The sequence below is a fragment of the Seriola lalandi genome, unplaced genomic scaffold (genome assembly GCF_002814215.2).
Source record: "Seriola lalandi dorsalis isolate HSWRI2012SDOR001 ecotype SW California unplaced genomic scaffold, Sedor1 jcf7180002054537, whole genome shotgun sequence".
Lineage (NCBI taxonomy): Eukaryota > Metazoa > Chordata > Actinopteri > Carangiformes > Carangidae > Seriola > Seriola lalandi.
The window spans coordinates 377209-429210 of NW_019525090.1; the positions used below are offsets into that span (position 1 = coordinate 377209).

The 52002-nt window shown below is 39.6% G+C and overlaps 1 protein-coding gene and 2 long non-coding RNA genes across 3 annotated transcripts; 2 read left to right on the forward strand and 1 right to left on the reverse strand.

The window, feature by feature from the left end:
• The first annotated feature begins 2736 nt into the window (after positions 1–2736).
• LOC111661150 (SMAD family member 3) lies at positions 2737–30996 on the forward strand. The gene is made up of 8 exons (XM_023414625.2): positions 2737–3425; positions 21143–21336; positions 21742–21876; positions 23165–23290; positions 24225–24437; positions 24595–24732; positions 25901–26045; positions 28328–30996. Exons 1-8 carry the CDS (start codon positions 3223–3225, stop codon positions 28449–28451), a joined length of 1278 nt encoding a protein of 425 aa, XP_023270393.1. The 5' UTR covers positions 2737–3222; the 3' UTR covers positions 28452–30996.
• Positions 30997–33313: 2317 nt separating this feature from the next.
• On the reverse strand, positions 33314–35062 carry LOC147818664 (uncharacterized). Its single transcript, XR_015437768.1, has 2 exons — positions 34882–35062; positions 33314–34384 (listed from the first exon to the last, which is right to left on the reverse strand). It is a non-coding gene; the product is annotated as an uncharacterized LOC147818664 (long non-coding RNA).
• Positions 35063–35232: 170 nt separating this feature from the next.
• LOC147818665 (uncharacterized) lies at positions 35233–44176 on the forward strand. The gene is made up of 5 exons (XR_015437762.1): positions 35233–35521; positions 37184–37209; positions 38012–38579; positions 41591–41688; positions 42251–44176. It is a non-coding gene; the product is annotated as an uncharacterized LOC147818665 (long non-coding RNA).
• The last annotated feature ends 7826 nt before the right edge of the window (positions 44177–52002 follow it).

The following is a 52002-nucleotide window of genomic DNA, read 5'->3' on the forward strand; positions in this document are numbered from 1 at the left end:
ACTGGACCAAGTCCCCTGAGGTTGAAGCCAGCACAATGTCATTATCATCCATCGGATTGTACGTGGTCACTGCCCATTCAGTCTTGCTGACGTGCCTTTTGTGCTCAGTAATTCTTCTCACAGAAGCCCCCATAGTCCCCCCCACCCCACCCCAGCCCACCCTACACCCTGTCCTACCCCCCATCTACTGCGGCCCATCTGTAATCCCATCCCCCATCCTGCACCCCCATATCCGCCCTGTCTCGCCCTACACTTCTCCAAAACAAACCAGCTGTCTTGGCCGGTCGTGTCCCCCGGGGGTGTAAACAGGTGCCGAGAGGGCCGCAGGGCCTCAGCATGTGACACATGGCTGCACGCTCCTCCAGCCTTCTCCTCCAACCTGCCAACACACCAGAGAGGGAGAGAGTGGTGCGTTTTACAGCTGTAGACTTGATTGTTACCACAGACATGGAGCTGTTGATGGTTATTAGTAAAAAAAAATCACCCCATATAAAACCTTCTCACTGGGTCAAACCATCAATTCACACCAAATGTTTATCATAGAACAGGTTTAAAAATGGTTTCATAATTCCCTGATTTAATTAGTAAGGAATTATTGTATTTTATATAGTTAAGTTTTTATTCAAGACATTGCTGTGCAGTGTAAATATATATATTAAAGACTCTAGGTATGAGGAAAGAACTTTAAGATGCCTTTAGCAGAAAGAAAAATATACATTGATGTGTGACCAAAATAGATAAAAGGAAAGGTGTCTGTCCTGCTGAGCCTCAAGCCAGCTGTATTTTTAGCACAAACTACACACTGTGCACAGAGAGGGGGGCGGCTGGATGCATGTCAGTGCGGCTGTACACACATACCGAAATGGTAACCACAGGTCAATGCTACTATTCTTGTACAACTGTGAACTGTCAATGGAGGCACTGATTAAAGGTTTGCACCAAAAAACAAAAGACATGAGGATGAGAAAACTGACATGTGATCATTCCTTAAGTTTGAATTAATCACACTTCAGTGAATGAAGGAAAAGAAATAGGTGAGTAAACTTTTTTCATCAATGCATAATTTGCCTGGGCCAGCCTGACACCTTTTATGTATTACACTACTTTAAAAACTGGAATTTGTAAATGGACACCCAGCAAGTGCACCCGTCTCTTTGTGCAGAGAATTCACAACTTTTACAACCCTTTCAAGCACGCGTAAATAAGGCACCCAAGTTTGGAAAACGATCTTGAACGCAATAAAGTCTGTCTTTTGAAGCTTGAACAACAAAGGCCGCCTCACACCCGGAACTGTCCGACTATCACTCTCTCTGTGGTGAGCTCAGCTGTGCTATACACTCTATTGTACATCTGGCACTTTGACACCTTGACATTGTGTGTCTGTGGACTAGTGAGTGTGTGAGGGAGGGGGATGTACATCTGCATGCATATGAGAGAGCGTGTGCATATGTCAGACTATAGTTGTGGTTTAGGGACTGAGCCGTGCTGCAAACCAAATCTGCCACCTTGTAGAGAAGGTGTAGTTTGTTTTTGCCTCTGACAAGCTGAGGCAAGTTGATGGCTCAGCTTGTGCATGTGCGTGACTTCTATCGTCTTCCATCTTACCACTGCTCCTAAGTTATTTACCCATGTGGAGACAAACAACCCAGCAGCAATTACTGGAAAGTCTTGTGTTGGAGATGCTGAATGTGAAAACCCATAAGCCTTTGTATAACAAACACACACAGGGATGTATCCTTATGCAATAGCAGTTACATGACTGCCAGTCGGATAATTAAGAATGTGTGGATTTCCAAAAATAAAATGGAAAAGAAAAAATGAGTGTATTTTCCTGTTAAAGTTAAAAACCTAAAACTTTATTACCCTGTGGAGGGAAATAAGAACATCATGGCCCTCTTTGGACTATAATTATGTTGCAAAGATAAACTGAAACAGATGGATGATTTAATTTTGGGAGTTTTCAAAACGATTCACAAAGAATAAATATCTTTGCTCCTGGAAACTTAGTTTTTCCTCATTTTAGGCAGCACCTATGTATCTTTTTCTGATAGCACCCCTATATAGATGGCTGCATAAGCCTAGGGGGTGTAGGGCAAAAAAATGTGTTCATCATTTCCAAAGTCATCCAGAATTGAACCAGTTGGCCTATGCTTGAATGTCCCACGTTTTGTAAGTGTTAATTACAATTTTTAAAGCTCAACTTTGTAGGGATATAGTATGCATAATATAGTATAGTATATATATAATATATATAAATATGAGCAGAACATTGTATAACACAAAAAATTATTGTCTTAAAATTAATAAAATTATGTAGCTTGGGGCCCTGGGGTAGTTATCCACTTTGCTCGCTTGGTGATCCAGCCACATATACATCCTATATGGTCCACTAAATAAATAAATACGTACATAAATAAATAAATAAATAAATAAATACATGAATGAGAATACGAACTCAGTTTCATTGAACTTTCTTAGTCCACTCACATGCAATAAACTGTTTTATTGAGTGTTACATAAGTCAAGTGATCTGTGTATGTGTGTGAGTGTGACTATGCCTATTTAGTCACAGCCACATGCAGTTTTATCAGTAAGCAATAGCAGGGAAAAGGCAGAGATTGTGCAACATCAGCGCTGCACATTTGGCCAGCTGCTCAGACTGGCCTTTCACAGGTCTGCTGTGCAGCCTGAATGGGGACTCTCAGCAGCAGCCCCTGCATTAGCATTTGATGCAGACTTCTCGCAGACTTCAGTCGGCGGACTCTGCACCGCGGATGAACTTAACAAAACTTTGCTGATCGGGGGGTTTAGAGCACCCTTGGTAAAACACAAACGAAGTACTTTCACTTCGGCGTTTGAATCCTGAACGAGTGAAAAACGTGGTCTGGGTGTGACTCAAGTTGAGTGTATGTAAAAGAGCCACGGCTTGAAGAAGTGCAGACGGGACTAGATTCCCTGGCGGAGTAGCACTAAATCCACAACCCAACAGACTACCGGTGCACAGTCCGCCGCTGAGCTCGATGCAGACGGACTGAGTGCGCTAAAACTGAAGGGTTTAACTCCGGGATGCTTCCGTGTGGCGTTTAATAAACAACAACAACCTGACTTCAGCTAAATAACGCGTTCGTCTCCACTGTTTGGACCGTTTGAAGAGCAACTGTCCCCGTGTTTTGTCCAAACCGACGGACTTCACGACACTGGAAGGACTTAACTGAACTCAAGATGTCAATTTTGCCTTTCACTCCCCCCATTGTCAAAAGACTTTTGGGCTGGAAGAAAGGAGAGCAGAACGGCCAGGAGGAGAAATGGTGTGAAAAGGCCGTGAAAAGTCTCGTGAAGAAGCTGAAGAAGACGGGACAACTGGACGAACTGGAGAAAGCCATCACCACCCAGAATATTAACACGAAATGCATCACTATACCAAGGTAAGGAGAGTTTGAGCGCTGTGCTGATGTTGACCGTGAGATCAGCATCCCAGCCATCAGAGGTGGGCAGGTCACCCTCTTGTTTTTTTTTGTAAAGCATTTAATCAATCACACCTTTGTTATGAAAAATAATAATTTTATACCACTGTTTGCTAACTGTAGCGTGCTCACCTCACACATGTTTGGCATCCTCTCTTGACTGAGAAGGTGACATTTCCACTTCCTTCCTCGTGTCAGTATTTCAAACTCTTCCCTCTTCGTTTATTATACAGTAACATGGTGGCTGAGGTAATGCTTAACGAGCTAACAGTGGTCCAGAAGGAAAAGCTAGCTCAAATATCTCGTCAGCGAGCTGCCATGCCATCATATGTGCAGGCTACTTTAAGTGAACTGAGTCAAGGAAACAAGTTTTAGCAGTTTTTTTCTGATCAAATTGACATTTAACTGAAGTCCTTTTGTTGAAAACGACCTATAGTGTGTGCATGTACTGCAGCGCACATGCAATGCAAAAGCACAAATGGAGTCCAAGTTATATAACTTGGCCTTAATCTGGGACGCTTTCTAGCTCTGTAGTGTTAGTGCGTAGGCGAGTCTATGGAGCTGGGCTCTTTTATCTCCTTTCATTGCTTCTGTCAGGGTTTCTGCAGGTCTTGAAAAGTTTTTTTTTTATGAAGCATTGAATTCAGTTTCCCCAACAACAATGCATTAGAAGATATTACAAAGTCTTCGAGACGAGGTTGCCGATAGTTAGTCTATATATGTACAAACTAGAGGTAAGATTGCGGTGACAGTGGATTATGCTGCAGGACGCTGTTCAACGTTGAGTTACAGTCAACAACATCAGACCTGGAGCAAATACTGTCACTGCTGCTAAAGCTACAGTAGCTCATCAGCTCATGATGGGCAAGTGTTGATTAATCAATTTCAACTGGTTAATCCATGCATTTTCTGCCAATTTAATCAATTATTTCATTAGAAATTATTGTTGTAAACTGCCTTCAATTTGTCTTTTAGTTTAGTTTAGTTTGTGAAACAGACTTTTAATTGCATTCTATGTGCAATTAAAATCCTTGAATTTAACTTGTTGAAGCCAGCAGAAACCCTGTTTATATCTGCACATTATTTAGATCAAATAATCAATACTTGTATTTGACACCAGATTTAGGGAGTCAGTTTCTTCATAAGCAGTCACTTTCCTCCCCTGATAAAAGGCTGAGCCAGGTAAAGGCTTGAGAGGTGCGTTTATAAACACAGGCAGTGTCAGCCAGAAGTCTTGAGTTTTATTTATCTCACTTTCTAAAATGTGTTATTGTAATCTTATTAGTTGAGTTGTAGTAGCAGCATATATCCGTCTATATCACATAGAGATGAGAAGTCCAAGTCAAGTCTCAAGTCTTTGGTTGTAATGAGCGTTCTGTAATCTGCTGCATGCTTTTCTTAGAACACTGCATTGCCATATCTAAGAATGTATGTACTGCATTATCACCACTCCTTTATGTATAGTTGCGCATGATAATAAGGGCTGTAATGACGTGTAGCTCGTCAGACATTTCCGTAATATTAATAATAAAACTACAAAATGCCCTCAGTGGAGTGCAGCGCTCCACCAAGGCCCATGTCAAACAATTTACACCTGGGAAATTCACTGGAAATTATGCGGATCTGCGTCATAATGTAATGGGTTCATGACTTCACGTGACTTTCTTGAAGGAGGTGATAATATAAAGATTGTTCACGAGTCCCAAATCTTGAGTTAAAGTCAAGTCTCAAGTCGCAAACTTGAATCACCATCTCTGATATAACATACACCCAGTTGTTTTTCAAGTACACCCTGGTAAATTTTGTCCAATCCATGTATAGTACATCAGTGAGTGTATAGCTGAAATTATTAGTTATAAATTGATTAGTTGATTGACAGAAACATAATCAGTATTATTTTGATGATTGTTCATTACTCGTTCGAGTAATTTTTCAAGTGAAACTAACAAATACTCCAAAGCTTCCAGCATTTCAAATAGGACACATGATTACTTGCAGCCCTAAATGAGGGTAGTCGACCTCTCACTGTAGTGCAAAGTAATTCAACACACCCACAATCTATATATTCTAAAAAAGTGAAGTTGAATCAACAAATTTTTCTATAACAGCTGAAACAAAATCGAACAATTAAGTAGGATCTTTCTGGTTGTCATATTAGTTTTAGTCAGGTGTATTTCATAGACCGACAAAAGCGTGTATGTCCACAGCTATTTTTAAGTGTGTACTATTTTTATAAGTTGTAGTAAGTAACAAATAAAGGCTCAAACCTTTGCTTTAGTCCACAAAATATCACTTGCGTCTGTGGGCAATTTAGATTTAATAGCACACAGTGTGTCAGATGAAAATGTAACCTCACACAGGGCACTCCCACATTCTTGATTGCCACAAGTGTGCATATCACAGCTTGCACAGGCCTGGGCCAGCATTGAGAGTTAAGCCTACCCGGAAAGTTAAATAATGTTTGCCGTGATCCAGGTTTCATATTTCCCACCGACTAATGCAGAGGGGAAGAGGCAGAGTGCATTAAGATGACCCCAGATCAGAGTTGGCTGTCAGTGTGGGCTAACAGTGTCCCTGGAGAGCTGCTGTTTCTATTAATTCCCCTACGTTCTGGCTCGCTGACAGCAGCTGCCTGCATGTTCAGGCATGTCCATGGGGAGGTCAGCTCCTATCTCCCTGACACATGAACTCCCAGATGGGGCTCATCGCTACCCCTTTTGATGACGGTTTGCTGTGATGCTGAGTGCTGAAGGAAGCAGGCACTGCGCATTGATTGAGTCAGGAGTTGCATCTCGTGGTGGAATAGCAGATCAGGTATCTGGTGTGGTAATTTAAGGGAGGAAACAGGTGATTCACTCATCACAGCTGATTCAGATATCATATCTTAGAGGGGTAAATGCCAAGAGCCGATTTCAAAATCTCAAGGTTAATGTTTTCTAGTTTTGTCAAACAAAGTTAATGATGTTTGTACATTTTGTCCAACACCACGCCTTCCTGTAAGTTTTACGTCTGTATTACATCTATCCTAGCCCTAACTTCCAACTGTTCAGCTTGCCAGATTGTAAAAAATGAGATGCTTATGAGCTTTTGAAAAGCCAGCTGATTTAAAAGAGCTGTGCACTGCTAGATAACATTTAAAATAACATGTCAAACTGTGTGAGTTTGGTCAGAGACACTTATTTTTGGGTGTTGGTGGTGGTGTGTGTGTGTGGTTGATGTGGGCGCTGCGGTGGTTTGTGCAAGTGTGTGTATATGTTCCAATATGTTTACACTGGAGATAAAGTCTGCATCCCATGAAAAAACATTAGTTACAGTCACTTTGAATTACAATCCCATTTGAAGCTGAAAACAAAATGCACAGTACAGTATATCAGGGCATGCCTATCGCATGGGCAGGGCTACGGCTTTACTTGCCTTTTGGGTCACTGTGGTTTTGACAATGAGCTGTTTTTACTTTTTGGAAGAACACTAAGCAAAGTGAATGCTCAGGCTCCTGTCCAAGTTCATGCCTTAGTCATTCAACAACGAGCAGTTGTGGCATTGTGGTATTGACCTAGCTTCCCTCCCCCTTTTTCTGCCCGTTTCTCCTTTTAAAATCCTCTCCTCCTATGAGCTGTAAACTTGGGTTAGTCACAAACATTGGTGTGTAAAGTGCGTCAGTCCATGAAAGTCTACCAGTTTCCAATGGTGGAGGCGGGGATGTGAAGTGTGGTAGCCTGCTTTGCTCGGATGTGACAGGATGACTAAGAAATGACTTTCTTTGTGTTTTCAAGAAGCATTTGTAAACAGAAGCCACGTCTGTTTCAGTTATACTTGTAGATTGGTCAATATCTCAGGTGGTTCCTACTGTAACCGCCCAATAACTAAATATTCTTACACTAAAGTAACAAAGCCCTTCAGTGGCCATAGGAATTCTGACCCTGAATTCTTCCATCTCTAGAGCAAAGAAGGAAATGGACATAAAGTCAGAGGTAGAAGGAGAAGGTCAGGTTGATTGGATGGGTTGACAAAACATCACACTGCTGCTCAGTTCCTGTTTCCTACGGCCATTATTGTTCCCTTAACTTAACCAAGATGATGAAGGTTCCCTAACCTTAAGGAAGCAGTTATTTTGACCCAGACCACAATGTTCCCTTAATATTAACCATTGAGTTACTTAAACCTAAACCTTGACCTCTCCTTAACCCTAACCACCAGTCATTATTGTGTGCAAACCTGCCCACACCTTAACCCCAGCGGTGTCAGGTCAGGACACAGTTTTAATTTTGCAATGACTTGTAACTGCAAGACCAAGCAGAAAACACTTGTCATCTTTGTCATTCTGGAAGACAATTACAGATATAGGTATATTTTTTTGTTTAATTTAGAAGAGTTGCTGACTATTAAACCAAGCGTTCATTAACATCCTACTGCAAGATATATACAGTATTTATTTGTAGCCTATTTGTGCCGTTACTTGTAGTGCAACAATGGCATACTTCAAGTTTCTAAATCGGTCACTTGCTGAGCCTACAACATTAGGTTTGTTCTTTCACTACATACATCTCAGGCTACACAGGCCTCTCCGCTCAAGTTTACATCGACAAGCAAACTTCATTCTTTATCCTAAGAAGACTGATCATACATACTGTGTCAGGGGCGCAGTTAATTAGTCAAGTGCATCACAGCAGTACTTGGCTCCCTTTAATTTAACTGGGCAGACCACCAAATGTTAGTTAATATGTGAGGAAAGCCATATATTATCTGAGGTTAATATGTGAGGAACTATAGCTGTATGTAACGGCACACATGCAAAAATTAATTTTCACAGAAAAAGTGTTGATTCATTTCCTGATGTGATAAGGATAGCAGTATTAACACTGACCCCCAACCAAGTTTTATGCTTATTGAAAATGTAGTAGACAAACAACGAAAGCAGACTTGTTTAAATTCTTCTGTAAATATAATAAAAAAGTATTTTACAGTCACACTCTCACATTATTTAACTTCTTGGTGTAAGTCAAGAACTGCTTCAGCTAACAAATATTTTTCATTATCATAATGTCATAACGTCAAGCCTTCAAAATGTCGGAAAATAGTGAAAATTGTTCATCATCCAGAGCTTCCTGAGCCCGATGTGATGCCTTTAAATTGTTTGTCATATTCTATGAACTCTCCAAATTCAAAAATCTTCAATTTACAATGACATAAATAAGATAAAAGCAGAACATTTTCGCATTTGGGAAACTAGAAATCAACATGTGTTTGGCATTTTTGTGCATTTTTGTAACCTAGATAATCGATTATCTATTATTAAGTTGTCATCAATGAATTTCCTGGCAATCAACTAATCAATAAGTTTTAGCAGTTGTAATGTGCAAACTAATGATAAAGCCACTAGGTTTTGTAAATGCGTCTTCTTGATAGACATGACATTAAACTGGCAGACTTGCCTCTGAAGAGAGACTATAACGAACTACATAAGCTGCGACAACAGATGGAATTTAGTCTGGCGTTGAAATTAGAAGGCGCTGACAGGTAAACTCAATAACTTCTGGTATTGTCTAGTCTTGCGTGCCAATTGTTACACAAACATTGCGTTCCTATCTGTGATGGTTCTGTCATGTTTCGACAGAGACTAATTCTTTAACAGAGGACTATATATTGAAACCAAACAGAAAGATACACCTATTAATTTAGCAGGTTTTATGTCTAACGGTGGTTTGATAGTTAATAGTGCTGCATGGGAGATTACGGAGCTGTAAAATAATGTAGGAATCCAAAAGCAGTTTGGTGGGGGAACACTGGTGATATGTTCACAGAAATGATCAGAGGTGTGTATTGCGTGTGTGTGTGTTGTGTCTTTTCACAGAGCCTGGGGGAGTGGATTCCTCACTTCTACCTACCTTAACTTACTCTGGGTTTGGGCCAGTGCTGGGTAGTGCTTTTGTCTTGTCCACACACATCCCTCCTGGCAGCAAGACTACTGTCTGATTCACACTGCTGCATGTCAGGGCAGGAGGTAGGGAGTGAAGAGGTCCCAAGCACAGAAATAAAAGATAGGATAAAACAAGAAAGACAGGGAATAGAAAGACTATTATGACTATTACTATGAGACGGAGGGAGAAAGGAAGGGAGGGAGGAAGCAAGAGGACAGAAAGACCAGCACTCTTTCACAAACAAACATCACCATTCACAAGTCCACAATTATGTTTAATTGTGCTTAAACCACAGCTCCACAATCAAATAAAGGTGTCTTTGTGATCCAGACTCGCAAATGTTCACCCCTTTTGTTTTATGAAACAGGTTTTGTAGAAAAATGTGTTTTTATTTCTCAAAGAAAGGTTAAAAAAAAAGATCTTGGTCTCAATACTGAAACATATTGGTCCTTTTCAGCCGTATCAGGTTGATACAATAACACCAACGTACAAGTGCAAGTTGTTATCAGCCAGATTAATGCTGTAGTGTTAAGGGCTCTGATAGAGGGACAGAGGTAGAATGAGAGAAACTCTGCCAGAGATAAAAGAGGAATACAGAGCTCTGAAGAGGAGTTGGGGATTCCCACTGTGTCTGGTGCTGGAGGGGAAGACCTGTCATCATGGTAGAGGAATGTACTTTAATCAGGGAGGACAGCTCATCAATGATGGACAGAAGAAGACAAAATAAAAGAGTGAAAGCAACAGAGGTGAGCAAAGGGACTGAAATTTCAGAACGTGAAAGAGAAAGGTAAACCAGAAAACCAAGGGTTTAGATGAAGGAAGTGAAGGAGACAGAATATTTGGCAAGAGGCAGAGTGATGGATTCCCCAGCTTATCGGTGGAAGACCCCGGTTAGTGTGGTTTGCATGTAGATAAAGAAAGACGCTAATAGCTGAGATAGAACTGGTTTGTTTTCCTGCTAGACAGCAGTTCAACATCAAAAGAAATGTGTCTGCGTGTGTCTGCATGACAGACTAGATTAAAGACACACAGACACACACACGCTGCAGCTACTGTAGTAATACTGCACATACATATTGTATATATAGTATACACAGTGTGTTAATGCTTGTTTGTGCTTCCTAGTGATTTTAATATTTCCAGTCTTTTTCTTGAACTAGTTGTTAGCCATCATATTTGACACAAGTTGTTTTGTTACTATGATCAAAGTTGATTCGGTTGGTTTAGTTAATGAGAATGAACATACATGGTCATCGTATGTCAAATGCAGAACCAAAGATCCTTGCACTTTTCTCTAACTATCCTCTTAATTATTCTTCAAGTCTGCTATCTCCTTTTTAGACAAGCACACACACTCTCTCTCCCTCACCAGTAGGTTTTCATGTCAAGTATCACACCTGAGTCATCCGAGACAGCATTGTCTGACAGAGACGCAATACAAGAGAGGTTACAGAGAGTTTATGTGTGTTTTCTGTCTGTGTGCGGTTGGCTGCTCTAATGACGGTAATAAGTTACCCACTTCAGCTGGGTTCAGGCCATTTCTGTCATTGTTTGATTTGCTTGATAGAAATGGGATCATGCTTTGAGTCAAGACAGACAAAGTATGTTTGTGTGTACCTGTGTTATAGTTTTAATCTTCTTGTAACCAAAGAGTTATGACCTCAAGGACAGAAATAGTCAGTGGCTTCAGCCGGATGCTACTGCTGGATAATGATTACATTTAATTGTCACATAGTGATGGTGTAATATTGTGATATTGACATTGTTATTACTGATGTTTAAATGAATAACGAGGATTTTAATTGAAATGACACCGAATCACATTAAACTACATGAAGTATCTTGTAGTTTGTCGTGCTAAACTTTCAATATAGATTTTCTATATGCAAGTCGTATCGTGTGTGTGTGTGTGTGTCTGTGTGTCTATGTGGTTAGTCAGCTCAGAGGAATGCTCTTTCTGCCTGCCGGGGCCTTGAGGAGGGCGTGGGCTGCTGTTTGGTTTGTGGCTTGCACCAGGGGTGGAGGGGGTTAGAGAGACAGCGTTGCCTCAACTTGGCCCCGGCCGTCTCACTATCTGCGGGGGAGTGGCGTGTACGACACAGAAACACACACACACAGTCACATGCACACAGACACGTTCACCAGACAACAAACCTGCCTTTGTGCTCCACTGGCCACTAGTGCTACTGCTGCTGCTGCTACGGGTGCTGGACTACAGCTGGATATGTGTGAGAAAACAACTTGACATGGAGGAGCAGGGCTTTAAATGGAAAGAGGGAGATTACTTTTAAGCCAGGAGCACAAGTGAAAGTCTAAAAATATAGAAATTGAGTAACAAACCACTTAGAGGTCTGGTTAAAGTAGCTGAAGATAAGCAGTGTCACTAAATATTCCATAGTGGTCCAGGACTCACTGAAAAGCTTCAGCAGATGAGTCAATAAACATGAATGTTCGTGGGACACTGGTTGGAAAAAAAATCATGTGTTGAGCATTTGTTTTATTAAGTTGTCTGAAACATTCATCCTCGAATCTGCTCTCAAGATGAGAGCACCACTTCAGTCAAAGAAGAAGTAGAAACGTAAGTCCAGTGAGGGGCTCACCATACACTTGTATGTGAAGGACACCCAGTACAGCGTCACAGGAGACTAGGGATGGGTTCTGATGGCCAGTTCCTTAATGGATCAGGTTCCTAGTTGGTCGAAAACCCAGATCATTTAGCTTGATCATGAACTCTTATTGAAATCCTTCATTCGCATCCTCAGTTTAGTCTCTTTTGTCTCTCTCTGTGACATTACAGGTGTCAGCAACGAAAAACAAGACTGATGGCTTAACAAATGTGTGACAACTCAGCAAAATTAGACTTAGTGGATCTTCTTAAAAGGCTTTTGACCTGTCTGATGTGTAGCTGGACATCAGTTCCTAATTAGATTCGTAATCTTGTTTATTTGGTCTTTGATCAGATATTGTATTTCCTTATTTAAATCCAAACATTGCCATTTTAAAGCTATTTTAGTTCATGTATGGCTGCTCGTGTTTAGACATTTGTCTAGTCCTTCACTCCCGGTGCATGCAGAGATAGCTCCATGATCTGTCGACAGACGTGTACACTATTTTAGCCACATTTCAGCTCACATAACTTATTGTATTGGCCTGCATTTTGGATCTTTGACCATTAGCTCAGAAACGACAATTAACTAATGACGTAAGATGTTGGCCTGGCCGTGGGGTTGATTTGTGTCCAAAATTATTAGACCCCAAAAGTAACAGAAATGGTGGATAATCAAGCAAAGAAAAGGCAAGGCATGTTAAAATAACATAATGATAACATAAAGCAAACTTAAAGGTTGTTTTAACAGTAGGAATCTCACTTTGTGAGATATCATATCCAGGTGGAGGATGGGCTATCACTGGATTAGTAGATCTGCCTACACTCCTTCACTCCCTACTGTAGGAAAAATTACTTAACTGGACTGTGGGGAAAAATTTATTGATGACTTGCATCTGGAATATTTTCTGTCATTCATCACTTTGATTCAGAAAAAGAGAGACAGGCTGCTCAACTCATTGACTATTAGCAGTAAAACTAATGGTTGCCAGTCCTCTATCGTCTCCCCAGTTTTTGAGTTCAGACTGTTATTTGTCGTCTAGCCTTGCCAGTCGTCTGTCTCCTGGTTTCTTGTTTCACATTAGACCCTCCTTCACTGGTCCCAGCACACTCCAGCCCTATGATATCACCTGTGGGACTTGCTTTTCTCTCACACTCTATTCTTGGTTTGCTTCCTTCACCCCCACAGTTCCCCCCCCCCTTCTTTTGTAAGAAAAAGAGAAGTCTGATGGCTTTTCCAGAGAGAGTGGGAGGTGTGTGTGTGTGTGTGTGTGTGTGTGTGTGTGTGTGTGTGTGTGTGCGTGCGGAATATGTTCCTCTGTGTGAGTTGCTCCACTGCCGGAATGCACTCACATGCCAAGATTTGTGAACTTTGGGCATTTTCTTTTGTGTGATAAAGTTGATTGCTACTGGCACACAATGATAAAATATTTGTAAACCAAAACATCTAAATAAGACATAAAAAAAAAAAGTTTCGAAATCTGTTTGTCTTTCAAGAAAATGTTCATGTGAAAATAAAGGATTTACCATCTGCCCCCCCTTTGTCAAAGAAGGACTTTCTAGGACGGCAACAAGTAGTTATTTTCATTTTGGTTAGTCTTTTGATTGTTTTCTTGATTAATTGTCTCTGAAATGCCTTGTATTTGTCCAAAACCTCAAAAACAAAAGACAAATATGTAACCAAAAAAAGAGTTTTTGCTTGAAAAATGACTGGAATGATTGACCTCAGATATTAAGCCATATGGATTAATCAAAAACACACATCCCCATCTGGTTCTTTTAAATAAAAACGATGGATTGTGTTGTAATATTAACTAACTCTAAAATCCTTTCAAATACAAACAGCTGTACAGTGTTTCGGCATCTGATAGGCCTGAAAACTGTCTATTACTGGACCGTCTCACTGGTGTCCAAAATAACACGCCCCCACCGATGCAGCCCCTTGTATTGTTTTATTGTTGTCTTTTGGTCTGAACACAGGGTTATACATACATATAATAATGATAATGATAATAATACAGTTAATTTATATAGCACTTTATATAGAACTTATCAAAAACCAGATATTGCAAAGCGCTGTAAACAGACAAAATGAAAAAGAAACAGATATATGGCTAACCCCATGTCATTGTGTTGGTTGTTAATCAGTGTGTTCAGTTCAATGTTAAAGTCAATGAGTTATATAGTTTAACCACCTCCCTCAAACCAATTCAAGTGGGAGAGGAAGATAAAAGGAGATGCCAGCTGCAGACAGGACTCAAACTGAAACCATCTTTATTTCGTAATTGTATAATAAGAGTTAATTCTGAGTAATTCAGTGGTTGTAGATTCTTTGAATGCTAGCACGACAAGGGATTAACGTGATAACACTCGTACGAGAACAGGTTCGACAAGGGTTGAAAATGCATTCATTAACGTGTGACGTACGTGCCTGGTATAAAAGTAGATGAAGCAGTTTTAGGGAAAATGAAACCACCAACATTGTTAAATTATAACTCTTCATTGCAAAAATAACTTTACAGGTTCGGTGAAGTGTGTCAGGTTTCAAAACCAAACTAACCTAATTCCTTTCTTCTGAATTAGTGAATGATTTGTCTCTTCGCATTTTGTTACTGGAAGACAGCAGCCCTCTGCTGAATGTCACTGGACTGCAGCCCCGTTGCTCATGGCTCGACAGACTGGCCACAGACTTTATGAAAGGCACAAAGGCCATTTCATCTCTACAACCCCACACTCCCACCACCACCACCACCGCCACCCTCACCCCTCACTCAGCACTGGGACGGAGAGATAGTGGGACAGACGGAGGAGAGAGAAGGGGGTGGGGGGGTTTAGGGGGCCCAGTCACAGACACTCTGAGCTGCCCTGAGCTGTTGAGACAGTCTGCCAGCCCTATTGTCCAGCAGCACCCTCCTTTCTTTATCCATCACCCACTTTGTCCTCCCTGCCTTGTTCTCTTAGAGGACAGATTGTGACTGGAGGTCCTGATGTTTTTACATGTATTTGAAGGAACTTAAGCATTACTTATCTTAATTTCTGATTTACACAATTACACAAAAAAAAACTAGACTGTAAAATGCATTTAGTTTAGCTCGTAGTGTTTGCTGGCAATTTTTGGTGTGCTTAGATTTTCATTTGAGTTCGAAGCTTGGCAGAGAGTTGTAAAAGGTCCACGTCAAAAGGTCTTAGCCCTCAAGGATAGAGAGAGAGAGAGAGAGTGTGTGTGTGTCTTCAGCACTTTTAGGACCATTGCCAGCCCGAACACACACACAGTGTATATGTTTGTGTCTCTGAGCGTAACTGGGCATGCCTCAGAGTGTTTGTTTTGTCCCCCCACTCCCCCTCACCCCCACCCGCTCATGGAAGCTCAATCTGCTCAGTCTCAGTCTGTTTTATGAGTCAGGCAAACACACATGCCCACATATCTAAAGTTTGTGTATCTACTCCTCTTCACAATCACATACTTTGGCATATCCTCCTCCCTTTCATCTTCAAACAGCCTTTTCACACAGTTGATTACTAAATGTGTGAATCTCTTGGGAGCATAGTCATTCTATCTTACCATCCCTCATACCCTTGTGTCTGTGTGTGTTGTGTGTGTGTGTGTGTGCGTGTGTGTGCGTGCGGGTGTATGGAGATTGTACTCCCTACCATTGACGAAAACAGACATGCTGGTTTGTGCTTTAAAGTCAAGTTCAGCCTCGGCCGCAGGTCATGGCACACAATCATGTCAACACAATTTCCCCTGCGGCAAAAAAAAAAAAAATCTATACTAATTTGTCCCTTTCATTTTTGGACATCAATTTCACTGTGACTGTCTCTTGACACAGAAACGTCAGCGCTTTGACTCTTGTTCTCAGTCAGAAAGGGAATTAAGGAAAGATGTAGGCTACAATCACAGGCAGGTTTTAACTAATCTTACATGTTGTCTTTACAGATGGCAGCAAAGATCAATCAAGGACAGATAAGTGGAAGTTTGGACATCATAGATATTTTTTATTTTCTTTATTTTTGGGGTTTTCAGTTAGTCTTGATTAGCCGTGCAACCAAAAATGGACTGTTTTGATATTGATATTTGATTAATCATCATTAAGTCATCAAGTCGTTTTCCAAGCAGAAATGCCAAAGAAGTTATAACCTTTTAAATGTGAGCGTTTGCTATTTTTATTTGTCTTATGTGATATTGTGATTCTGACATTTTATACACTGTACAATTCATTGATTAAATAAGAAAAATAATTGGAAAACTAATCAATAATGAATATAATTATTAGGTGCCAAATTAAGGTCGCAGTTGAAAACTATAAACAACAACTTTCAGACAATGGAACAAGTTTCAAATAGTGACTGAAACTCCGCCCAAAGACGCTAAGTTGGCAACACTGCCTGTAAACGCCCCCTCATGATGCAATAGAAAAACTGTTCCTGCCAGTTCATTTTGAAAGAGCAATGGCCAATGGGGAAAGTCCAACACTCGGCCGGCTGATCAATGGTATAACCTGATCACTGAGTCCCACGGCATTCGGCTGACCAATTGTGTAACTTCATCAGTCAGTCAGTCAGCGATATTCGCATATGTCAGGCAGGCCTCGCTGTCGCGGTCCAGCCAGAAATACATTTTTATGAAGTTAAAAGTACAAATCTTTAACACAGGTTTACATCAGTTACTAGAATTAAGCAAATTTTAGTATAAAAATGGAATAAAAATCGCATTTAAATTCATGTCTAAGCCAAAATGCTCCCAAAATTAGCTGGTACCATTTTCACAATATGAGAATTCACAAATTTCTCCTGTTGAATCACTGTAAACTGAATATCTGATACTTGTTTTTGGTACACTTTACAGCTTTCTGACATTTTACAGACAAAACTGCTAATTGTTTTATCGAAAAAATTATTGTTAGTTGCAACCAATACACCATTGCATAACTGGATAAAGTCTGAACACACAATTAGCTCATGCTGCAGTCGGCTTATACACTATTAATTTCAAGGTTTAAGGTGATACTGTTTACTTTATTAAAGCCAAATTTGTGACAAACCGAAAAAAAAACACTTTAAACAAAATTGAGCACCACAAAATGTATATATTTTAAGCAAAACAAAATAAAGTTATTCCTTCATCATTGGTATTGATTTAATAATTCAGTGTGAGTTGTTACGTGTCTGTAAATAAAATCAGTCTGTTGACCAGTTTCTGGTGCCTCAGGGAGCAGCTGAAGGTTGAAAACTTTTGGCCTGAATTCTTGGATTCTTGGAAGCCTTCAGATCCCACCCATGTCCCTCAAATCTTCAGTCTGGAACACACACACACACACACACAGGAGCCCGGGGAATTTGGGGTCATAGCCCCCCCCCCCGTTACATAGCTGAAGGACTCTGAGCTTCAAATCATTTTTAAGTGTTTTGCAGGATCTGAGGTTGGATGTTTAGACAGTGCTACAAGCTCTTCCTCTAAACAACAGGCTGAGGCTTGGTGGTGGTGCAGGAGCGGTTTTTACTGTCACAGAGGTGTTTCTCATCAAAGTCTCGTTCAGCATGCTGTCATAAATCTCTTCAATAAAGTGAGTCAGTCAGATTGAGAAGGCTAGTGTGTGTGTTTCGACCTGTCCATGTGTTTCATAAACACAATGTTTTGACTGTTGCTGTTTGTTTTTCTTCTTTTTTTTTTATCTGTAGATAAAGAGCAGTGATGGAGGAATTTAGATCCTTTACTTAAGTAAAGTAGAAATATTGTAGCATCACATTGTAGCATGATACTATATTATATTATACATTACATGTAAAAGTCCTGAATTAAGAAAAAATAGTACAGAAGTATCATCAGTAAAATCTAAGTATCAAAATGAATGCTCATTATGCAAAACCACTTCTTTCATAGTGTTACATTATTATGGTATATTAATCTGTTTTTTATCACTAACAAATACATGTTAGAGCATTTCGCTGTTGTAGTTTGTCAATGTGGTGCCATTTTTTGATACTTCATACACTGCCTGTTAGATTAATTGAAGTATCACAGTAGTTTCCTTTTTCTTGTTTTACTTAATAGTAAGTTGAATATCTTCGCCAGGATAATTGATAATAATCATTAGTTGCAGCCCTAGTTTGCAATTTGAAATATTAAAAAAAAAAAAAAAAGGCTTTTCTAAATGTTTTGTGAGGAACACGTTTGTTTATTAAACCTCAGAGACATACACAATTTGTTTATCCCACTGAAACACTGAATGTAAACATATGTTTGTTTACAGTACAGGTGACCCTCAAGCCCAGGGACAAATTACAAGTCTATGAAAACTTAAAAAATATAAGTGATAAAGTGGGCTTTACAAAGACAAGGACTTTAAGTAGGACACCAACTAGCCAGTATTGCCACTGGAGTTTGTGCATGTCTGTCTCAGCCTACACAGAGTCTAGCCCCACCAAACACCCACTCAGCAGCAGGGACCTAGCACACATACCACTGACATCAGATCAGCCCTGTCTGAACATTTAACACAGTAAGCGAACACCTTACAGTACATCCACAATAACCCTGCATTAAGTGGTACGTCTTTGAATCTTTTAATGCAGATTTTTTTGTAGATAATGTCAGAGAGGTATTGTTCCAACTTGCGCAGTTCGTTCTGTAATTAATCTCGTTTCCTTCAGTCAATGTTGTGTGTGTCTTCATGTGATCACTGTTCCTCTTCGCAAATGCATTTTTCATGTGTTTCCCTCGTGGCATCATGACTTGGAGGACAATTTCCTATGATTCACTTTTTCAGCTGTCTTTGTTACTGTGATTTAGTTGTTTCAAAGCCACTAACAGTTTTTATGTCTGTTTTATTTTGTCCAATCCTTGTAAAACCAATTAGCTTAAATGGGGGTGTAACAAAGTGACTTTTGATGCAACTTACTGAGCTTACAAAAAGGCCTGAATTGCTGCTGCATCAGTCAGAAACACTTTAAAATTATGCAATGTGTCGAAGGGAAAGCCTCAATAAATCGTGACTTGATGCGTGCCAAACACAGGAAAACTGCAATAGAAAAGAGGAACAGTGATCACAAGTATCACAAGGCCTTCACAGACGCTGACCAAAAGTCATTTAACTAAATGTTTAAAGCTGAACAGCGCTACAAGCTACAATACAACTTTAAAAATGTTCATAAGGGGTTTGACAATGTTCCATAGTTTTATACTTGATTACAGTGTTCGAGTTTATTTGTCTCCTCTGTGTTAGTATCTTGATTGTACTTGTGGAAGCAGCCAAATATCTCAACACAATCTGTTTTTTGTCCTTGAGTTCTTTGATCACACACGCATCTGTGTTGCTTGTGTTACATTGTTATGTTCTTAGCCATGATGAATTAGATTCATTATTATCATCATTATTGCTGTGATTATGTTGCTCACTTCCCTTTTTTGATGTGTCAGCATTGATAACCTGCGTGATGCTGCTGTGGCTCATTCTGGAAACAAAGAACGAGCTTTAATAGAGACAGTACAATACAGCGATACATTACTTCTGTTTTTATTGTGAGATTTATGAAGAAGTGCAGTTTTATGTTTTATTGATTGATCGTAGTAATGTTTCTTTGTTGAGGACACCTCTGCTATTAACTTTAAATTCTTTGGTCACAAATTGATTTTTTTAATAAACTGTGAAAAATGTGGCAACCTAATTCCAGCTTTTCAGCCATTAGATAAGCAATAAAACCTTGCACTGCCGTACCTGTATAAAGTTCATACAGTTTAAGGTTTGTGGGGTGCAGGAGAGTTCTTCTGGGTTATACTGACATATTCTTACAGGATTCTTTCTTGCTTTTGGGTTCTTAGTTTTGTAGAGTGAATCAGTCGTGCATTAACACACCACTTCTCACTTACAGTCTTTAGGGATGCGTTTCTTTAGATCCAGAGCTTCACCAGCTTTCCTCCAGTGACAGCTTGCTTCTTCAACTGTATGCTTCTCTATGTTTGTGTGCACATAAAGTACTCAGACACCATCTGAAAAATTCAACACACCAACCCCCCACCTCAACATACACACTCCCCAGCCCCTTTTAAAAGTACAGAGGCAGCGAATGAAAGCTTTTGCCATGAAAAATTAAAACACCATTCTTCACTTACTGGGTGTATAATGGTTGACCCAGATGGGATATTACTGAGCTTCATTCGTTACACAGCACACAGCCTTGTTTTTATTTGTGGACAGATATTTGTCCTTCTAAAGGGCTTTAGCTTAAGCCTTTGACCCTTACTCTGTATTTGTGTATTAGTGAATGGGTGAGAGACAGATAGAAGGGACATATGTGGTCATTGCCTCTTGCATAAGATGTTTTTTTTTTCATGGGTCATTGTGCTCAGAGATTACGGGCTACAACCCCATTATGTCAATCTGCAACATCAAACTACATTTTATGAATATCTGACAGACTAAATCATCATCCTGCCAACAGCATTGTATACCAGATGGGTGCAGATGTTATACAACACAATGAAATTCCTGTTATACATACTGTAATCTCATTGCCGGTTGTTTATTATTAGACATCACCTCATAACTAGTGTACACACAGCTGGGACCCTCGTCAGTGGGAGGTAGTGTCAGAGGCCAGACTTAGCAACAACAGTAAACACCACCTCCAAGTGTTTGATGTGTTTTAGAAGACAAAACAGTGTGTGGGGAATTCTAATAGGAAGACTGAATTAAAAACATTTTTTAAAATTCTCTTACTATAATGGTACGACACTGTAAAAAAAGAAAGAAAAAAAAAAGGGTGTATTCCCGTAGTGTCAGCACTAAGTTTGAAACAACCCATTAATACTAAAGCCACAGGCTGTAACAGCCAATCAAAAAGGGGTGTCTAATTATTTTCTTAAAAATACAAATCAAAATAAAGAAAAGAAATGTGTGCATGTTATTTTTTTTTTTTATAACGATTAGGTGGCCAATACAAATAGGTGACTTTAGTTACAAAAAAAACTTTCAAGTAAATTATCTAATGTTACACAACCTGTTACACATATGAGGCTGAGAAATTACCAAAATACCAAAAGAAAAACATTTTGTTCTCAGCTGAAAATTGCTTGGAAACAGAAACCAGTATTTCCAACAATAAACGTTCATATTATTGACAAACGTGTCTTCTTCTGTGTCGCCTCCTGTCTGCAGGTCTCTGGATGGCCGTCTGCAGGTTTCCCACAGAAAAGGTCTGCCCCACGTCATCTACTGCCGTCTGTGGCGCTGGCCCGACCTGCAGTCCCACCACGAACTGCGGGCGGTGGAGCTGTGCGAGTACGCCTTCCACACGAAGAAGGATGAAGTGTGTGTCAACCCGTACCACTACCAGAGAGTAGAGACACCAGGTATCACAAACTTGGAGCATTTTGGAGCATTTTGAAATAAAAATTAAAAAAAAACTTTTTCCAAGAACTTAAAGGATGAAGTTTTACAGTTTGTCCAAATTTATTTGACTTCATTTCACTTTGCTGTCAGGGTCATTTTCTATGGAACTATCTGCTTTTTTTGCCAAAGCACACTTTTATAGTCTTGTTTTTATCTACAGGCTCTATCCAGTTTTTTCCCTGTTATTTATTGCACATAACTGTCGTATTTTATTGTTTTATTGCATAATTTTATTGTTTTGTTATTAAGTTGTTTTGTGTTACATATTTATTTATTTTTTTCAAACAGACATAAAACCAATCACTATTGCTATCTTCTAAGGAACTACTTGTGTGTATACGTCTGTTTTTATGTCCACTATACAGTACTCCCCCCAGTGCTGGTGCCCAGACACACAGAAATCCCCAGTGAGTTCCCGCCGCTGGATGACTACAGCCATTCAATCCCTGAAAACACCAACTTCCCTGCTGGAATTGAGCCCCAGAGCAACTACATACCAGGTACCAGCTTGCCTCCTAACAGGATTCACACTAAGGCTCAGATACTCCTTTAAACACCAAGACTTGTATGAGAATCTTTTACACAAGTCTGATAATCCGAAGCATCCCAGTGCCATGCTGTTAACATTATACATGGATCAGGCAACATATCACATTGTTGTCTTTTCTGTTCAGTCATTTAATCACTGAGAGTTCATTCCTAAGAGACAATTAGATCTTGGGGACAAGTAGTTGTTTAGATAGTTGGGACATTTGATTTTGGCTCCTATTAGATAACCTGTTCTTTATAAGGTGAGTACTGGTAACATCTGTATCTGCATCTGTATCCTACACATTGTCAAATTGTTTTCACTGAGATTCTGAGTGATTTCAGATTGTTCAACATTGTTGCTGCTGTGCAGTGTCAGAAATTCACAGATTAATACAGATTGACACAGTCATTTTTGCAGTTGTGAATGGATGAACAATTGTTATCTGACACGACTTCAGCGTATTCCTCCCAACCAGGGTTAAACACAGATCAGGTGCTAACCAGCAGTGGTGGAAGAAATACTCAATACTTATTATGCAGAATGACCCATTTCAGAATAATTGGTAAAACATAGTTAAGTATATAAATACATACATATTAATACAGGAATATACGCACAACTTTAATGTTGCAGCTGGTACAGATGGGGCTGCCAGGTACTTTATTATAATAGTAAATGATCATTTATTTGTTGATCATATTTAGTATTAATAATTAAAACTGCACCGTAACTAGTAACTAAAGTTATCAAATAGTAATAGCAGTAAAAAGTACAGTATTTCCCTCTGAAATGTGGTGGAGTAGAAGTATCAAGTAGCAGAAAATGTAAAATACTGAAGTAAAGCACGAGTACCTCAGAACTGTACTGAAGTCCAGCACTTGAGTAAAGGTACTTACTTTCACCACTGCTAAGCAGGTTTTTTAATGAAATGTGGCCACATATATAAAGAAGAGAATTTCATTTAATTTCAGAGTAGTAGACATTAGTAGTAGAGCAAGAGAAGCAGGGACAAAAAGAGCAAGCAGGTGTGCAAGAGAGAAAAACTACATTGAAATTTTGCTGTATTTTATGTAAATTTTTATGTAATGTAATTCTTTTAGATTCGCCAGTGTTTATTCTTTTCTTTTTTGTCTTACTGTGTTGTGTTCCCACCAGAGCTATCTTAGGGAAGCTTGCCACAAACCTAATGAGATTTTGTCTGTGTGTTTGTGTGTGTGTGTGTGTCTTTGTGTTGGCTCTGCTTTGGTGCGTCTCAGAAACGCCACCACCAGGCTACCTCAGTGAGGATGGAGAGACCAGCGATCACCAGATGACCCACAGCATGGACACAAGCTCCCCAAACCTATCACCCAACCCCGTTTCACCCACACACAGCAACCTAGGTAAGGACTGTGTCTGAGTGTGCAAGTGTGTGTTTGTGTACTTTTCTGTCTGTCTGTGTTCACACGCAGACAAATGATTCAATAGTGTATCTCCCCAGTGGGAATTCTCTGTTTGATTTAACTCCATTTTTGTAAGAGGAAACCAGGTGATGAAAGAAGCCTTTGTCTTCCCTGCACCATGTGAGTTGCTGAACGGGCCAAGACACCATCCAGCCGACACTAACATCAATGACAATATCCTACGTTTATTCTATCAGGATGGAAAGACGCCAGGGGGCTTGGCTGGAAAGCAACTGGTGAAATAACAAAATCACACCAGTTTCGTTTGGCAGTGCCGTCCAGCTCTGTTCTGGACTTCAAAGCCAAGGACAAACTGTTGAAGTTGTTGAGAGTGGTCATGTTGAGGGGAAAAAAGAGTAAATTACCAGAACCGGTTGAAGTTACTGAAAACTATCATGGATAAGCCTGTAATTTGACCATTCTGGCTCCAGTGTCCCATCAGTGAGGGCTGAGTTTCCACATTTTGTCTGGTAAAAGCTTCTGGGAAACGGCGTATGGGTTTGACATTTTGTGACGCAAGCTCAGCCTAATGTTTTCTTTGGTGGTGTTTTTCTTCCCCCTTTACATCCACCTCAGCCCCTTTTCTCCCCACATTTCACTCATTTTGCCTCTTCATTGTTGCTCTTCATTTCCATTTTCTCTCCCACTTATTCTGCTTCTGGCCGTTATTTCTCTGATTTGCTCTCGCCTCTGGTACCTGTTTGTTTCCTTCCTCCTATATCATTTCAAGCATTACATTTCTTGATCTGCACATTTTCAGTGAATTCACAGCCACACTGTATTATACTCAAATCTCTTGTTTCTACTTTGTCTCTTACCTTTCATTTTGGTTTGATGAAAACAAACTGCATCTTTCTCTGTCTCCCTGTGTCAGACCTTCAGCCAGTGACCTACTGTGAGCCGGCCTTCTGGTGCTCCATTTCATACTATGAGCTGAACCAGCGAGTAGGAGAGACCTTCCACGCCTCGCAGCCCTCACTGACAGTGGACGGCTTCACGGACCCCTCCAACTCAGAGCGTTTTTGCCTGGGCCTGTTGTCCAACGTCAACCGCAATGCATCTGTTGAGTTAACACGCAGACATATCGGTAGGGCTCCAATCAAATAATAATCATTTATCATCATGTAGTGCTCCTTTCCTACTTGTGCCAATGCTAAAGAAGACATTGCATGTGTAATAACTGCTCATGTCTTTATGACATGAGCTTGATCTGAGGAGTGTGTCGTGTTTCTGTTTTCTTGAAGGCCGTGGTGTGCGGCTGTATTACATCGGAGGAGAGGTGTTTGCTGAGTGTCTCAGCGACAGCGCCATCTTTGTCCAGAGCCCTAACTGTAACCAACGCTATGGCTGGCACCCTGCCACAGTCTGCAAGATCCCTCCAGGTGTGTGTCAAGCTGACAGACAGACAGGGAGAAAGTTAGGGTCAGAGACCGGCACAAATGGCAAGAAGTAGAGAGGCGAGCAGTTTGGAGGTTGGTGGAAGAAAAAAAATCGAAAGGTAAAACTGGAAGGGGAGAGTAGCTGTGGTCCAGGAGGAGGAGAGGGTGGTCTAATCACAAGGTTGGCGGTTTGATCCTCTCCTACATCTGTGTTTGTTAATGATGAAGTGGTATATAAATGTTGAGGCCAACACATAGAAAAACAAATTAGTTTTGCAGATGCCTATATTTACCTTGTCCTTATGTGTTCATAAAAAAATGTCCAGTTTGAAGTTGTGTTGTTCCCAACTTTCACAGCTGGGTGTAGTCTCTGGTGAGGGGAAAAATAAAAATCTGGAGACAACTAGTCGAAACTGCAGTAGTAGTGATGACTTTCTGCTGCCAAAATCCTCCCGTTTGAGCACTTCCAATGTCTGTGGCAAAACTGACAACATTACAGGACCTTTTTACCGAGCCAAGCTGTGATTCATCTAAGTTAAGTTAATTTAAAATGGATGATTGAGAAAAGATTTACTGTGGCTGTATCATCGCAACAGTGAACAACAGAGGCCACATCTAGACCATCACTCACCCTCATCAGCAGGGATGTCCTCTTTAGCTATAGTGTAGTCTGGTTAAAAAAAAAAAAAGGTTTTCCTGTTCGCTGGAGTCTGTGTAATTTTACCACATGATTTGTAAAATTGTTACAAGTTTTTCCTGAACACAGCACATCTATAAGTCTTAATGGAGGTTAGTTGTCAAGAGGCAAAATGTTAACACGTGTGTACACTCTGAGTCACTAGCAAATTTCAGACACGCACCTCTTTACATGAATGTGAATGCACTTTTACATGTCGGTTCCATGTCTGGATTAAGTGTCCGAGTCCCTTTTACATAAAACTCTCTGCAGTCTTATCAGATTAGACCTAGTAAGTCTGAACTGAATGCCCTCAAGTTTACTAAAGACTTCATAAGGTTTAATACACACAGAAGTTAAATCTTGTTTGCCTGATTAAGATCACTGTATTAACTACTTTATTAACACACTTCTTTATATAAAAATGTAAAGTAGTAGTTAAGGTTAAGTGTCTTGGTTTCTGATGCATCTGTCCTGGTTTGTTGTTTCCTCCAGGATGTAACCTGAAGATCTTCAACAACCAAGAGTTTGCGGCCCTGCTGGCCCAGTCAGTCAACCAGGGGTTTGAGGCTGTGTACCAGCTCACCAGAATGTGCACCATCCGCATGAGCTTTGTCAAGGGCTGGGGAGCAGAGTACAGGTAAGCTGCAGTGACAGATCCGCTCTGGGTTAATGACAACCACTCACTCATTTCCATAACGGTAAACCTCAACCGCTACAGAGCCGAACTGCTTAACAGAAGATAAAAACCTGCAACCAACTTGTCAGCAACATTGTGAGTGCTGCTGTGCAAAGATCAAGTCCTTAGCAAGCCCATATGTAAACACAGACAATAGAAACAAACAGACTGTGAATCATATCCCATATTCTGACAGCCCCCGCTCCCCAGGCATCTGCTCACACTCTGAACCCACACCCGGTGAATCCGGTGTGTGACGCTGCCGAGCCCTCATCAATAGAAACAGGCACCAGTTGGCACGCCAGACTATTTTTAAATAAACACACATGTACTGTGTCAAAAAGGAGATGTCAGACTTTCCCTCTTCCGTCCCCTCCCAGTTTTCCACACAGTCTGACTCACTGATAGTAAGAAAGGAGGACACGGAATAAAGGGGAGCAGATGATTGGATGAAAGTTGGCTCTGCACAGGAGGTTTCCACAGTGAGGAAACCTTTGTGTTGTGAGTGACTGCTCACCAGTCCTGCCCAGACTAAATGCTGACATGTAGATGCACTTAAAAACAGGTTACTGGACCAGCCAAGCCCTGCTTCTTCTCTACCTCCGCCCACACCTCATTCTCTCTGTCTTTTTCCTTGCTGACTGCTGTACCTCTGTGTCAGCAACAGCTGTGGTCGGAGGCATTATGTTTTCAGGTTGTGCCTCCATCCCTCTGTCCCGTTCACATGAACACAGTATCTCAGTAACACTTTGTGGAAATTTCTTTTAGTTATTTGGATACTCAAGGATGAACTGATTTTGGTCAGTGTGACCTCACAAAACATGTTTTTAGCCATAAAGCAAGACAATACAACTGTTAACAGAGGCGTACAACTGCAATGCAGTAATTCTGGTTTAATTTATAAAAGCAGACAAATGTAAAGATGAAGAAAAAATCTTGCAAACACTATAATTGTGGCACCTAATTTATTCTGAAAAACAATATGTTATGAAACAAACCATATAAACCATGGGAGAAATCATGCTGCTGGCAAGTGTCTCTGTTCATCTGGCTTGCCAATGCAGAAATTAGATGTATTACAACATACAGGATAAATTTTACCTTCTGTTGTTGTTGGCTTTGACATGGCTTTGAGTAGTTGTTTTATTTAGCTCATTCCGTCTGCCTCAGAACAAATGAAATGTTCAGTTTCACGAACGTCCTTCTTTTCCCTTAAAGCTGCTGCTGCGTGCTGTTCACAAAACTCTGGTGTCAAACATGATTCGCCTGAAAAAAAACACAAAGGAGTAAAAGCACGGAGACAAAAATGACAGGGTTATCACTGGGTGAGGCCACTGAAACCAGAATGTCTTTAGAAATCTGACCTTTCTTTTTTTAAGAGCTGCCACCTAACTCCACTTACACGCATACATCGTATTACTTTGAACACCCTCTCCTCTCCTCTGTGGAAAAATCAGTAAGAGGTTTTTGTATAAAGTCTGTAGGGAATCAATGAAGAGCCAAAGGATACAGATATCAAAAGGCTGAATGTCTGGAAAAGATTTTTTTTTTTTTTATACAGTTTCTTCTAAAGTTTTTCTCAAATCAAGAACAAAAGAAATGAATTAAAACTGAAAACCATGTGCAAGAGCATGCAAGTGCAACATCCAAAGGTTTTCTCAAAGGTTCAAAGACAAAAGTAACAAATGTTTATGAAACAAAACATCTTATTTCCAGTTACAGTATGATACCTATAAAAGCACTACTTGAACTCTAGAAGAACATAGAGTTTTGGCAAGTTTTGGCTCTTGTCATCAGATTGATTCAGATTCCGTTAAACTCATCACCATGTAGAGGAGGTGCTGATAAGATGGACCCATATAAAATAAAATTATTACAGACATGGAATATAGATTAGATTTTAGTTTTCCAATCCCCAGTGAAAAAATGACAGGAGAATAGACAAGAGAGGGGTTGGTTTTTCAGTTCACTTCATACACTAGGATCATTTGACCTTAAACACATCTTAAATTCTGTCTTAAATAAGTGTTAAAACTTTTCAAGTGTAACTCAGAAGTCTGTATCATCCAGTATTTTGTGCATTATTGTTTTGTATTCAGCCCCTCGCATTGCAGCTAAAATGAAAGAGTAGTTTGATGTGACTTTGACTGAAACTTGACTTGTAAGTTTACTCACCCTGGTCCTGTCCTCTGCGCAGCTCTCACTGTGTCCTTAATATCTGTTTCCCTTTCTGTCTCTCCCAGGAGACAGACGGTGACCAGCACCCCCTGCTGGATCGAGCTTCACCTGAACGGCCCCCTGCAGTGGCTGGACAAGGTGCTCACACAAATGGGCTCCCCCAGCATCCGCTGCTCCAGCGTCTCTTAGGGAAGCCCTTCAACCACCCACGTCCTGTACATCACGTCTCCTGTCAGTGACTAAAAACACACAGACTTCATGCAGACAAGAATGGCTACACAAGTACAGAAAGATGATGAAACCCCCCCCCCCCCATTCAGCCAATCCTCAATCTGTAATTTAGTCCTCCCTCCCCACCAGCTGACAGTAGCACTTTTTATATACATATTGTTTGTGGCAAAAGGGGACAAGTGCATTAAAGCAGTACCATGTTAGTATAATCTCCACATTTTGTCCAGAATTATTTTGATGGCAGTTTTTCTCTTAGGCGTCTATGTGCCAGAAAGACTGTAGAAATGGGAGGAGAGTTGTTTTTTTTTTGTTTTTTTTTATTAAGAGATACTTATTCTCTTTGCGCTTTTGTTGAAATTTCATCTTCACAATTTTTACATTTTTTGTACAGATGTTAAAGTGAACCATGGATTTAAAAATGAATTAATTTTTTAAGCATTAATACCAATTTTGTAAAGCATATGTAAGATCATGTTAAATGCATTTCACTTGACTTTGTTTTTGTATTTGGGCATTTGATAGGTTATGAAGACATTGGAATAATGGAAATGGTCAACCACAGTGTAAACACTGTGTGAAGGAATATACTGTAGCCTAGTACAAATATTTGCTTAGGTTTTCATACTGTCATTTTATGCGCTCTGTGTTACTCTAATAAGGCAAATAACAGGATGTTTAACTACACCTTTAAGGAACAAAAGACAAAGTAAGGAATCTGTCAAACTTCAGATTCAGCTTTTCCCCCTCTAATAGTAAACCATTCACTGATTTCAACCGGGAGCTAAATTAGTCTGACGAAGCAGTCTGATGTTTCAGGATACGTTAGAGCAGACGGGAGTTACAACCCTTATGTGAGAGCTGGAAGACAGCGATATTCATCAAATGTCATCAGGAAGATGATGCACTTTTGTAAAATGTTGATATTCTATAAAGAGATGTGGACAAAATTATATTCGATGACAGTTGTAGTCCATAGCTTCAATAGTGCTTGTCAGGGGCCTATGTGAAATATAGCCTGCATTCATTTCAGGAAGCTTTGCCAATTTGCAAAATATGTTTGCAGCATTGTATAGTAGGAAGTACATAACAGGCATTTACACAGAACTTGAAGACATCTCACATACTGTACTGTTCTGCAGACTTTCAGTTAAATTACACATTGAACATGCAAAATGTAGTGTAGGAATGTAGGAATACTTGTGTATGTGATAGGAATACTCTGCAGAAAGAGAGCAGGAAGACGCCTTTACTTTTTTTAATTTTCTCTCTCAGCAGTCCATGACATTGGTCTTATTTTAAACCATCAGTAATATTGACTTTTTGCACACTCAGGACCGTCAAAGAAAAACAGCTGAATTGTGTACAGAAACCAGTGAAAATGAGAGATTCATGACTCTCGAGGCTTTAAAGTCTATTTTGCTACCAATTATTTTTGTAGGACATTAAGGTCCTCTTTCAAGTGTTTTTGCATGACATGACAGAATATACTGCTGGCAGGTCTGGGGATATGAACCTTGTATTTTTCTACCTGTGAAGATGAGGCGGTTTCAGAACAAAGCACAGCTTTTTACAAAGGGAAATGTTTAGATAGAGGCATGTAAATAACTGTAGAACCTCATAATCTGATGTCCCTATTTTTTAAGTCTATGTACATGTAGTACATACATGTGTTATTATATGACCATTAACCTTTATAATGTTGAGGGTTTTGGAAGCAGAACAAAATTTAAGTTTAAAATGCAAAAAAAAAAAAAAAGTGTAAGTTGGAAAAAGGTATTGGTGAAATAGAAAGGCATAGTCTTAGCGTTGGTCCCAGTTCCTTTCAGCCACCCACTGTGGTGGAAGTGGATTGATTTCCTTCTGGTTCCATAACACTAGACAAAGACACAGTGGGTGAACATGGACAATATTTTGATTCTATTTACAATACTTATTTACATTAACGCAGCCTTTGATGTTAATGTCAGCCCGGTGGTGCTAATCTTTAACATTTTAGGGACTCAAGAGAACAGCAAAGCCATGAGATTTTACTTTTACTTAAAGTTGGTAGATTTTGATCTCTGTTAAATGATAATGACTTGTGAACGTTCTAACTATAATGGGATTGTTTCAGAAACAGTAGCATCTACCGATCTGAGACAAGACAGCTCTTTGTAGAGCTTCTAGTGTCCTTGAACACAGCAGTCCTGATCCTAATGGGCTCTCAAACCCCATAGTCAATGTAATTACCCAGTAGGGAATATTTTGCAAGCAAATTTGTCATTTTTATACACTCTTCAACTTATAGTGCTTGTGTTTTTTTTTTTCCCCCTTGTTCAAAATTTTCACTGTAATCGTCATTATTAGTTGTGATTTATGCTATTGTGCTCTGAATTGGTCTTTTTAGGTGTCCTGTAAAAAATTATACCCTTTTATTTTTCTCTGCCTATAAAAGGTTGATGTGATGCTTTATATTTTTGTTTATTATTGTTGGTCTATGAATAAAATATATATCTTGTGGTGATACCGGGGTCAGCATGCAAAGTAAGAAGGGAACTGAAGCTGGGTTGTACGGATCTTAAATGTCAGACCACATCTTTATTTCAGTAACTGTCAAAGTTAGTTTTGTATTCAGTCAGATTCACTTTGTTGTGGAATAATTCAACATTAAAAATGTCAGTTATTGAGCTAACTAAATTTTATAATAAGTGCTGTTAGCATGAAATGTACTTTATACAGGCTTCTCTGGAGACAGTTCAGGTTCTAGAGTCCTCTTGTCTGTTTCCTTCTGTAGTTTGGGGATTTCCTCGTCTGTGGTAAATAATTTGGCGCTCTCCTCAGAAGCAGACAGAAACCATAATTACAGCCCCAAAGCAGACACTCTCTTGTTTCTTCACTTAGTGCTATGTTGAAAGCTAATGCAAACCGAAGCCGCTTCTGCTGTCACAGATGCACGGCATGGCTTTGAATATGAATGCACGCTTTGTTCTGATGCCCGTAAGGTAAAGAGGACTGAACAACCTGCGAGGCACTTCAAAAACCACTTCACTGTGGTGACAAATAGTTTAGGTGCATGAGAAAATCTATTGTTGAAGTGAGAAGATGCCGGGGCCAAAGCCAAATGGTGTTGGATTCTGCTGGTTCACTCGTTAAAATGTCTGCAGTCTGGATGCATTCAAAAGCAGTCAGTGCAGTACAAAAGCTGTCCATTGTGATTTTTCTTTTCTGCTGTATGAGATGCCGTAGCTGTAGGCCTGAGTGCCTCCGTTGTGTAATGGCATCAAAAGCTAAAGCAAGAACTTGTGCACAGTCAGCTTTACATTACCACAGTGTGCGTCTCCTGTTGTTCGGGCTGCCTGAGCTTAATTCCAGACTACATAAGCATTTAATAATTAACTCTGTAGCTTGCTGGAGAGTCAAACGCAGGGCCATTATGAATCATTGATTGAGAATGTATGTGCGTACATGTGCATACGTATAATCTGGAGCTGCTGTAGATTTGATTAGGAGGAAGATTACAGTATTCTCTGCCAAATAAAAAAATTATACAAAACATATGAGCACTGGAGCTGCAACTAACAATCATCAATATGACAATTTTTTCAATGAATTGTTTAATTGTTTAGTCTCTGCAACACAAACACATTGTCAGAAAATTTGGCTGAGCTGAAGATGACATCTTCAAATGACTTATTTTGTTTGATGAACAAAACAGCAAAAATTTGGCATTTTCTTCATTATTTTTGCTTGAAAAACAATGAATCCAACATCAAAACAGTTGCAGATTATTGTTCTGTCGATCAATTAATTGATTAATCAACTAATAATTGACAACTAATCCACGATTAATCAGTTAATAATTAGCTCTAATGGGTGCTATTAGGCAGTTTATGACTTGTCTACATATAGTAGGTGTATATACACTAAATTAACAGTACACAGTATGGTGGTTATACAAGGCATCTTTAAACATCTCATCTTGAAACATACATTTAAATGTACTTTCAGTGGAAAGTCAAGATATTCTAAACATTGGCTCAAGTGTAAGATTAAATATTAAGATATTAAAACTACATGCCCTCAAAACTGAACTGGATTAGTTCTGTTCTGTAGAGTAAATGATGTTTACAGTCATACAGTAGATGATACCAGATCGTAGACAGTGCTTCTTTGACAGTGGCACTGAAAATCATTTATAAACCATGATTTAATCCATTTAGAAAAGATCCTCACAGAGGCTAAGGTATAGAGCGAAGAGTTGAAGGGTGGAGCATGTGTTCAGTTAAATATATAATCTATATTCTATAATAATTTTTAGCTGAACACTGCCATCTGCTGGCTGCAAGGATTGTACAGTGTGAGCTCTGTAAACACAAGGAACCACAGTTGCATGTTGTAATGGCTCCGAACTCTTATTCATTTATTTTTTTAGTATTTTGTGCAAGAGGTGACAGGATGTCTGACCGGACAGGAACAAGGATCGGTGCGACTACATGGTCAGTTGGTCTTAGACCCTTAGACAGACAGAGTGGTAGACTCCCAAGGATCCTACTTGTATCACCTATATGTGAAGTTTTTCAGCTTTAGACAGAGATTCAGTCGTACTGAACAGCTCAATGAAGAGGTGTCTTCCTTTTTGTACATACAGTCTGTGCAGCACGTGCATGTGTGGTGACAAGGTGACAGAAGTAGGATGGCTAATAAATATCCAGATTGAGCCGTATATAAAGATCAGTCATAACTTAGACAGCGCATGTCTTCTTGCGGGTTTTGGTGTATTGTCTGGTAAAAACTGAGCAGGACACGTTCCAGTTAAATATCAAAGCTAAATGGCTTGTAAGGCAGAGCAAAGCAAGGTAAGTTTATTTGAAATGCATTCAAACGCTGACGACAGGAAGTGCATTGCATAAGCCAAAATAAAGACATCTGCCCCGAAACAATGCATACCACATAATGGGACAACATAAATGATAATATAAACAATACAACATAATAAAAATAAATATTAATACATACTAGTAGGATGCAGATTCAATGACTGCACAAATATTGAACTCATTTTGCCATGCAGAGATTATTAAACACAATAGGTTCATACATTTCTGCAACAATGGAGAGCGTCTCCTGCATTTATCACTTCAACACTTCAATTATTGGAAGAATTACCATCGCAAGTCGGTTAGCATGGGCCTGTTTGAGCCAACATGATTACAGCTAATAGTGATGAAATGAACATGACTGTTTGCAGTGGAATGAAAGGGCTCCATGCATCAACAGACGCAGCAGAAACATGGTTCATGTTGTCCGTTCAATGGATATGACTTAGTGTTGACAAGTGAGCACAAAGATGAACAGATGAGAGCCGTCAGCTCTGCCTCCATGTGAAGGTCACTCTGAAACAGGTGTTGGCAGCGAGAAACATTTGTTGGTAAACAAATCCATCTTTGCAAAGGTCACCATTTGTTTCATGGCATTCTCTCTCACTCTGCCTCTCTTTATCTCTTTATATCTTTATCTCTTCGTCTCTCTCTCTTTGTCACATCTCCTCTCTCTTCCTGCTCTTTCCTGCTCTCTGTTTACTTCTCTGGCTGGAGTTAATTTCATGAAGAAAGCCTGTCATTGGTTTGTTGCAGCTCCGTATACCAGGCAGAGAAAAATGAAGACTGCAGTATTATCAGCCTTCAGTAGCCACCAACCTTTTGCACCGCCACGGGTGGATACGTTACAGCTGTCTCTGGACAGCAGCAGGTACCCGGCCCTGCATGCCAAACCAAGATGGGCACCCACTTCTCCGACTGGCTGCCGTTGGCCGTGTGCCTGCATGTCACCCGCTCACATACATACACAGACACACGTGCACACGCACACAGCAGCAGCCACTGTGCAAGCCAACGCTCGTCCCCTCCTGTCAGCTGTACCACCCGTGCAGGAAAGGAAACTGTCACTATGTCTCAACTGAGAGGACATTTTGTTCAGACAACATTCATAAGCACCTGGCAAACACTTATGTTCAGTGCAAAAAAACAAGCATATAAAATTTATAAGAGAAAGCTGGCTGTAGGAGAATGTTTGATGTAGCAGGGAACACGCAAAAGAGTTTAATTTTACCCCTCAAAACAATTTTCTGTTCTTGGTGTGTTTTTTTCCTCTCAATATGTTCTCAGTTTGTCTGTGTACCAAATGCAAGCATCCTGGCTCAACCTATCTAACGTAAATGTATATATATATATATATATATATATATGGCAGGTTCCATTGTTGGATCCTGATAATAATAAAGATCAAAGCAAGAACAGGTCAATATTAAACCCCAAAGAACGGGGAAAAAGTACAATCGTAAGAGCAATGGAGAGAGTGAGAGAGGAAAGAGGTGGGAAAAAGAGGCAGTGAGGGAAACATATTTACTGACATCCATGGGCTGTCACCACTCTGATTAATGGTGGTTGGAATCCCTGCCTGGTGAAAAGGTGTTGTTGGGGTGTAGAGAAAGCCCAGGCGTTGACCCAGAACTAATAGCATTCGACTTGAACAAGCTGTCCAACCTGAGAAAGTGGGCTCTGCTGCACCCGGCTGGAAAAAAGTAGGAAATAAGAAAAGTTAGAGATCGGAAACAGGGTAGGTGTGTGGGTTCACATCGCAACCTTTGGACTTTGAGCACCTGGCCTGACTCCACGCTGTGTTCAAAATCACTTTGTCCACTCATTAACTATTCTCCACATGATACACGTGTAATAGTTTACGCACATGGTGAGCAGTAACTTTCAGATACTTACGAATCTATCATTTTGCGCCATCATTGACAGGTGCGGTGTAACTGACACATCCTTTAAACCGGCATCACTGTGGAACTCAAGGCCAATGAGGACTCTTGGAATTTGGGGGTTTAAACAACCTGAGGAGTTTACAGTTCACATTTACACACACATGTGTTTGGTAAAAAGGATTTACTGTGACTTTCTTTGCAGTGGGTAGTCATCAAAAACTGGACTCATGAGTCATGACCTCGGTATCTCTAGCTCTGGCCCTGGGGGGACCTTTAGCAGAAAGAAGTAAGTACTGCTTTTAAGGCTGATTCTGATAAAGTCAATAGTCTTAAATGTAAACAAGACGAAGAGTCTGCAGCCACGCTAACGGCTCTCTGAGGCTGCCAGCGATAATGCAAACATGCTGATGTTTAGCAGGTGTAATGTTCATCATGTTCACCTGTTAGCTAAGCACTAAACAGAGCTTACAGCCTGATCTTTAATATGTTTAATTTTACAGGAATTTGATGAAAAGTACTGGAGAAGTTACATTTTTGACCTGATGATGTTGAAGCTTGATGAGAATTCAGGATTATCTGTATAGCCCAAAAATATCACACAACTATTGTACAATGTTTCATTTGGTTTTACAGGGCCACCACAGGCTCCTGATCCAGTTCAAGCTCCAGGAAAAAATAGGAAAAACTCAAAGAAGAAAGAAAGAAATAAAGAAAGAAAAGTTCAAAGACAGATTCCCCTCTTCAGAGTTTTCATATTGAGCTACATGTTGATATTCTTACTGTGAAAACTCTCAGGTCAACTCACATTGAAAAACACAATATACTCACCAATAGCTCCTGCTCATGTTTTCCCTATAAAACATCACAAAAAAAAAAAAAAAGGTCTTGCTTCAAATAATCTGCAGCGTATTTGCCAGGAGCATCATCCTGCCGAGGTTGTTTTTGCTAAGGGCAACAGCAAGCCCAACAGCTGGGACATAATGAAGCTTTGAGGCACTTGTTCTCCCATCATGTTGTGCCAGCCCCTGTTTCTTCCACCAGATGTTCCATGTTTTCCCTCCAAAAAGGCCCTGCTGCCAAAATGGGGACAATCGCTAGCAAAGCGGGAACCAGCTAGCTCCACAGTCGATTCATGATTATAGGGTGATAGTTGGGTTAATTGCTTGTTTCGTGTTTATTGGACGAGGCCCTGTCACTTGGTTGTCATCTTTTATGTAGCTGAGAAAATCAGTTTGACAGTAACTAGAGCTGCTGTTGCCAGTTTCGCTGGACTGGAGTCAGGTGGGAGTAGATGAAGATGATGTTATTGATTGTTTTTTAAAGATCAGTATCGCTGTTATTGTGAATAATCATCTTGTTTGAGATGACATGAAAACGTGTCATCATGTGTCCTCAGAGAAGCACGTCAGCTGGCACAGGTCAAATACTAATCAATGCAGGATGTTAGCTGATGCAGAATACCAGAGACCAGAGTGGAAGATTTAGCAATCTCTCTTCGGGAAAACAGCTGTTAGAAATCAGTGCTGCTGAAGCTCAATTGGTTTTGTTCTTCTCTGTGTATGATTTTTAAAACTGAAAACCAAATAGAGAATGGGTTATTTGATTCATTATAAAAAATAACACAGTGTTTTCATATAATATTATTTTTTTCATAATATTTTTCTTATGTCATCTTATATGCTATTTAATATTTTGTCATGTATGATGTGTCCCTGCTTTTATTTTGAAGGACATTGAGTTTACGCCTTCCGTATGAAATGTGCTGTTTAAATAAAACTGGATTGACTTGACTTGACTTCACAGCCATGTAAGAACTACAGCTCCCAGCAGCCTCTGGTTCCGCGCAGACTCAGTAGCAGCCTGAATGGTGTCTTGTCTCCGTTTGTGTTGACAAGTTTTATTTCTAATTTTTTCCTGTTTCGTCTCCTCTTTTTTATTTTCACTTCAGATACAACCAAGAGACGGTGCATATCGGTGAGTTTATAACTTTTTACATTGTTTAACATCCTCAGTTAACCGAGTTAACTTTAGTTCGGTTCATGATTGATGATGAGGTGGAGGTGGAGGTGGAGGTGGTGGTGGTGGTGGGGTTGAGTGTTGATAGCCGACCACATCAGCTGTTTTTGTGTTATTTCTGAAAGTCGGCTGATCAACAATCACATACAATGATTGGTGTGACCTCATGGTGAACGTGCTGACAAATGAAATGCTGTTTTAGACTGAGCAAGCTTTTAAACAATCCTCTTATTTCCACTGCCTTATTATTCCCTAAATAACTGTACATAGCCTCATGAGGTGAGACAGTAAACTTTCAAGCATCAAAAGTCCTTATAGCCACAAGTAACTTATAACTTATGTACATATATAATTATCTATTAATATAAAAAATTGCAGGGGTTGTTGATATTTCATAATAATTAGCTGACAGGAAATGACAAGCACACCTCAAGACAAAGAGGAGAAAACAGAAGTCATATAAGAATAAAATACTAAGGAAATCAGAGTAAAGGTAAAAGGGAAACATCATCCATCCATGGATGAAATACAATAACAGGATTATTATTAAGACAAGAAATAAGTTTAGTTATTTTTTGTTCATTTGGTTTAATCAAACGACAATGTTCCAGCTTTTATTTGAATGAAATATAATCACCATTTACAGTTTAATACACATTTTCATCTAATTATTAAGTATTTACATAGGATCTTTAGTGCTTGTCATTACCTTAAAATGTCTCCTCGTTTCCTTCACTTGCGTCCTGTCCTTGTGTCTCAGTCCCTCCCAGGGAAGAAGAGATTCAACATCCTTTTCTCCAACCCATCATCTGGAGCAACAACAGTTTCCGGTGACAACAGCACAGATGGATCACAGCTGGATCAGCTGTCGGTCTGCAGGTGTTTTTATGCCTTGGAGTTTGTAATTGCATCGATAAAATGATGCACTGTTCAAATAATAAGTTCAGCCAGTCCAGTGTTGTAGTGACATCATCCAAGTGACTGAAAGTTTTTTATATTGTGAACAGATCCGTCAAAGCCCAGTTTTTAAAGTTACTGCTCTCACACTGAAAGCTAATAAGACAACAAAGCTCTCATTCTTTCTTTTTTATTTGTTGCATCTGCATTTATTTATGTTCTGTTTGTAAATTAATTTTACTGCTTCAGAAATATCAATTGACATATATAACACACTATTTAAATGTTAATGCAACACTATGTATTATGCTGAAGTTGTCTAGTTGCTGAAGGTGACAAAGCTCTGAAGGTCCTGCCAACTCTCCTTCCCCCATCAGCAAGACGGGAGGAAAAGTCTTCAGACCCACAGGTCGTTTATTGATACGCAGCCTGTAAGTTTTGTTTTAGTTTTTCTATTTCAGTTAGGGTGGGCGTGTGTACTGCGTGATAAGTTTGACAGCTATGAAGGTAAATTAGGGCCAGAATGTCTAAAAGCAAAAAAACAACCAACTGTGAATGTCAAACGAAGCTTATAAATGATCAAATTTAAATGTTAAACCATGCCCATCACATTTTCCCAGACCCCCAGGTGACATCTTCAGATGTCTTTCTGTCTGATCAACACTCTAAAATATTCAGTTTTCAGTGATATAGAACAGAGAGAAACAGATAATCCTCAAATTGGAAGAACAGGAACAAGCACATTTTTGCATTTTTGCATGAGAAATGATTCAAGCGATTAATTGTTTATCAAAATACTTGCTGATTCATTTTCTGTTGATCAACTAGTTGACAAATCTACTGCTTGTTCCAGCTCTGGCTAAATATTTCCCTCTCTAAAATTGAGCTTTAACCTTTTATTAAACTTTTATTTATATAGCACCATTCAGACACAAGGCATTTCAAAGTGCTTTACAAAGGCACAGAAATACATTAAAAATATCACATTAAGAAGCTATTCAAATTTCATTTAAAAAACATGGCAGTCATAGAAACTAAAGCTGCTTCAACTTGCTTGGTTTTGATTCTGGGAACACTGAGTTGATTATGATAAAAGATGTTATGTTATTCCATAATCTGAACAAGGACGAGCATGTAGATGTTGAATAGAAGAAGCCCGAGATAAACCAACAAAGAACTGTAGCTAGTTTATATATATATGCTAAATACAGTAAAACACTACACAGACTTTTTCTAAGCCAGCAATCCCTAGATAAACTGATTATGAGAGTTACTAATTTTTTGACTTATCGATCTAGTCTATAAAATGCCAGTAAGATATAAGATATGAGGAAATAAGAAAATATATCCATTACAACTCACCAAGGTGATGTTTAGTGCCAATTGCCCAAAACACAGGACACATTTGAGAAGCTGGAAACAGAGAATGTCAAGTGTCTTTCTAAATGATTTAAAATATAAATCAGTTATCAAAGTATTTTTGTTGTTGTTGTTGTTTTAATGCTAGATTGATTGACTAATCGATTAGTCAACCAGTCACTTCAGCAATACAGTGAACTTTCTCTATATTAATACAAAGCCAACAGTTTTTAACTCAAAACTGTCATCTGTTTGGAAATGCTGATTACTTTTTAATTAGGGTTGACTCCTTGTGTGTGTGTGTGTGTGTGTGTGTGTGTGTGTGTGTGTGTGTGTGTGTGTGTGTGTTTTGTTGTGATGCATTTTCTGTTAATTACACCATCTAATCAACCCCTTGCCAGTGAAATCATGTTGCAGGCTAACTGAATTAATTGAGACTAGATGTTTTTATATATGTAATTAATTTAAATCATGTAAGTTATGCTTTGCTCAGTTGCTGTTAAACTGAAAAGGGACGTAGTTAAACCTTGTTTTCTTTTTGGGCAAATGAAGAAATCTCTATGGGCTATCCTGTCACTGATCAATGCACATTTAGATGTTTAACATCTGGCAAGCCGCTGGAAATTGGCTTCTATGGCAACATTGCGTTGCCATCATCCTCCCATCATTAGCTTTCACCATTGCCCCGGGGTTCATAATGTCGTTAGCTTACATAGAGATGCAGTAAAGCGATGTTACATGACGTTTCTCAACTCCTTTTATTGAAGTAGCCTGCCATGCAGCCTGCTTGTTCTATTCCATGGACACCACAGGGAAATAAGACATGATGAGAGCAGAGGCTTGATGACATGAGGTTTAAAATTTCTTGCGTCAAACATCATTTAATTTGGGGATTATTGGCAAATAAAAACCATCACAAAAGCTAGGAAGTACTGCCTTCTAGTCTTAGTGCAATTTTACGTGCAAAAATGGGCCAGTTGGCCTACACAAGGTTTTATACATTTTCAGTTTCTATTTTGCAGCCAGGTCTCAATTTGCTGTATTTTCTGCTCACATCTGTGTGTAGCTCTGAAGGTTTAACATAGAATCTCAAAGTTGCACCATTGCTGCACTAGTTTTAATCGAATGTGCAGTCAAAATGATTAGCCACAATGACTGAAATTATGTAGTTGTAATTACCAACAGATGGGAGGCTTTATTTGCACTTAAGGCGACTGTGTGCATGGGAAATGCAGTGTGAACAAGAATAATTAAGAAGTTAAAGTCATGTTTTTTCCAACTTGTGTTTAAATAATCAACACTATGATATAAATTTGTTTTAAATTAACTATATAGTTATATGAATGCTTTGCCAGGGGCAGACATCACCTTCCTTGAGGTGTGAAGATACTGATTTTTTAATTTTTTTTTTATTGAAACCTCAGTTTGTTAGTTTTCTGGAGGGAAGCAGCTTGTAAAAGCCGCAGTACCTCATGCTGAGATCTATCACAACACCTGAGGGCTCACTGGGGAGACAGTAACTCATCATGTGAGTCGGACAGTACTGCGTTTCTCTTGATATATGTAATGGAAAACAAAGCTGTTTTTTAATGGACACTACAGCATTGATACCACTTCATTCGTACTTTAAAGTAATAGAGTAAAGAAGTTGCCTTAGTGCTGTCGACTCTCGTGATAAATATGAGGGGTCACAAGATCATATTTCTTTTGAACAACATTACGTTAACTTGTTCTGACTTCCCTTTAATTTTTGCTCTTTTCTTGTCACAACTCAATGCCACAATGAAGCCTTTCTTTTCATAAAACATGTTTTATTTTCAGTGAGAAATTTGTAGTAGTAGCTGTCAAATGTTGATTATATTAGTGGAGATTAAAAATAAATATTGATTCATACATGCTCCCCAAAGAGGGTCAACGTCCATCAAAAGTAAGGTCCAGTGGAGTCCACGCTTAGGACAAAACCTCCACTTGTACACTAAGATGATCAAAATGGGCAGATCACAAAGGAAATGAATGAGCTTTTGATTATTTTTTACCTCTTTTTTCTTTATTCAACCAGAGTAATTGTTTTTCTCTGTTTCAGAAACACCTTTCAAAAACTCACACGGATGTTCGTTCCTGACCAGGACGACCAGTCACCGCTGGCCACTGAGCAACTACACGAAGCAGCTGGATGCTACTGTGAGGCGCCTTTTCTCACGGGCACATCGTCATTGATAATGTACAAGATGAAAGCCCTGCCCTTTTTTCCTCTCATATTTATCCTGCCAGTCCAAGGATCAAATCTTTATAGCCACACACTCCGACTATACATCTTCAAAATGTATTCCAAAATCATCTGAGTTTACTGGACACATTTATGCTATTTATTTTGATCTTAAAAAGGCCTTTCCTTCCTTTGCCACCCTCAGGCCCAGTATTGGCTCCAAAGGGTCTAATAGTAAATAATTAATCAATATGTTGTTTATCCTGTCCTGTACTGGATATGGTGTAATGCATGTTTCAACCTGCAGGGGGCTGCTTTAGACTTTTATTTATTCAGCCTCTTAATGAGAACAATTATCAAATCATTTTCATTCACTTAAATCAGCCTTCCAGGTCAGTTTTTTAAGTTTTTTTTAGGTTTTTTGGGTTGAGACGTGTATGTGTGAGTTAGTGGTCAGTAGCTGATATGAATGTGGTTTTGTGTAAGTATTTGCTGTTTTACACGTCTTCTAAATCATCCAAGTTCTTTGTTATGCAGCTCTGCCTTGGAGTCCTTTCAACCAGCTGGTTCACTGCACAGGGTCCCATCAGTCCACAACAGGGTGAGATGTCTGCAGTTCACTCAGAATTCAACAGAGGTCACTAGAAACTGCTCTTGGATGAAGTTAGCTCATCATCCTCTTCAGAGCCGGTATGCCTTTTCCAAAATATGCTGTGTGCTGTTGTGAAAGTCTGTCTTTAAGCTGCTATTAACAAACAGCTTGTATCTTATTTCCACCCTATCTGATTCAGCAAACGTGCAAACACAGGCGTGCTTTATTTATGCTGGTATATTTTATGCATGACAGTTTTGCTGAGGGGAAAAAAAAGTTCCTCCACCCGTCTTCCCCATGTTTCCCCTATTGATTTTGGCGCTGCTTTGATCTGAATCCATGCCAGAAGTGTCACTTAGATAAATCACTGTTAGTCCAAGCTGGCGCAGCTCGGCACTGGTGACAGAAGGGAGAATTCCACGCGGATCAAATAAATACAGATGTGGTATAATTAGTTGTATTCCCAATGAGCCTTTTGTGGGCACGTTAAAGATGCTAGGGATCAGCTGGCTTTCCTATCAGCAGCTTTTATCAATTTACACAGTAACAGAAGCTAGGTGGGTCACAGCCCATGTGGCTTTTGATGAGTCACATGTCCATCGTGCAGATTTGGAAATTAGTCAAGATGAAATGTAAGCAGTGTGAGAGAATTTAAATTGGAGCTGACTCTTCGGATGTGTAACTGACTTCTTCTTTTACAGACACTCACCAGTTTGTGAAATTAAACAGATATAACTGGCTTTATATTGCTCGTAGCCGTGACCAGGGAACAGTTCAGAACAGCTTTTTGCATGTTTTTTGTAGGTGATAGCTATCACATAATTAATTTCCTTTTTATTTAACCTTGATTCAACCGACCTGAGACCAAATTCTTATTTACAGTGTCATCCTTCATAGCAAGAGGAGTACCAGATCCGACAGATCAGACCGAAAGGAGAAAAAACACAGACACATATAGAAAGACATGGATGTGACCATAGACTACAACAACTGCACTTTTCTTAAATTTCATATCAAACATCTCATCAATGTATTTTCCAACAGCCATCCCCTAACAAGAATTAAGCAAAGTACAGTAAGGTTGATGGTCCTGTATAAATACAGTTTAATACAAATTCTGTTGCTTTGGTGCATTGCGACGTTCTGAGAGCCACATTAGGTCAGAGGTCTCCGACAGTTTATGTAAAACATGCTTTGATCTTCGCTCCAACCAAAAACAGTACCACTTTAAGTGCATCATCCTATAACAAAAGGAGTATACGCTTGCCACATAATACTGCCATTACACCCCTTGTACGATTGAAACCCACTTTTTTTGCTCTCGCAATTATAGGCCCCTTCAGGAGGGGACGTGTTTATGCCCAGCAGTTAGCAATGCATTGATTTAATACGTTTCTAATCAGGACATACAGCTTCAGGGCCTGAAATGTTAATTTTTCCTGCTGCTTACAAAGTAGCCTTTGATTTTCTGTCACGGCAGTAATTACCGTTTTTTGCTACTGGAAGGGGAGAGAGCTTTGTCTTGTCTAATTATGAGGTAATCATTGCTGTAGTGCCAGCATGTTGTTCTCACCTTTTTGTTAATACTATTTTAATTTTATTTTTACAGCTTCCGGCTATTACCTTCCCTTCTAATTCACACCGTGACACTGTTAACACTATACGTGTGTCTGTGTGCGTGTGTGCGTGCGTGTATGTGTGTGTGTGTGTGTGTGTGTGTGTGTGTGTGTGTGTGTGTGTGTGTGTGTATTTGAAGGGTAGCAGCCTAGTGACTGTAATTGTTGTGGTATGGGTGCTGTTAATTACTGGAGTAAACGGTTGAATCATGGCCAGGGCCCTTTGTGGTTGGAGAGTGGCGGGCAGCAGCAGAGAGAGACAGAGGGCTGGAAAATTGTTTTTACCATCTGGGGACCGGGGGAGAGAGAAGGGGAAGCAGAAAGGAGAAAGGGGGAACAGCGACAGACAGAAAGGCCCAATTGGTGGTCAGAGCCTAAGGGTCTAGGGGTCCATATGGAAGGCAACACTTTGCCTTGCGCTTTATTGCACACCTTGCTGTTTTAATCAATGGCAAGCCTGTTCACAGAGCCTAGAGCAGCAGTGGTTGTTTCTCATTGTCTCACTGCTACTTCCACTTGTCCTGCTCCACTACACCCCAACACTTCTTACCAAATCTCTGAAGAGCTATGCAGCACTTTCAGGCCTATCTGGAAGCTGGAGAAGTGGATGTGCTGCGGTGAAAACGTTTGCACTGTGTGTGTGAGGTAAAAGCTCCTATATTGTAATGATGATTTGATACGCTTTTGGCTGTGCTGTTCCAATTTCCCTGCAAAGCAGGAATAAGAATGGAGACACCTGCTGTGTTTGGAGTCGTTTCTTAAAATGGAGATTCCATCTGAATTCCATTTGAGTGTTGAAAGTAATGAGATTAGGCTACAAAAGGCGTGTTAACACCGAGACGCTGGGAAGTGTGCTAATAACACCATAAATGTGCCAGCCAGCAGTGGTCTGACTCCTTTGTAACCCCACCCTGAGTGGAGGCAGTTCTGGTAATCACCCCCCTCTGACTAAGCACCACGTTGAAGAGTGAGGAAAAAAGCCATGGCTGTATGGGAGGCTGAGTGTTTGATTTTATCACAGAACTCTGGCAAGAACATGAATATTTCTTTAAATTAGACCCATTTTGTAATGAACACACACAACAGGGAAAGCTATACCTGAAGTAAAGGACCTGCTGATTTCATTTCAAACTGCATAAATATTAACAGAACAGCAATCAGACAGTGGAGCAGAGCGCTATACTGTACGTCTTGCATCTGATTGTATATAATGACTATAAAGGACAAGTCCACTGAAATACCAATTCATGTTGTTTGCCATGATCTTGGGCGACTCCATACGTGAGAATTTATTTATCACAAAACTCTACAACCCAGAAAACTACGACTGATCAGTGGTTTCATCTAGTGACATGTGCTTAATCCTGATTTTACATTCTTCAAACTTTCTCCGGATGAGGCATCGACAGCTGTGTTTCATCTGACTTGATGGATTCATTCATTCGGACAGAAATAAAAATTGATTTGTTTTTATCGAGCACAGAACGTCCAAGCTGTTGGCAATGCCTTGTGCATTTCTAGTTTGATTTTTTATTCTTATAATTATGATTATCATCATGATTATCATTATTGTTCACAAAATGTACACAACATACTACTACTAATACTCTACTCTCGCTGCAATAGAACATCATTTTTGGAAATGTGGAAAGTTGTCCACTAAGAGTTAATGAGGTGAACTGGAACTTAATTTCATCACAAATATTTATTCAAATACTATGTACTGGATTTTTATATATAATTGTTTTTGATGCTGTCAGTAGTTTTCAAATGCAACTTAAGTACAGGTGATTAAAACATCCGTCTTACTATAACCAGATCAAACAAACTTTGTAACTCAGCAGCAACTGTCGACAAACTGCCATCAGTTAAATGACGACTCATTTTAACTGCGGGTAGCTTAGAGATAAATGCCCATATTTTGCTGTGGCACCAGTACTGTACCTGCCCCCAAGTAGTGAAGTACCGACTGCTGCTGTTTTGTTGTTTAATAAAGTTCAAAGTTGAGTTTCAAAACATCGGCAGTAACCTAGGAGGAAAATTTGTGAGTGTCCTGTAGAGAGTGTCTACTTCTTTACTCAGATTATGAAAATAAATAAGACAGAATTGTCATTGTCAATCATGTGAACTTTCCAGAAGTCAGCCAGCAACAGTCTGCACCGTCTCCCCTCCATGTACACTGACACTGTCACTGTTGTTTGGCTCGTTGTATTACAGCCTTTGCCATTACTTGGATTTGTGATTAAATTTAGCAAAGTGCTGCCGATAGTCGAATTGTCCAGCCACTCTCAATTACTGTCTAGGGAGGGTACCTGAGAAAGCTTAACACAGCAATTAACAACTTAATTAAGTGCCACAGCCATTGTGGCACTTCTGGAGCCATGCAACAAGGGGCGTATTGATTGCAGGGGATTGCCAGTTGGTCCCCAATTGATTGCCCAATTGATTGGCTTGGATAGGCATTCCTCAATGACTCAGGAAAGGAGTTGGTGTGTGTGTGTGTGTGTGCACGCGTGTATGTGCGCGCGTGTATGTGTGTGTGTGTGTGTGTGTGTGCGCGCGTTTTGTCTCAGAGGAAGTAGCCGTCACGCCACTATGTGACACACTGATAATGACCTGCCAGACTGGCTGCATGGCCTCTCCCAGTCCCCCTGGGTGTGACACACATGTCTGGTGTCAATCACTCACTCACTCTCTGTCTGTCTCTTTCGCACACACTGACGAACACATGCATACACACACACACACACACACACACACACACAAACAGAAGCCCCGGGACTGCGCTTGAATCCTAAGTAACATCTGCAGTCTATTCATTCTAAATACACTTGACAGAGATGCAGTGATAAATACACACACGCACACACACGCGCACACGCACGCACACACACGGAACAGAATACATTGGGAGCAGTGGATACACCAGTACTAACTGACATTTTAACACCAGAAACATAAATAAACTTCCATTTTATTTCAATTCATCTTTTTACAACTGCAGCAAATTCTACTGTGATATCTTGATTTTCCTCTGGTCAGATTATACCAGTATATCATTTTATTAAGTCACAGTTTCTTCAGGCACAAATGCTTTTCTTAAAAAAAACTAAACAGGTACTCAGGTACACAGATAAACACATGAAGACAGTATACACATATACACACAAGCACATGGATTCACCCACCTACCTAATACACCCACAAACACACAAAGATCCAGTGCACCCTAGGGAGCAGTTAGGATGCAAGGCGGGGCTGGATGTAGGAGGGGAGTGAAGTGGTGGTAAGACGTCAAATAAACTGTCATCTCTTATTGTGTCAATGAAGTAATTCCCTTTTAAAGGCTTGACCCCTCACCCTGGAGGAGCTCGGCCAATTGCACAGTGCACCGGAGGAGTCATGAGGTGATAACAAATGACACAGCTGAGGGGGGTGGGGTGGGGGGGGTCTGCAACGTCGGACTCACTCTGCACCAGTTTCACCACTTCACCAGGTAACGGATGTTTTCAAACCAATTACTAGAAGCTCACACTTTAGGAATCAATTGTTTATCTTAGAACCAGAATTCCAGATTAATTTTAATTTCTATAAATCTGCAGGTTATTAAATGCAACTTTAATTTCTCTGAATATTATATTATTATTTTATTATTATGTTATTTTATATAAATGTTTTTTTTTTTATTCTTTACACTTCCCACTGATCGACATTTCCCTTTCAATTGAACTGAGTTTCACTCCCTGACTTAGTAGAACCTTATTTTACCACTAGGGGGTAGTATTATATGGACAGACTTGAATATTGCTCTCAATGAGATAGTCTGACTTCCTGGCAAAGGGCTGCTCAGCTATGACCAAATATGTTTTTGGCAAATACATTCACAACTCCAAGGATGGTCATACAATGTTAAGCTTTGAAATGACTCTTTATTCTGTGGATTTATGGCAAAAATTCTGAAATTATGGCTGTGTGTGTGTGTGTGTGTGTGTGTGTGTGTGTGTGTGTGTGTGTGTGTTTGTCAGAGTGCTTGTCAGGCTCAGCTCTCCCTGCGCCTGCTGTGGTCCTGAGGTGGTCAACTTATGACCTGTAATTACATTGCTACTTTGCTCTCACATCTCACCGGAGCAGGTTGGTCTTAGATACTTCAATTACCTCACTTCAATGCCTCTGTTGCTCTCACATGCCCAGCAAAACCATAATGATAGTCCAGGGAATGCGCTGATTCAGATTTTACTACATGTGCCACAGCAAAACAAAAAGCCATCACAAAAAAAAATGTTACAAGAAAACTACGAAATATATGAAAGTGAATATTTTTTCTGGAGAGAGTTATTATACTCTTTGTGCACTTAGCACACTCTGGGGGGCAAAGATTAAAACCTGAACCCTCATGCATCCCCGTAGACAGGCTCATGAATTCTTCCATTTCAAAACTTAAACAAGGAAAGCTTGAGAAAAACAGCACAGCAAAGGCAGCAACAATGCCAGACATATATTATATATATTTTTTGAAAATAGTCAGAATTAATTTGCATTCAAACTTGTTGTAAAATAGAGAAGAGCAAAAGATCTATCTGTTGGGGCATAATTGAAGGTTGGGTCCAGGTCGCATATGTTTGCCCTTGTATAGTTCTGCCACATTGTGGTGTAACGGAGCCTCAGCTGCAGGATTGCAGTTTTTAATGAAAAAATGGGGGGCCGCCACATCCAGGTAAGACCCCTGGAGGTTGTTTTTCCAGGGCTTTGTTATATCCCACAATGAGGCAGCGTGGATACACACACACGCACACACGCACACACACACACACAAACACACACACACACACACACACACACACAGATTTAACCTGACAATGATAGCTGCAGTAGTGGCTGATAGTACACACGTGTATTTCCCTGTAAAAAGCAAATGTTGGACATCTCCTTGATAATCTGAAAGAATCTTGAACAGGCATTAGATATCACGTCTCAAAACTCTCATCAAGTACATGAGGAAACATCTGAGTTTATCAAATGCTCACCCAATGCCACTTTGGAAATCTAATAATATAAAGCAACCAGAGATACTGTAGTTATTTGTCGGCCCATTGTGGTGTTCAAGGCCAGACTTGTTCAGTCTTCTTGCTATTAATTGAAATGCCTCAAAATTTTGTAATTTTCTTAGCTGAAAACTGCTAGTCTTTTCCCCCTCTTGTTAGTAACTAGATTTGTATCAGCAACAAATGCCAGCCTTCAGTAGCGATGTGATTAACAGATTACCCTCACATCCTGTTATATTTTATGACGGATTTTTGGATTTTATTATTAATGTGTAGGCTAAAACATATTTGATTTTTGTTTCTTTTAAAAAAACGACCCCAAAATAAACACACATTTCTAACAATTTAGATGTATTTAAGTGTAAGGTGAGCAGGGACGTGTAGCAGAATCCCCGAAAATATGTCTATGAGGAAGTGGCGCTTAAAACTGCCCAGGTTATTTTTCTTCATTCCCGCTGTAAAGCTACGTTGAATCAACCTGCCTTTTAATGGTGTTACCTTTTTTATTGACACCGCAGTTACTTCATATTAAATATGAAAAAAATTGTCTCAGTAATTTACAGCAATTTAACCACACACAGGGTGAGGCTTTTGCTGCAAATATTTTTTGTTACCAATTTTTTATTTGCTTTGAAGCAGCACATGATAGCATACATTGAGGCATTTGGCCATCAGGGCTTAGAAAAGGAGAAGAAAAGAAAAGCAACCCAGGAGTCTGCAGTGGCATATAAGAAGAGTATCGGCCATAAACATACAAATAAAAATGATGATTAACTTTACTCAGCCAACAGAGGCTTTAGGCAGCCCTGTCCCTGAGTCTGCTGCATCAGTGCCTCTGAACATTATATCATCCCAATAGAGGGAAGAAGGGAAGAAAGAGTCCAACACAACCAAAGAAAATACATATAAGTAGGCTTTTACTTTATATATATATTTTTAAAGGTACCCAGTGGACATCTTTATTCCTCTAATTTTTGCTGGTTACCCTCTCGTGCACTGCACTACACACCTCACTCTTCACAGGGCACTGTGGCTTATTGTTAGCCAATAACATGTCACCCAGGGATTTCCAAAGAAGACAGCTGACCATCCCAGGTTTAAATGGTTTGCTCAGCAGTTCAGAAACTTAACTGTGCCACCCATAGCTCACTGGACAACTGACCCTGACAGTTTGAAAAGGCAAATGTAGCAGCTCTGATCTTCAACCAGCTCTTCATTACCCTGCTGGACACACAAACCTGCATCTCATCACAACACAAAGATTGTATGCCTCCCCACTGCCAGCTTGGGAGGCATTCAGCTCCATAAAATAATAATGATACTAATTGTAGTAGTAGTAGTAATTTTGCCAACTGCTGATGAGTCACAGGAGTCAGGAAACTTCCCAGCCAGCTAAGACACTAAAATTGTGTTACAGCTAACAAACTCCTGTAAGATGAATAACAATAATAATATCCTCATATAATTATCTACAACAACAATTGGATGTCCCTTTTAATATGAAAAGTCCACCTGTTATAGATCAGCCTACATACAACAGTGTTAATGGTAAGTGGAATCATTTCCTCTTCTGCTACCCAGGAATGTAAAACTAAAGGGACGACTGGCTCATCGAAATTCCACTCAGCAGTTCAGAAACCAAAAAGTCTAAATTTTGTTCCAAAAGATTTTATCTTACACTGAGATCATTTTGCCCAAGAAAATCTGATCCTTCCTTCCACATAGTCTTACATGAACAGACAAAACGTTGTTGGCTTTTCCAACTTGGGATTGAAAACAAAAAGCGTGTGTTCAAGTGTGGCATTTTACTGTTTATTAATTATTTACAATGTTTATTATTGTTTATTGTCTTGGTAGGTCAAATATTGTCATTAGTATGATTTAAGCAATTGGTAATTTCAGCTCTAGTATAAAGGTATAAAATTAACCTGTATTATAAAGGTGAGCAGTATTGGTGCTGAGCAGAATTTAAGTTTGCTTTGTCATCATTTATATGTTATATTTTGTATTGTATTGTAATATTATTTGTAATATTATTTGTAGCTTTTCATGTTCCAATCTGCTTGACAAATAATAACACTTCAAAGAGTATACTTAATACACAGTCTCTCCCTCTCTAATAACATAACACATGACCAGTGTTGCTTCTAGCCTATAATTTGGGGCTGTAGTCTGTTGTTTGTGATAAATTGAAAAACTTGATGCTGACGGTAAAGCTTAAATACACTCTGTTCTGCAGATGCCACAGAGGGAATTGGAATCATAAAAACGCTGTTCAGCCACTATTGGTTGTTGTGAACAGTCAGGAGAATCTCATCTGACAGGATGGACCAACGCACACCAGCCCCACCACGACTTTCCACTGACACACTGCACAATCAGGTCCATCGTCTGCCATAAATTAGGCTTAACGCGTGTATATAGGTGCTAATGGCTAATTTTATTAACCACACGTACTGATGGAAATAACATAATAATATGAACTTTTACTGATTCTGATAAACATTTTTCCCTCCAGAGAGGTCAGAGGTCAGGTTAGTGATAGCACAGTAGTTTCCTTGTAGCTGCTAAAGTGTCTTTTTGAAGGATACTGTGAAATGACAGATGCTTTTTCAACTGGAAATTAAGCAAATATAGAAGGATGTGCAGATAATATGTGTTTAGGGAAACAAATTAATTAAAATTGATTACTTTAAAGACACATAAATAAAATAAAATAAAATATTTTCAGGTTTTAAGGAATGTGCTGATATAAACACTTTATATATCATCACCTTGGCTGAAAATATCACATTATTCAATGATATCTTGGTAATAGTTGATAGTTAAAAAGTAATTAAAAATTAAAGGTCTTACATGACTTATAAAGCACATTTATATCATAAAAAGGTTTTTTTTTTAAATGATCGTTTAACACAGGTGCTCAGTCGTGTGTTAAACTTAATGTCATATCTAAATTGAACTAAGGAGCAAATAAAAAAATCCACTGTGCTTTTGTGAATGCAAATATCCAACCACTGAGTAATTCAGCATCATCAT

Coding starts and splice junctions, on each gene's coding strand:
- LOC111661150 (XM_023414625.2), top strand. CDS start 3,223: ATGTCAATTTTGCCTTTCACTCCCCCCATTGTCAAAAGACTTTTGGGC. Junction 24,438..24,594: donor GTTAACACGCAGACATATCG/GTAGGGCTCCAA, acceptor GTTTTCTTGAAG/GCCGTGGTGTGCGGCTGTAT. Junction 26,046..28,327: donor GGCTGGGGAGCAGAGTACAG/GTAAGCTGCAGT, acceptor TGTCTCTCCCAG/GAGACAGACGGTGACCAGCA.